Source organism: Notolepis coatsorum, assembly GCF_963971535.1.
Source record: "Notolepis coatsorum genome assembly, chromosome: 15".
NCBI classification, from domain to species: Eukaryota; Metazoa; Chordata; class Actinopteri; order Aulopiformes; family Paralepididae; genus Notolepis; species Notolepis coatsorum.
The window spans coordinates 81,023,655-81,095,743 of NC_140179.1; the positions used below are offsets into that span (position 1 = coordinate 81,023,655).

Genomic DNA, 72,089 nt, shown 5'->3' on the forward strand with positions numbered 1-72,089 from the left:
TAGTGTTCGCCCCGTGACTTCGAGAGCCATTGCCAGAAGTTGGACCTGGTGTTTGGACGACTGCGGGAACATGGGCTCAAACTCAAGCCCCGAAAGTGCTTCCTTCTGAAGACCGAGGTCAAATTCCTGGGACACGTCGTCTCTGCAGCCGGCATACAGGTTGACACCGACAAGGTGAAGGCGTTGGAGGACTGGCCGGCGCCACGCTCAGCGAAGGAGGTGAGACAGGTTATCGGGTTCCTGTCCTATTATCGGCGGTTCGTGCCCTGCTTCGCCCAAGTGGCCCAGCCCCTGAATGCCCTGATGGGAAAAGAAAAGAAGGGGTTCGCTAAAGGCCGGCCCGAGGCCTTCAAGTGGACTCTGCAGTGTCAGACGGCCTTCGATCATCTGCGGGAGTGCCTCTTGACGCCTCCGGTGCTGGCCTACCCCGACCTCCAACTCCCCTTCATAGTGACCACGGACGGGAGCTATTTGGGACTGGGAGCGGTACTAAGCCAGAAGCAAGAGGGCGTGGAGCGAGTCATCGCCTTTGCGAGCCGAGGTCTGCGTGGGTCCGAAAGGAATGACCAAAATTACAGTGCATTCAAGCTGGAACTCCTCGCCCTGAAGTGGGCAGTCACTGAGAAGTTCCGAGACCTCTTGATGAACGCCCAGTTCACCGTGATCACCGACCACAACCCGTTGAAACACCTAGGTACGGCCAACCTGGAAGCAGTGGAGCAGCGCTGGAACGCTCAGCTCGCAGAGTACGACTTCGTGGTCCAGTACAAGCCTGGTTGGCTCAACCAGAACGCCGATGCCCTGTTTCGCATGCCGATGCGGACCGAACCTGAGGTAGAAGACACCGAAAAAGACTTCCTAACAATACCCGCGACCGGCACTCACACCCGTCAGGGTCTACCGGAACGGACCTCCTCCTTGTGCGCCCCCGCCTCAGTCGCCCGCGATGGCTACGTCCTGGTCCCAGCGGAAGAAGTACGGGCCCTGCTAGGCCCCGAGAGACCGACCGAGACATGGGAGGTCCCGAGCGCCAGCGCTTGTCGGATAGCGACACAGAAAGGGAACAGCGGGTATGACTGGGCGGAAATGCGGCAGCTACAGGCGGATGATCCCGAGTTGGGTCCGGTGTGGCGGGCAGTGACCCGGGGAGTCCCTCCCACCAAAGTACAGTTGAAGGAGGGAGACCCGAGACTCCGCAAGTTATACGGGCAGTGGGAGCGGTTTCGTCTGCACCAACAAGTACTGTTTCGACGCGTCAGTGACCCCCGGGACGGGGAGGAGGTTCTGCAGCTGGTGGTGCCCACGGCCCTGCGACGGAGGATCTACGAGACCCAACACGAAGATGGAGGACACTACGGAGGGCAAGGGACAGTGGACCTGATGAGGCGAAGTTATTACTGGACCGGGATGACAGAAGAGGTGAAGAAATGGGTGCAGCAATGCAAGCGATGCGCATTAGCCCGTGTGGTATAATATAATGTTCTCATGTAAATATATTCCCCTCCCCTATGCCCCCTTACCTGTGCCCCCCCCCCTCTCTGTGGAATAAGACATTCCCCTCCCCTCTCCCCAAACCTGTACCCCCCCCCCATTTGACCTATCAAATGGGACCACATCCCCCCCCTTGTTAACTATATAGGTCTCCTCCCGAGATCTATCCAGGGCTTCTTACCTGGGTCATTTCAGCTGATCACCTGGGGGAAGCCCTCAGCCATTCTCTCTATGTATTCTATCTGTTTGGTTAATAAACCTTGTTATTATCCAAACCTCGGTTGACTGAGAACATTCTTCATCAGGATATCCACAAATATCCCACAATTGGCGTCTACGAACTTGTGACAGATTTTTTTTGCGTCCTCCCGGCGTGCTGTATTGTTTCAGCTATACAGAGAAAAGTGAGTATAATAGATGGTCGACCAAAAAATGTATGGCAAGGAATTAAAACCTTCCCGCTTTTCTCTGTGCCAGGTGAATGTTACAGAATGTTGTCAAATATTAAGATCATGGCTGAGTAAGAATAATGTGCATTAATATATCTGATCTGTATTGAGAATCGTTACCAGGGCAACGCGTGCACCTGGGTCCTTATCAGGCGGTTCTGAGAGGATGGGTTATATGTGCTATTCCCGAAAGTTTAGGCACAAAGGTTGAAGTGCTATTCCTGGTCGAGTTGGAGCTGACCAAAAGCTAAGGCACACAATACAGGTTGTTGGATTGCTAACCCAAGTCTAGCTGATGCAGACTAAAATATAGGCAACAAGGCAAGAACCGTGGGCTTATTATGATGTGATATCCTTGGAAAACGCTACTCTGTTGGAACCTATTCTGTGATTCCTCTGCAAAGAGGCGGGAAGTTAGGACCGAGAAGCTGATGGAATCATAATTAGAATTACCAGAGTAGCGTCATAATATTCATTGTTTCAACCTCAAACTAAGCCCACAATCTCTTCCATTCCTGAAAACGATGTATTCGGATTAAATTAACCAATTGATCATACAGATAAGCGGGAAGCTGATTACGCGATGTCCCGGTGTAGTACGCCATACTACACTAAACAGGACATTAGTCGCGAGTTGAAGAGACCGAGAGTATGATTAAACGGTATATTCACATCTAATATAACGCTGGTAAATTTCGAAGTCAGCTTCGGTCGTTATGATTTTAATAACGATGTATAGGTAAACCAAGGGTAACCAAGCCTTGTCGCAGCGGTGCTGGTCGACTAAACGAACAGCGATCCAATACAGTCAGATATACACACATGTTAACTTATATGTATTAATGTTTGTTTGTCTGTTTAAAGTCTCGTTTGTATGCGCACAGTATGCCAACTGATATCGCGCCGAGCATTGAGAGACGAGTACCGTTATACAGAGAATAACATTGAGGTGCAATTCACGCGACAAACTAGGATAGTACTTTCCGGAACCAACAAAACCGGCCCACGGGAACGACCATTTGGGAAGTATAGTTTTATCGTTTCAGTTTGTTTACGTTTTCACATATGCACAAGTGACGTTCATTCGGTTACAAAACGCTGGTTTTAAGTAAATTCCAGGCTATTGAGAGCTCGCGGAACTAGTACTGCAGGATTGCAAAGCGTTATTTCCGAGGCGAATGGGAACGCACGAACGTCGCTTGGAGCGATGACGTCACGCTATGCGCGCCGTGGAGTTATGGTTTTGTTGTGAGACTATCCATGGGCGAACGTAAGGTTTAATATGCCCGAGGCCGAGGGTATATGAAATCCACGCATAGTATATGTTTTAATTGTATGTGTAAATACACGCTGCAAGGGGGTAATATAAAATGGTTATTCAATAACTGAACTGAACTATGAGGATCCAACGTGAACACGGCAGCTTTTTCCGGTGAGTATGAAAGAGAACCAGATAGATGCATGACATAACTATCTTCTCATTGCAGTAAATTACAGCTATCCCATATCGCTTGAGTGATTGTTTTTCATTACTGTACACGTTATAAGTCACATAAAGCTAATTGCAATGTCTGTTTCAGAATTATAATGCATCTGTGGGCGTACCGGTCATACTGACCAATACGGGGAGCTAAAACAAACACTTCCGGTTTCCGATATATGGCAGTACAGGAATTGTAGTCCACATAAACAGCGTTAGATTAGACTTTATAAGCTTTTAATGTTGAAAACTTGGGCACAAACAACATAGATTATGTTTAAAAGTAAGATGTTTAGGTTAACAAGTAGGTTATATTCACTTGAGTTAATGTGTTTATCTAAAGAACCAATGAAAGATAACTAGCCCTTTCCATTGTAAGACATTTTTAAACATGATTCAAAATGTGTGGTTCCACATTCTTATGGTGCTTGTGTACATATGCGATATGATTGATAAATGATAACACTATCATTACATCCTAGGATGGGATGAAAGAAGAACTAGCTGATGTTTTTGTTAAGCTCACAGACAATCAAAGAGAACCCACTCAGATGGTCTTAGAGGAGTGGGAAATTAACATGTTTTTTGTGTTTACAGGAGAGGCAGACTGAGTTAACTCTAAATTGAATTACAAAGCAGTGTTTAAACACTCACTCAAACCAGCTGAGGACGATGTGGAGTTGAAAGACAATGCAAATAGCCAGAGAGGACTCTGACCAGACGCAACTTAGTATCTCCACTATACTTAGTATAGTAGGAAGTATCGCTTTAGATGCAGATTTTCTCTTTGTTACCACGAGACTCAACCGAAGATGGTGTGGAGTTGAGAGACAATCGATTGACCATTTAAAACAAATCTGCATCCAAACACCCACATGTAAATTTATTTTACAGGAACGCCAACGATAACAGACGCTATTCAGAGTGGGCACTTGAAACCCACAGGGTATGGCGTGAGGGAGACAAAGCAATGCAAATGCCTGCACTCTGACCACAGGCTTGGTGGACTCACCTAACAATGGATAACAACAGAGAACCACTTATTCAACATGAATCAGAGACAAATGATGAATTTGCAGTCATGAAAGTCTACCTAATTCCCATACTAACAAAATAACTAACCAGTGTTTTCATCATCTATTTTCAAGAAGGCACACGAATTAGAGATATAATTTCTGAATGAAACCAGACAAAGTAGAAGTGCCCGAGATGAAAGATTAATGATGAAAACAACTTCACTTGAAATCTCCTCCTTCTATTCTCTGCTTATAACCAATAACATGCATGACTATTCTTTTAACAAACTAATACATTTACATGACTGCAAAATATCAACCACCAAAATTGGAGCACAATTATCTAAATGTACAAGGTATACACATACATTGATAATTTAGCTGACACTTTTATCCAAAGCGACTCACAGATTCTGCGCGACAAGACATCAGGAAGAGCACAACTCTATCAGCTGAGCAACAAGTCATCAAAGGTTGAGTGCCACAGTGTAGGGTAGTTTTATTAAGACGAGTGCATGACAATAAGGTTAGTTAGGGTTAGATAACAAAACAAATGATTGTTTTTCATGCAAAATTAACTGGCTGCCTAGAATTTATGTTTTCCCCATGCTAAATTATGACGAGCCACACTGAGACGTGAAGAACCGAGAAGTCATGGCGAGGTAAGTATCTTGAAGAAGCACACCATCGTACGCGGCCTGAGGTAAGGTCAACTTCAATTTGACATCACAGATTATAAAGATAAAAAAGAAATGTTTCTGATTCCATGCAAAGATCGGATCCAAACGATATCAAATGCATGATGATATTACACAATGAATTGAATTAATCCCAAAATGATTTTCCTCTTTAACAGAAAGGCGTTGAATCATTTATGTGAGGAGGTTTTCTAAGGCAATTTTATCATCCTCAGATCATATTGGTGAGAGGACACGACAAGTGAGAAGGAGTGAGACGACGCGTGACCTGAACCACGAACGACGGCAGGACCAGGCAGAGAGGAACACAACCCAGTGACCTGAGCGACCCACGACAGCATAGGACCACCAGGGACGCCGCCAAGGAGCTGCGGACACAACCAGGACGACAACAGCAACCGTGGGAGAGCCGCCATCCAACCCAGCCACACAACACAGACGTCCCCAAAGGAAGGGGAGCAGAGACAGAAAGGACGACATGCAGTCTCACCCCGGCGGCCCGCGGCAGACCCGATGACAAGATTGCCATCCGTGTGAGAGAGAGCGTCCTACTGACTAGGCACTACACCGGCGGGCCCTCGCCCTCCATCAAGTGGTACCGCAATGACGAGGAGAGGACAGCGAAACCAGCACAACACATTCAAAAACGCCCGCCCCCTCGCCCCTCTAGTACCGCGATGACAAGGAACGGGGGGACCAACCACCACACAGCACGTTCAAGACCACCCTACAGCCATGTCTCTAGGCCTGATGGGGGCCAAGCGTGAGCACAGTGGCGGATGTGTGGTGGTGATGGAAAGCAGCGCAGGCTCCAGGAAAAGAGTCTGCAAGGCCACTATAGTTGACCGCCCCACTGCTACAGGTGACCCTTGACAGGAAATGAACGGCGACCAGTGAATGTTCCCGACTGCATCGTCAAGAAGAGACATCATCGTCAACCTGTGGACCAAGAGACTTCTGAACACACATTATCCACAATGTTATGTATTTATTCAAATGTTATGTGTTACTGTTTGGCCCTGCCACACGACAGACAGAGAACAGATGGTCAACAGCGAAGCAACATCTGTCGGATTCATGCCTTCACAAGCAGGAAATGTTTCACAGAGTTCATATGTATCTGGAAAATTATTGACTAGGAATATGATGAAATACAATCAGTAAGATTGCATTAACCAATTTTATAATGGCAATGAGAAATGATCACATAGTCACATTGCAAAATTGTATTGTTAAACAGGGCAGAACCAGTTGGGTTGTTCCAAGACACCAAGTTTGTTTTGACCATTGATAGTATGCACCACAGAACAATGCATAACGATTATCATAATCACCTGTTATATCAGTTTTATTAACCACTAGGTTAACGGTTTTCAATTTTATTTTGACACATTAGCCACTAAGGTAATGTCTATTGTAAATATTACTATGTTTGTATATGTACAACCATGACATTAGCTCCCCTGAGTCACGACATGAACGACTGAAGGTATGCCAAGATATGTGCACAGCTATAGTTTCTAATGATTATGTTAAATGTTGTTTGATATCAGAGTTGAGGACCACTCATTGATATAGGTATTTTGAGCGATAAATAAAAGAAAAGGGTGATATCTATTCCCACATCTCTGATATCAAAATAACACAGACCAGTCCAGTCCAGTCGATCATGTCATGAATCATGTATGTAAATAATTCTATTTTAAACTGTTATGCCAACCAACAGATCACATTGGACAACATTTTCATTATTTTAATTATTTTCTATTTTATTCATTATCTGATAACCGATGGATTACATCGGTCCCATTCTTTTACCATACCTATTCACTTTTACCTGTTCCAAACAACCCTGGTATATTATACATTAATCTCACCCACATTATAAGAAAGAAAAGTGAGTATTGTGGTATAATATAATGTTCTCATGTAAATATATTCCCCTCCCCTATGCCCCCTTACCTGTGCCCCCCCCCTCTCTGTGGAATAAGACATTCCCCTCCCCTCTCCCCAAACCTGTACCCCCCCCCCCCCCCATTTGACCTATCAAATGGGACCACATCCCCCCCCTTGTTAACTATATAGGTCTCCTCCCGAGATCTATCCAGGGCTTCTTACCTGGGTCATTTCAGCTGATCACCTGGGGGAAGCCCTCAGCCATTCTCTCTATGTATTCTATCTGTTTGGTTAATAAACCTTGTTATTATCCAAACCTCGGTTGACGAGAACATTCTTCATCAGGATATCCACAAATATCCCACACCCGGGACGTGTTTCCTAAAGCCCAGGCCCTGATGACCTGCACCAACTTGACAGCCCCCATGGAGGTCCTTGCTATGGACTTTACCGTGTTGGAAAGGTCAGTGGGTGGCTATGAGAACGTACTGGTACTGACCGACATGTTCACCAGATTCACTATTGCCATACCGACTGTAGTGGCCGCTTGTCGCTCCCCAGTGAATTGACAAGCGTCCACGGTGCACCCGCTATTACTGGCTCCTACTCGGTCCCAAAGTTGTGATGTTGAATGAATTGAATGTCCAAAGTTGCCGCCGGTTCGGTTTACAGGGTTTATTGTTGTCCAAAGGTGAATGATGGTGAATGAAGGGTTAAATCAGAACAGTTGTCAAGTGCTCAGATGAAACAGTGAAACAGCAGTAAAACAGCAGTGAAACAGGTAGAAAATTGTATCCTAACACAGGTGCACACGATTCCATTGATCACCTTGGCTATTTATAGGGCTGTAATGGGTGGTGAGCCCTCTAGTGTCCAAACATAAATAAGACAGTTTAAAACAGTGCATTGATCTAATATATAATATATAGATAATAATAATAATAATACTAATAATAATAATCTATAACAAGAACACTCATTGGCCTTTACACCGGCCCCTAATTGTGTTTACACAATTACAAAACAAAACATGGTCGGTGAGTGTTCATTATAGCCTGCAATCCTCAATAATAATCAATCCCAAATCATAGTTCTAAACACGAAGAAGCTTGACTGGGGCTCTGGTTTCCGCTTGTTGTCCCTGAGCATGGGAAGAACAAATTAATTAGTAATTCGAATAACAGTCAAGGAAACTCAATGATAATATTCAATGTTTTTTTGTTTTTGTTTTAACAAACAGAGCCATATAGCTCTGATAGGCTTATAGCCAATGTATATTCAAAGTTCAACAGAGCCCTATGGCTCTGATAGGCATACAGCCAATGTCCACTGGTTGTGAGACTCCATCGGGGTCGTCAGGACTTTCTGCGGTAAGTCGGTCGGGAGGTTTCAGCCATTCTTCCCTGCAGGTTTCCTTTACGCCGTCGTCTTTTGTAGTTTCTCCTTTTGGAAACTGGCATATCCAAAAGTGTTTGGCCATCACCGGCCCCGGTAACACCATGGGCTTCACTTGATAAGCTTGTTTAGGCAGTTGCTCCTCCACCGGCTCGTCATCTCCTCCAACACTCCCGTCCTCAGCAGGTCCTTGCAGAGCAGAGCCACGTCTCGGGAGATGCACCTCCATGCTGCCGTCCCTCTCCTCCTCAGGACGGTGCCGCCCGGTCAGCCCTCCTGGACTGGCTGAGACTGCTGCTGTCCTGCTTCTGAGAGCTCTCGTTTTAAACACTGGAGGTTCAGTAGTGGCCCTGTTGTGTGCATCTTCCTTATGTGCATCTTCCTCCTCCTCTGCCTCACTCTCTGAGGAGCTGCAGCCGCACACATCTGGTTTCCCAGTACATTCCTCATCTGTGGAGTCATCTGATTCCTCTCTCTCATCATCCTCCTCATCCTCGTCTTCATCAGGTGCACATGTAGCACTGTAGCAGAGTCAATGGTTGGTTTTGGTGGTGCTGTTTCAGGTTCTTCCTGCATTTCCTCTGCAGCACTCTCCCCCACAGCTGCCACACTGTACCTCTCCCTCTCGGCGTCTGACACAGTAATTTCCTCTGTCACTGCTTCTTCCTCTCTGCCTTCGTCGCCACCGTCCTCCTCTTTGTTGACGTCATCGACGCCGTCCTCTTCTTCCTCATCGACGTCGTCCTCTTCACCACCATCATCTGGTTTATTCGGAGGAAGTCTTTGGGTAGGACCCATCAGGTCGCCCTCCACCATCCACTCCTTGGAGGGAACATGAGGCGCGCTCGCTTTGTCGTCCTCTTCTTCCTCATCATCGACATCATCCTCTTTGTCTTTATTCTGAGGAACCCTCTGGGAAGGATCCAGCAGGTGGTTCTTCATCATCCACTCGCTGGAGGGGACATGAATGGGGGTCGACTCATCCTCCTCATCATCATCATCTTCCTCCTCAATCAGGCCATGTTTCCTCAACCACTCCCTGGAGGGAACATGAAAGGGAATCGAATGGTCATCCTCTTCCTCATTATTGTCCTCTTCCTTATTATCCTCACCTTCATCATCGACGTCATCATCGACGCTGTCCTTTATCATCCACTCCCTGGAGGGGACATAAATGGGGATCGACTAGTCATCATCGTCCCCATCTTCATCGTCGTCCTCGCCTTTGGACTCCGACCCCAACTTTGGCTTAAAGGGGAGTTTAAGTATGTTGTACCTGCACTCCTTGGAGGTGAAATCATCACAGTGATTAATACACACATTTTCAGCGTTATTAATATGATATTCATCTGCCAATTCCTTGCTGCGCCTCTCAGTCAAGATTTGATTATACCGTTGATAAACTTGACAATGTTCTTATTTTTGCAGCTATGGCTTCGATGTTAGTTTGCAGCTCAAGCTCCTCTTGTAAGGCCCTTATAGCTGCTTGCTGCTTCTCAAGCTCTTGCCTTTTCTTTAAATAGGCTAAACGTGTCATCAGGCCTGCCTTTTCAGCTTTAGCCTTTCTAATCATAGAGGTTGTTTTACTACCTCCATGACTGGTTGGCCTCATCTTGGCTTCAGACATGTTATTTATTCTTTTTATTTTTTATTTATCCTTATTGTAGTTTGAACGTTGCATTCACTTGGCGTGACGTCAGAGCCTTCAAAGAGGGTTTGAGTTTCTTCCTGTTTATGAATGCAGTAATGTAGCTTTAGTTTGCCGCACATCTACAATGTCCAAGAGAACCACTGCTGTATCGGAATTAAAATCAGTCCATTGCGCCATTTAGTTTCCACACGTCGAGAGTGACTGACAACATTAATTGCAATGGTTCTCCAAATATTACGGCGTCCAATACGTCCATAATCCACAGCATCACCATTAATCAATTTGTCAGTCTACGTTATAATACTCAACAGCGTAACAAGTAGCGAGTCACGTTTTCATAAATACAGCAGAGTCCAAACAATTCCACTACACGGTAGGCAGTTATAGCTCCTTCACAAATCCTTTATCCAGATCTTCATTAGGTAATCCCCACAGAAGTTTCCAATCTTCTTACCTCTTCCATTCGTGAGGAAAGTTGTCCTATACTTTACTCACGTCCTTTTTTCGTGAGGAGTTTTCCAGCTTTGTACTCACTTTACTCATGTCCTTCTTCCATTAGGTAATTTTCTACTTTGTAGTGGCCGCTTGTCGCTCCCCAGTGAATTGACAAGCGTCCACGGTGCACCCGCTATTACTGGCTCCTACTCGGTCCCAAAGTTGTGATGTTGAATGAATTGAATGTCCAAAGTTGCCGCCGGTTCGGTTTACAGGGTTTATTGTTGTCCAAAGGTGAATGATGGTGAATGAAGGGTTAAATCAGAACAGTTGTCAAGTGCTCAGATGAAACAGTGAAACAGCAGTGAAACAGCAGTGAAACAGGTAGAAAATTGTATCCTAACACAGATTCCATTGATCACCTTGGCTATTTATAGGGCTGTAATGGGTGGTGAGCCCTCTAGTGTCCAAACATAAATAAGACAGTTTAAAACAGTGCATTGATCTAATATATAATATATAGATAATAATAATAATACTAATAATAATAATCTATAACAAGAACACTCATTGGCCTTTACACCGACCAAAGATCAGACGGCGAAGACCACCGCCGCCGCCATCATCAAGCATTGGTTCGTGTATTACGGTTGCCCTGCCCGACTCCATGCCGACCAAGGGCGTAATTTCGAGTCGAGCGTCATCAAGGAACTCTGCCGACTGTACGGAATCTCCAAGAGCCGCACCACGCCTTACCATCCCCAGGGGAATGGGCAATGTGAGAGGTTCAACCGGACGATGCACGACATGCTGCGGAGTCTGCCCGCAGAGAAGAAGCGAGACTGGAAGGAGCACCTACCCGAGTTGGTACTCACGTACAACTGCCATGTGCACTCCTCCACGGGGTACTCCCCCTTCTACCTGCTCTTCGGAAGGGACGCCAGAATGCCCCGAGATGTCCTGGGGGGCCGAGACGTCATCCAGGAGGGAGCGGGGGACCTAGACGAGTGGGTACAGAGTCATCACGAGCGATTAAAGGCCGCTGCCGAGGCCGCCGAGGCCACGGCGAAGCAGGCGTCTCATCGGCGCAAGAGGATTTACGACAGGAAGAGCAGAGGTGCACTCCTGCGGGCTGGGGACCGAGTCCTGATACGTGACCACCGAACCCGGGGCCGTAACAAGATACAGGACAAGTGGGAGCCTACGTCGTACGTGGTAGTGAAGCAGAGCCACGAAGGGACACCCGTGTTCACAGTCAAGCCTGAAACAGGGGGCCCCGAGAGGACCGTGCATCGAGACCAGCTCAAGACCTGTCCGTTTCCAGCCTCCGACCCGGAAGCAAGGGTCCCTCGACAGACCCCTGTGGCGCTGCGGAGCTTGTCCGAATCAGACAGTGGAGATGCTTTCGGGTGCCGCCGAGAACCGCATCCTAGGGCGTGTAACCACCCCAGGCCCGTGCGGGACGTCCCTGAAGAGGCAGCGAAGGCTGGGTCAGACGCGGAGTCGACCCCATCAGGAGAAGAGGGGGAGGAAGGCGGAGACGGAGTCGAAGAAGAGGCCGCGGGCGGTCCACCGATGGCCCCGGAGGGCGAGGCCGTGGTCCATGACCCACCTACAGACACAGAAGAATCCGACACGGAGTCGGAGGTGGGGGGAGTGGAACCCCCCAGAGTGGAACCAGCCCGGCCCCACAGGAGCACCAGAGGTCGGCTACCCGTTCGGTATCGCCAGGACTACGTGCTCAAGAGTGTGTTTGTTGAACAGTGTGTCCAGCTCATGAAGGAGTGTGTGAAACTGTTAGTATAAGGTACGAGTGTCGATCGATGTGTGAAACTGGTTGTTGTTGTTGTTAACTTGCAGAGGACTTAGCAAGTTCAAAGTGGGAGGAAATGTAGCAGCCTGAATATATTGTATATTATTCAGAACTGCTGACTGGTGTTTTATATTCCCTTTGTACACAAAGACATCATTGATATTCCCACGAGCAATGATATGAGTTTCTCTTCCTTCTATCGACTGAAGTATGGACTATACACAGTATCGCTGGACCATAATCAACATCCTTCCCTGTGTGACTAGTAGGCGGGACCAGCAGGGGGCGGTGTCTGACAGAGAGTGTTGGAGAGAGATGGAACGTGATATATGGGAGCGGAAGACGGAAAGAGAACCTCTTCGGCAGTGAACTTGAACACGAACAGTCGCAACGGACGGGGGCTCTGGAGAGCCCTGTTGCAGAAGTTATGCCAGAGGGCCCCGTGAGATAGCAACGGGTGATAGAAAGTACTTGCTAGTGGACACGATATCCTAGCAGTACCAGCGATAGTGTGTGAACAATTAGTGCAGAGCCAGGCACTAACAATCGGGTTATAATAGTTACTGTGTGCGGTATAAGTAACGTGCGGCTAACCAAGTATCAAAGTCCTTAACAATCGAGTTATAGTAGTTACTGTGTGCGGTATAGAGTGCGAGCCCCGAGACGAGCGTGGGCCAACAACCGGGCTGCTCCGGCTGACTTCAACCAGATCTGCACCCGGCTGCCTGCAATCAGTCTGCTCCGGCTGCCTTCAATCAGACCTGCACCCGGCTGCCTGCAGCCTACGGGAGTTCGTCCCGTCCAGCAGGGGTCGTCATCGCTCAGCACACGCTCTCAGCCGGCGCTGCCTCTCTGCCAGCTCCGCCTGCTAACATCCTCACCGAGAGCGTTCAACGCCATCTTGCTTTCCGGACAACAGTGGCGTGGCGAGGCGGCCATTTCGGATGAGTACAAATGGGCATTGATGCTCCCGAGTTATTATACAGTTGTGACGACCCCCACTCTACCTGCTAAATGGAGAGTCTGACTCACCAGGAAGCATGGTGGAGTGGGTGGCTCGTTAACTGTATGAGACTCACCTGTGCAGAGCAGAGCTGCCTGCACCTCAATATATGTGTCTCATTCTAATTCCCTCTCTGTCTGCTTTCTCCACTCCCAGGCACAGGTTGTACCAACCATAGATATCTATAGAACACTAGATAGCTTAAGGCGGAGTCACCAGCGTCACTGAACCGCCGCCATCTTGCTCCAGTTAGCCTTGAGTGAGAGTGAGTGAGCTGCACAGACAAAAATACTCATAACTCGCTGAAATATTGACGGATTTACAAACGGGTTGGTTTGCTATAAACATCAAAGATGTAGTTATGATACTGCATACTTATAAAAAAAAAAATTTAAGATGTTTTTTTTTACAAACCGCTTGAAACATAGCCACGTTAATAATGCTTGTAATAAACCAAACCGTTTGTAAATCCGTCAATATTTCAGCGAGTTATGAGTATTTTTGTCTGTGCAGCTCACTCACTCTCACTCAAGGCTAACTGGAGCAAGATGGCGGCGGTTCAGTGACGTCGCTCTCCATTGGCCGGCAGCGCGGGCAAGCTATCTAGTGTTCTATATATATCTATGGTACCAACACCCAAGCTGCATCCTTTAACATATTGTAACACGGATACTTACACCAAACACACACCACAGCATATCTACTCACTCATCCACACACTGCACTCACCACTGATTCTAATACAAAACATTCCAGTGTTCATGTGCTTATGTTTTTGTGTGGTTAGATAGGTTTAAATAAATCATTCTTTGTTAAATTGTTATCACGTGTGGACTCCCTATTTGTCATAAATTACCTGTTTGTGACAAATTGGGGGCTCAGTCCGTTTGTAGGGCCTTTTTGTAGTTGGTGCATTTGTTTGTATTTGGCCTAGTGTGGTTGGATTTTGGTTGGATTCATGCTAGCATTTGGTATTTGTAGTTTGATTAGCATTTGGTATTGTGTATTTGGCTGGCATTTGTATTTAGGTTCCTATGGGGACAATTTGTTTGGGCTCTGTCTTGAGTACAGGAGGGCTATTTTGAAAGGTAATTAGGCTGCTTAATTTGGCTAGTGTCTGTGACCTGTAGGTTTGCAGCTAGTATTTGTAGCCTGTTGGCTAGTGTTTGTTTGTAGCCTAATTATTTGTATGCCAGTGTTGGGGAGTTAGCACGTGATTTGTTCTTGGGGGTGTTGGTTGTGTGGGATTTGGGAGAGAGTGGCAGTTTGTTTGTGCAGATTTCTTGTAGTAGAGATTTGTTATTTTGCTTTATTGTTTTGTTTTGGTTACAGTTTGTTTGGTTGTTATTGCTTGTGTTGTGGCTTTGGGGTTTGATGCCTTAAATAATACAGTCTGTGTGTTTTGGGAACCAAAAATCCCCAGGTAGGCGAAGAGGGCAGGTTTCCAATAGGGGGACTTGTCTTGGTATATTCTTTTTTAGGCGGCTGCAAAAACGTAGGCAGAGACGGGCACTGGCATAGGCGCTTTTGTCCTCTCGGGAGCACGTCTCTGGCTCAGAGGAGTGGCTGTATAACGGGTACTTTTTCTGCCCAGAGAGTTCTAGTGCATAGATACCCCCTACAAGTAGTGGCACGAAGATTGAGGTTTTGAGGTAGTTAGTTAGTTAGTTAGGACCTGTAGTTAGTCAGGGTGGGGAGGTTCATTGGATCAGACTGTCTTATTATTGGTGTTCACGCTTCATGGTCCCGACATAAGTTTGGTTTGTTTGTAGCCACTGGTACATTATGACCTCTGTTGTGGAGGAATTTGAGCAGTCACCATCAGTGGAACTGATTGATCAGTGTACTAAGGAGCAGTTGTTAGCGATTGCTGAGAAGTATGAGATTGAGATTCCTGTTAGACTGTCAAAAGTGGTGGTCAAGGCCAGTTTGAAGGCAGAGTTGGTGGAGAAAGGTGTTCTCAAGCCAGCTGGGGTACCGCCTCTTAGTTTTGAGCAGCAGAAGGAACTTCTGTTACTGCAGCAGCGTCAAGAGTTGGCTTTGGAAGAACTTAAGCAGAGGACTGAGCTTGCCAAAGTAGAGGTGCAGAATAGAAAGCTAGATTTGGTCGGAGCGGGAAAATGGCTCAGTTCTGATGTTACTGATGGTACTGGGGATCCGTCTCAGGGGGGTAAATTTGATGTTTTACGTGAACTGCGTTTGCTTCCTCCGTTTAATGAAAAGGACCCCGATGTTTTTTTTTCATTGTTTGAGCGTTTGGCAGATGCAAGGCACTGGAGTAGTGAGGATAGTTGTATGATGTTACAGTGTGTTCTCACTGGTAGAGCCCAGGAAGCGTACTCTGCATTGAGTCCCACGGACTGTACAGTTTTGCTTGTATATACAGTGTGCCACCACCTCCAATGTAGATTACCCAGTATGGTTGTCAATATCCCAGTGTACCCAACCCCCCCCACCCAACCTCCTCCAATGTACAGTTTCTACGTCAAATGTATATACTCCCTTTTCCTGACTCCTTCTGTATCACAAACAGTACTGTATTTGCAAATCTGGTATGTCATAAATGTATAGATGTAGCAGTACTGACTATCTGTATGTCATGTATGTCATATATGTCCTGATGAATTGAAAATGGGGGACCCTGATGTAAACAAGACGAAAGTCTCTCTGGTCTGCATCCCCTTAACAATTGTGTGTATTGAGCTGTACTGTATTGTACCCATTCTGCAATCTGTTAATAAAGTTTTCAATCAATCAATCAATCAATCAATCAATCAATCAACTGTAAGGTTTATGTGCGGGTGAAATCGGCAGTGCTTAAGGTGTACGAACTTGTACCTGAGGCGTACAGACAGCGGTTCCGTACGTGGAAGAAGAGGGACAAACAGTCTCATCTTGAATTTTCACGGGATTTAAGTACCCAGTTTACCCGTTGGTGTGTAGCGTCTGGTGTCGATACCTTTGAACAACTCTCTGATCTGCTGGTATTAGAACAGTTTAAAAACTCTGTTCCTGTAAATGTGGCAACTTACATTACACAGCAGGGTGCGGTGACGCCGGGGGAGGCTGCAGCATTGGCAGATGAGTATGTGTTGATTCACAAGGGTAACTTCGGTGGTTTAGCTATAGAAAAGGCTCATAGCAGAGAGACTTTTTCTCCTCGTCCAAAGTTTGGATCAGAGAGGAGGGGTGATGGTGACACACGGTATAGACAGCCACCTGCATCTGACACACGGTATAGACAGCCACCTGCGTCTGACACACGGTATAGACAGCCACCGGCGTCTGTCAAAACATGTAACTACTGTAAGCGTTCTGGACATTGGAGTGCCCACTTCTTGGCTCGAGGGGTGGGTTTAAGGCACAAGTAAAACCTGCTCTGCTGGCCAATTCCCTCACCCATGGGATGGTGTCACCATCGGTACCGTCTGCTAAGACCATAGGACAGACATGCCTGGAAGACTATGGTGCGTTTCTTTCTGATGGTTTTGTGTCTTTACAGGGCAGTGACGTTAGGGTGCCGGTCAAGATACTGCGGGACACTGGCTCAATCGATTCGTTTGTGCGTGAGTCGGTGTTGCCTTTTTCAGTTGATTCTGACACAGGGGATGTTATCTTGATTCGAGGGATGGGGATGTCTGTGTTCCCTGTTCCTGTGCATAACATTTCTCTTGTTTCAGGTTTGGGGAATGGGTGAAGGGTAAAACAATGTTTATTTTTGATTTGAATATAGGGGACAAAATATTGTGTTACTTGAGTTTATGTATGGATTTAGTTTGGTTAGTCACTTGTATATAAAAATGTAATTTGTTAATAGGGAAGAACCCTTTTCTTTAGGGTGACGACCCCCACTCTACCTGCTAAATGGAGAGTCTGACTCACCAGGAAGCATGGTGGAGTGGGTGGCTCGTTAACTGTATGAGACTCACCTGTGCAGAGCAGAGCTGCCTGCACCTCAATATATGTGTCTCATTCTAATTCCCTCTCTGTCTGCTTTCTCCACTCCCAGGCACAGGTTGTACCAACACCCAAGCTGCATCCTTTAACATATTGTAACACGGATACTTACACCAAACACACACCACAGCATATCTACTCACTCATCCACACACTGCACTCACCACTGATTCTAATACAAAACATTCCAGTGTTCATGTGCTTATGTTTTTGTGTGGTTAGATAGGTTTAAATAAATCATTCTTTGTTAAACCTAAATCATTCTTTGTTAAATTGTTATCAAGTGTGGACTCCCTATTTGTCATAAATTACCTGTTTGTGACACAGTATACAGTGTGGTGCAGCCTGCGGGCGAAAGTAACGTTGCTAATACCATTCCATAGGGGTACCCCAAACAATACATGCCGGCATTAAGATAGGACTTTACTGGTATTTTGTGGGCCCACTCTTTTGTTTTCTGATTATTTCTTTTGAGTGCGATACCGTGTTGGTGTAATAATATTTTCCCATTCAGTGAACCCTGTTATTCCTCCCCTATGTCCTCCCTTCTTTCCCCATATTACGGAGTAGAGCAGTATATGTAAACCCTTAGGGAAGGTATTGATATTGTGTCTAGCCCAGACGTGGGCCGCACTTAGTCTGGGTACAACGAGAGCACTTGGTGCCTAGAGCGTAATCATCTAATGATCAGACTGTAATTATTGTGTAACAATAACCATGGTGCAATAATCACCAGACGTAGCTATGGTGTAACTAGGCCAATGATATAATAATACTCAGACTGAATGGGAGCACGGTGTGTGTGTCTTTTATTGAGCCTAATCCTAACCCTTTGATGCGGGTAATATATCTATTATTATTACATGGCGTTTTCACATTCGCCGAAATGCTTGCTTGTGATTGGTCAACAGCCCCCCGACTGCGGTCATTATTTTTCAATAATGACCGCAGATTTTTCAATAATGACCGCAGAGCGCAGCTGTTCGCAATCAAGCCCACTGACACACTGTTTCAGTGCAATTAGACACTGCCGTGCCGGCGATGACAGGGGGCGGAGCGACGAGCGGAGACAGAACACAGCGGAGCCAGAACACAGAGGCTGCCCGCGATAATAATAATCACTTTATTTGGGCTGACAGAGCCACAGAACTGCGATTTGTCAAATGAATTAGGTATATTGTTAGTAAGTTAGCCATGTAATAAGCGGGATAATGTATAGCGCTGCACTGACAGCGGAGCCAGAGGCTGCCCGCGATAATAATAATCACTTTATTTGGGCTGACAGAGCCACAGAACAACTGCGATTTGTCGAATGAATTAGGTATATTGTTAGTAAGTTAGCCATGTAATAAGCGGGATAATGTATAGCCTACTCGGTCATTGTCGCAAAATAATTGACCTTCACTACGTTTAAAACACCTCGGCGCGGTGCCTCGGTATTTTAAACTCCGTGTCGGTCAATTATTTTGCGACAATGACCTCGTAGCCATACATTATCCCTTACTTAACCCCTTCCTATTCAACCTTCCCTTTTCCACTGTAAGGTTTCTGGTGTTAATGAGGGAGGGTACTGCTTGCGGGGGGAACCAAGTTATTTATTTACCTTCGGTCATTAGGTGTGGGGGGCTGCTAAGGGGACAATTGGGGAGAGTGAGGGCGTGTTGGGGAGTACTGCTGACTGCCCAAGAGAGAGGGAGGAAGACCAGAGTACCGGACTAGGTTTGTAAATCCTGGGCCTCATACACCCCCACTGCCAGCCTCCAGTTGACGCTCCTGACCCCAAAGACCGAGGTGCAGCTAGCCAGAGTTCTACTGTGTCTCGCTACCTAGTGACCGTGCACCACAGTTCCCACGAAGCAGGGATAATCCACCCTGCTACACAAAGGTATACTCCCACTTCGTTCTCTCCCCCAATGTCTCTCAGTGAGAGAAGAACAAGTATGTTACTGCTGCTCTTTCCATGTGAATAAAAAGAAACCACACCAGTTCAGGCTCAAGATAGAAACCATGCCTCTTGACCACATTATTGTCGCCCTATAGCCGAATTCTGTTAACAAATATATTTGCTTTTAAAAATATGAATGAATAATTTTTTTTTAATAAAAACATAATATAAACGGCTCTGCATATGAATATGTGTCGATTTTTTGTCAGATGTGTACAGATTGCACATTTCAAATCAAGAGACAATACAATGACAAACATTCTTTGTAGATTTATTTGGTCACGAACACAAACAACACCTACACAAAGCATCCATCCAGCCATAGTCCCTACATCATAGTTAGAATTTACAGAAGCTTTTTGCTTTTTGTTTTATCTTCTTCTCCATATCCGAGGCGGAGATAAAGTTAGGTCGTCGACGAACCTTCTTCTTAGTGTTGTGTTTAGTGTTCCGCTGATACATATCTGTAGTAGAGAGAGAGAGAGAGAGAGGGGGAGAGGGAGAGGGAGAGAGAGTGAGAGAGAGAGAGAGAGAGAAAGGGGATGAGATCAAGTTCAAGTTCTTTATTGTCAAATACACAATACAGGGGACATTGCAGGTAATGACATTTGTGCGTTTAGAGCTCAGACTCAACGGTGCACAATTAAGAAACAACAATGAATACAAGAATGGTAACAATAAGTAGTAGTAGTAAAATCAAATTAAATATAAAATGAGGTAAGATAAATCAATCGTTTACAGAAAGTGTCTTGCGTATAGTGCAATGCATGTAACAACAATGAATACAAGAATGGTAACAATAAGTAGTAGTAGTAAAATCAAATTAAATATAAAATGAGGTAAGATAAATCAATCGTTTACAGAAAGTGTCTTGCGTATAGTGCAATGCATGTGCAGTGCAGGGTGCAGTGTGTGTCCAATAACAATAAGTAGTACTTATTATTAGTACTTTTATTTTATCGTACTACTACTACTTATTATTATTGGACACACACGCACCCTGCACCTTAACTCTTTAATTGCCAAACCCGAGATAAGTGGAGTTAACTCGCCATGCGTTGGACGCCAGAACGTGAGATATCTCAGGTTTTGGTCGTTTATTCTTTTATTCAATATTTTTTATTCATTATTCATCCAGGGACCTTGGTGTTCCCATGAGTCTGAGATCGCCAAAGTGCAATACCGGCCGCATCCATCTAGACGGCGGTATCGAGCACCCTTTGAAACCTTATATCTTGGCCTGTGCAGCGGTCAAATGTCTCCGGGCGCAGTTTTCTGGGTCGGGCCAGTTGAGCGGTTCTCCCAGTTGCATTGAAGCGCGTCAAATGCTCCCGATCCATATGTTGTGGTGGGTTATGTCGTGGACCAAATGGACATCGGATGGACCAGATGGTGATCAAACAATTGGAATATTATTTTTGGAATACTCCCGATCACAGGTAAGGACTATCTGACGTGAATTCTGGCTCGATCGTGCAATGCTTTTATAACGATGGAGCTGATAAAAGTTTAGTGTTCAATACGAATGCCGTTACTGGCAAACAAATAATCAGAAACGACCCCCCTCCCCCCCCCCCCTGCATGTAAGTAAGTAAGTAAGTAAGTAAGTAAGTAAGTAAGTAAGTAAGTAAGTAAAGTTTATTTATATAGCACCTTTCACAGACCAGGGTCACAAAGTGCTTCACATAGTAAAAACATCAATACAATGCAAAAGATAGCAGCATGTTGCAGTTGCATATATATCTGTTCCCACTAGAGGGCGCTCTAGGCAGAGCCACCCAGGTACTCCACCTTGTGGCGAGTATAAAAGCAAAGGTATACTCCCACTTCGTTCTCTCCCCCAATGTCTCTCAGTGAGAGAAGAACAAGTATGTTACTGCTGCTCTTTCCATGTGAATAAAAAGAAACCACACCAGTTCAGGCTCAAGATAGAAACCATGCCTCTTGACCACATTACAGTCTTTAGCTGCTTTTTAAAAGTGTTTACAGAGACCACAGATCTAAGGTCCAAGGGCAGAGCATTCCACAACCTGGGGGCCACGGTTTCGAATGCTCGGTCCCCTTTTTTCTTCAATCTAGACAGGGGGACAGCCAGCAAGCCCTGATCAGACGACCTGAGCGATCTGTTCGTGGTGTATGGACGCAGTAGGTCGCAGATGTAGGCAGGTGCCTGACCAGAACCTTAAAGTGAATTCTGAATTTGATTGGGAGCCAGTGAAGGGAAACTAAGATGGGAGTGATGTGGCAATATTTTCTGGACCTAGTCAGCAGCCTAGCGGCTGCGTTTTGGACCATTTGTAGCCGGCCCAAAATGGATGCATCGAGGCAAGTGGCGGAATGAAACAAAAGCATTAATAATCATTTCCAGCTCTACCTGGGACACAACAGATTGGAGTTTGGCAATATTTCGTAGATGGAAAAAACAGGTACGTGTCAGAGATCTAATGTGGTGATCAAAGCGCATCTGCTGGTCAAAGATCACACCAAGGTTTCTGAGCTTGGGCATCAGATTTGTTGAGAGGGTCCTCATGCATGTGGCAACTTCTGAGGTGACTTTTTCTGAGCCTATAATAAGAACCTCAGTTTTTTCTGCGTTTAACTGAAGGAAGTTGTTGCCATCCAATCCTTGACAGCAGTCAGGCAGTCAAAGAGGGCAGATAATTTGTCAGTTTGTTCAGACTTGAAAGAGACATATAATTGGATATCGTCAGCGTAGAAATGATAAGAGACCTCTTTGAATTGACTAATGATTACTCCCAGGGGGAGCATGTAAAGTGCAAACAGAGTAGGAGCCAGCACAGAACCCTGGGGCACGCCACAGGACAATGGAGCAGTTTCGGATGTGAAAGTGCCAGTAGACACAGAAAAACAGGAGGAGAACCAGTCCAGCGCACTCCCAGTGATGCCAGCCCACTGCCTCAGCCTTTCGATCAAAATACAGTGGTCGACTGTATCAAAAGCTGCAGTTAAGTCCAATAGCACCAGCACAGAAAATGTTCCCTCGTCAGATGATCTCATGATGTCATTTGAGACTCTGAGGAGTCTCAAATGACATGCATTCATGATGAAACATAATACCTATTATAAACATTTGATTTGGGAATAGTAGCGTGTCCAGGCAAGAAACGGCAATGCTTATAGTAGGATTCACGTATGAGGCTATAAGATCAGCCTTTCGGGAATGACCCCAGACCACTCTAAAACCATACTTATATTCACCACGGTATTATAACACGGGAACGTATGGATGAAAAAATGTATTCTTTTTCACATACTGAACAATAGATAGTTGATGTCAAATGGGCCATAGTATTGTATCCATAGCTATAATATAGAATATAGTTATAGCTCTACAAACAAGGTGACGCACTCCTATCTTTTAAAGCGTGGCATTGCTACAACGGGCCCCATCTAATAGCTGGCACTGAATGAGTTAACATGCACATACACAAGACACTTTCTGTAAACGATTGACTATTTCATCTTACCAATTCTTTTTTATTTTATTTAGTTTTATCGTACTACTAATACTAAGTAGTAGTACGATAAAACTAAATAAAATATCAAAATGAGGTGAGATGAAATCAAGTCAACTGGGAGGAAGATCAGAAGAGAGAGAGGCGTAGTAGAGTGCGTCTCTCCGTGGCCACAGGTGGACGGCGATGGGAGACGGATCAGGAGTTACCGTGGAAGCTGAGATGGTACTCGCGGCGCCGTTTCACCACGGTCACCTCCGCGGTCCTGTCGGCCATGTACGCCTTCTCCAGGTCCTGCGATGTCAGGGACGTCGTGCACAGCTTGTCGTCCTGACCGCAGAAGAGGAGGAGGGTGAAAGGGTCCATTAGTAGGGGAGCTCCAGTAGCTCACCGCGTATCTCGGCGCTATTTCGGCGTCGGGGACAACCGTGCGCGTCACGGATCTGGGGTACACGAGTTCGACTCCCGGACTCGCCGTATTTTCTCAGAGTGTCTTCCCCATCTATATCCCATTCAACCTGTTTCTGTCGGTCATGCTTGACCAGAAAAAGCGATAAACGCTAAAAAGAACCAGCTGTCTGGTCAAAGTTTAAAAAAAAGAAAGGGTCCATTAGTCTTGGACCAAGGTTATTATAAAAAAAAAAAAAAAAAAAATGGTAAAAAAAAAAATTCGTAATTAAAAAAAAAAAAAAAAAAACTGAAATTATATTGTGCATTTCTAAAACGAACAAAACTAAAACTTAAGTCTTTGTAAATATGGCCAAATTACAACAGTGCTGTATATACCGCATATTTACATTTACTGCATATATATATATATCCATATTTGTCTGAATGCAACTGCATATATCCCCACTATATACTTACTTGTAGACCTGCATATAACCCATAGCTCTGTATGATAGCATGTACAAATGCTGTATATACCATATATATATTTATTCTCACCGCATATATGTATCCACGTCCGTCTGTACATACCTGGACGTAGTCCTTTTACATATCTATAGATACTATATCTATAACTGTACATATCCTACTCTTACTAGTTACACTGCTGGCCAGTATGACTACAACCATACTGTCTTTATACCTGTATCACAGTACATATTATACTACAACTCTGTACATACAGTACATCTGATTAGTACTACACTCAGTAGTACTAATTTGTATATTTTGTACCCGGTTTAATCACCTGTACATTGTATATTGCCGTTACACTTTACGGTTATATTTGCACTCTGGTTGAATGCCAAACGATAGGTTATGTATATAACCTAGTTATATTAGTATTGGCTGAGCGTCCCGCTCTAGCCTTATGAGATATCCCTTATCTCCTAGTACCTAATGTACTCCAATACGAACAACTTAATGCACCCCACCTGATCGGGCCCCGCCCCTATGGAGGCGTAGCCTATATAACCATAGCTATGGTCACCAACACACTCTTCCTCGCCAAATCTCGTTCCAGCAAAAGATCCCTCAAAAGGGAACTCAGGGCCGCGTAGAGCGGGATGCTCAGCCAATACTAATATAACTAGGTTATATACATAACCTATCGTTATATATCGTATGGCTATCGCGTCCCGCTCTAGCCTTATGAGATATGGGTTAGAGCGGACGCGAGACCCGACAGATGTACCCCCTGAGGACCCGTAAGCCCACATCAAGGGGTGCGGGGAGCCCTGTCACCCCATCCTTCCTAATGAAGGGGGGGCGCAGTTAGAGCTGCCGCGATAACCGCATTACCGCGGTATCGCTGTTGCATCACGCTCACCGCAGAGTTAGGCTGAATACCGCGTCACCGCTGTTTTTTTATCATAATAATAAAGTTGGCTTGCGGCTTTGCAGATATACCCTACTCGGTTCCAAGCGACCCTATTGGGTAGAAGTGGTACCAGAAAAGTCATGTGAAACATTGCAGACCACTGACTGGTCAGAAGAGACGCGTCACAGTTTGGAGGCTCTGAACAAAAACAGAACGCCGCCATCTTTACTGCCTCGCTAAGGATGCATTTCATTCAGGATTTGTTTGCGACAGAACCAAGTGCAATAAACAAAAAAGAATGGATTCACTGTGTATTCTGCCTTATTTCTTGATGAAACAAAACCGACATCAACCCAATTTACCACCGAGTGGAGAGTTTAGTGTCACAACAAGATCGCTGATGTGTTAAGTTTGTTGTTGTTATTAGCCTAATACTACCGTCAGCCGATATACACAAGAGGTAACGTTAAACCCGGGTTGCTTGGTAGAATACACAATGAGAGGTAACGTTAGCTTTGGCAGAATAGACGCAACGAGAGTATGGTTAATGTTGTTATTGATTGATTGATTGATTTAAACTGTGTTAAACTCTGGCTTGCTGCAAGCCCTCGGACATGGCTAATTGGCTATGCCCACGGAGCTTTCGGTGTACACAAGCGAGCGGCACCGCCTGCATCCCCACACGGAGACAAACGGAGTAGTACCTGGCTGCAGTGGAAAAGGAACGAAGTACCAGGTACCTAAAGCGGGTCGAGTCGAGTAGGTACTATGCAGTGGAAAAGCGCCATTAGACTAGAGGCAGGCTATAAGAGTAGACTACTAAAAAAAAAAAAAATGCATTCAAACTTTTTTTTTTTTTTGTGCGCACTGTGCGGTAATAACCGCGGCGGTAGGAAATATTTCGCAAATTTGTGCGGTAAGGAAAATATCAATACCGCGGCAGCTCTAGGCGCAGTCAACTCCACCTGAATGCGAACAAGAGGGACCTAGAACCCCTTGAACACACCGCACAGGCGGAACCACATGTGACTCAACACACTGTGGCCCATACCCACACACTCCTGCTACCCTACCAAAGGACGGGAAGCAGGAAGGCCACAGAACCGCCTGGGAGACAGAACCCCCGGTCACGTCCATGAGGTAAAACCTTACAAAGGGGCCCGGGGAGGACCATGAAGCTGCAGCACAGATGTCCTCCACCGAGGCCCCACCCAGGAGAGCGGCAGAGGCAGCCACCCCACGAGTGGAGTGCGCCCTGACGCCCCCAGGGGGATCCTGCCCAGCCAACGTGTAGCAGAGGGCAATGCCCTCGCACAACCAATGGGACAGGCGCTGTTCGATAGTGCCTTACCGGCATGAGAACCACCGTGACAGACAAAAAGCTGAACGGTGACCCCGAGGTCCTGAGTACGGCTGAGGCAATTCCCAAAGCACGGACCGGACATGACAGGTGAAGGCCCGCATCTAACTCACCACCGTGAGGAGGCGGATGAAACTCCTGAACCACAATATCCCTGGAGCGGAAGAACTCCGGATATTTACAGGCACGAAGGCAGGATTAGGCCGCAGAGTGGCACCGCAATCGGAACGAAAGACAGGCACTCTGGGCGTACCGAGAGCACAAAGCACACCCACGCGTCCTTGGCCTCAAACGGGGCCAAGGACAACCGACCGAGGACTAGGGATGCCCCCCGGACCCCGGTTTTAAACGGGAACCGGTACTATATTAGAAAATACCGGAGTATTTATAAGCTCCGACGTCCTCGGTACTGCTATCGATACTCTAGAGAAATTATTATTATTATTATTATTATTATTATTTAAAAGTTGCAAACGATCTATCCTCTCTCTGTCTCTGCACGAGAAGCGAGCCACAGCGAGTCATTATTACACACACTCCTCGCGAGTCGCTCGCTAGTAGTGCTACATACGGGTACTCCTTAATGAAAGTTCTCCGTGCTGAAGCGCACTGCACACAGACACAGACAGCTCTGAGTCTGCATGCACCGTGACTCGTGATGGCGGATAGAGCGAAGCGTTCTAAAGAAAGTATGGATATACAACGCACGTTGCCACAAGTGCAACAAAACATTTGCCAGTAAGGGTGGCAATACGAGCAATTTATCAAAACATCCGTTGGCAAAACATGATATTAGTGTGCAGAAATGCGCGTATTCGACTGACTTGCGCGCAGTGTTCCATCTGCATCCACGTCCACTGCCGCCGGTAAGCCAAGATACGGAGTTTCCTAGGCTAATAACGAATTATTACAAATAGGCTAATAAACAAAATAATTGTTTAGCTACAAATACTACAATCTAAACTTTTTATAGATCGTCAAGCTGAGGCGTCAGCCACCAATGTGTCCCAGGCCAGTGAGCCCAGGGCCACCACACATCTTCCCTCCACCACCCAAAGTCCTTTCACCCTAGCAGCTTTGATTGATTGATTGAAAACTTTATTAACAGATAAAGTTAATCTGTTTGGGTGTGCAAAGTTGCCTTCAACCCCCCCCACCCCTAAACCCCCCCCTCCTCTCCAACCTGATCGATATGTCTCTAGTCTTTTTTTTGTGCCATCAGGCTGTCTCCCCCGTTCCCCCCATGGTCTCATGTTCCTTTGTTTTTGTTTCTTTGTTGTTTTGTTTTGTTTCTTTGCTTTCGCCTCTTTGTTTGTACCCCTGCTCCCGACTACTGTCAGCGACTTCGGGTTACTGAGAAGCGCTATATAAATTAAATGAATTATTATTATTATTATTAGAATGGGTACAATACAGTACAGCTCAATAAGCTAGAGGAAGGATGACAGAGGATAGGGTGAACGAGTGTCACAGTTCTGTTAGCCTTTTGCATTTGTTGTTTATTATAAAAAGTCTATAATTCAGAGTCAGACACATTTAAAACATTGTTGCTGCTGTTGCTGAAGAAATTATATTCATTTATTATATTTATTTATAAAGTTATATAAAAGAACATTGCTGCTGCTGTTGCTGAAGAAATTATATTTATTTATAATATTTATAAAGTTGTATTTATAAATAATAAAGCAATGTTGATTCTGTTCTTAATTAATTGTCTTTTTTTCTTGCAAAAAAAGAACCAAAAAGAACCGATAAGAGTATCGATAAAGTACCGAACCGTTAAGCAGTATCGATAAGAGTAGTAGTATCGATAAAATCCTAACGATACCCATCCCTACCGAGGACCAGTTGAAGATCCCAAGTCGGAGCCCAGGAGCGTTGCACCGGCTTAACGCGTCGAGCGCCAAGCAGGAAACGCTTCACAAGAGGGTGGCTGAACAAGACATCCCCTCAAACCCCTCATGATAGGAGGATATAGCTGCTGCATATACCCTCACCGTCGAAGCCGACAGTCTATCAAGGAGAGACTGGAGGTAACTAAGGACAGCATCCAGGGGGCAGGAGACTGAGTCCCGGCCCCCCGCCTTACACCACACTTGGAACATACGTCATCTGCCCGCGTAAGCGCGACAGTGGAGGGAGCATGCGCATTCCGGATGGTAACACCATCAGGATCAAGAACCTGCGCCCCTCAACGTACCCGTCCCAACAACTGACCTAACAGATGTATGGGGAAGAATCCCTGGCGGCACGGCATCGGTCCCAGACCTGCCTGGCTATGTCCAGATGTAATCCCCACCCGTCAGGATGAGGACCGCCCCGCGACAGTACACCTGCACCCACATTCTCCCTGCCGGGGATGTGGGGAGCCCTCAGGCCGCACAGGTGGAGGACGCCCATAGCCAGCCGCCCGCCGCCTGGTGCAGACAGGGGGAGCGTACTCCTCCCTGTCTGTCGATACCAGCGTTTCCGTTAGCCGGTAATTACCGGTATTTGACCGGCAAAATCTGTTGAAGTCCGACATATTTAATCTCTCCGGTCTTAATGTCCGGTGAAAATAATTCCCTGAGTCTAAGCACAATTTGATTATTTGAATTGTATTAAAATAGGCTAAAATTAAATAGCCTATGCGATGAACGAAACGATCATTACATTTGTTTCCTCGTTGCTTCTAATAATGACAACGACGTTGTCAGCGAGAGCTTAGTGCTGGGTGTGCAAACTTTTGTGAAGCTGCAGAGCCGGAGCAGCAGCAGCACAATGCAGTATTCCAGCAGTACTCCAATTCAGCCATTTTCAATTCAATGTTGGGTGGGGGGCGCTGCTGTGCGGTCCCCAGAAAAGAGCCAATAACAGCTGAATCAGCTGCTCTGCAGCGCCATACTCTTTGCAAATAAGTCGTTGCGAGGTGGAGAGAGTCGTCACGCAAACCCACAACGATAATGTTGCCGTCTCTCTCTGCCAAATTTCAGTTCTTCGCTTGATATAATTAATACAAATGTCCAATATAACGGAATTCGTTAGCTCATAAAAATGTGATTATAACAGACTGTTGTTTATTAATGTCGGGCGACTGCCCACGGACACCTATTTGATTTAAAGTCGGCAGCAGCACGAGTCTCGGGACTTATTTTATTTGGAATATAATGACTATACACAAAGGTAGCCTAGTTTTAAGTAAAAATATTATAAATCTACATGCCTTGATGATGTCATTCTTTTGTTTTGTTGTCATTTTGCCTATCAATTGTTTTTAAGCTCAATAAACTCTGACCGGAATTTATCTCATTTGACCGGTAGATTGAAATCTACCGGACACTGAGGCCGGCAAAAAAAAATTCTAACGGAAACCCTGGTCGATACACGACACTGACGTCGTATCGTCCGTCCTGATCAACACCATTTGTGGAACAGAAGGACCGCTTTCAACACCAACACATTGAACGTAGCGCAGACCGGGCAGCATGGTTTGCCAGCTGCCCCCTACTGCGTTGGCCCGACGCGTCACAAGCGAGGGAGGCGTCGGTGAAAATGCGACATGAGACAGCGCCGTAACCGTCCTAGGACGGAACCTCCCGAGCGTGTTGACAACACGCTCTGAGAGGGATGCCCATAGCCCTCCAACCGTTGACTGGGAAGAGGAGTACTCTACATCCAGTCTACAGCAACCCCAGGCTGGTAGAGACCTGCCTGGTACGAGACCTGACGATCCACCTTGACCGCGAAGGACCAGAACGTCGTCAGGGCAGAACACTCCGTAACCCCTGACGACGCAGAGGCCCCAGAGCGGCCTCCACGCACTTGGTGAAGATGCGGGGAGTCAGAGAAAACCGAACGGCAGCCTCTGGTACTCATATGCTAACCCTGCAAAGGAAGCGTAGGTAAGCCCTAGGATGGAAGATCGGAGATGCGCATACGCATCCTACAGGTCTATGGAGGAGAACCAGACCCCCACCTGACAGTGTTCAACAGGCAGGAGACGATCCAAAAAATGCTGAACCTTCCCGTGGGACAGGTCCAGCCTGGGACTGACACCCCCCCCCCCTCCCGATTTCTCAGGCAGAGAACACCGGGAGGAGAACGCCACGACGATGGCTTGCTTCGTCCACAGAGATTGGATCTCGTTGACCAGAGCTGTCACTGCTGGAGACCCTGACAATAGGGTCTGTACCAAACGTGAAAAGGGGTGGGGTTGTGTAAACACAAGTCCCCGCCTCAGCGTTCTCTCCATCCACCTCGACATATGGTACTGCCGTAGTCATATGTGATGACACTCCCAACGCACCCGCCGCCATGTGGCGCAGGTCCGCCAGGAACTGTAGATAGTTGGCCCGGTCCCCCCGCTGTGCGTAGCCAACCCTGGAACCGTGCAAGCAGCGCGTTCCGTGTCGGTACATCTGACCCTGACACCACCCACGAGGCAATCGCACCCAAGGGGGGACCCGAGGGCCGGTTTGATACGGGGGGCTTCCTAGGTGAAAAAAGCCCCCCCACTGAACACCCCTCCAGAACATGCTGAGGAGTTGTTCTGCAGCCGGACATGCAAGGTGTAAGGACCCCATGGGTTCCTACACACCGTAGCCCTGCAGTGATATTACTACCACCCCAAATCACGCGTGCCTGCGAGACCACTGCCAATATTTCAGGAGTGGGAGGCACCAACATGATACCTGGCCTGGCGAAGGCGAGGCCGGGGAAGCCCGCACTGTGTGCCTCAAAAGGTTTCGAGCCCCCCTGCTGACAACACTTAAGTTGACAGACGTAACACCAGGCTCAACCAACACAGCTTATGGTGTGGGAGCCGCTTGACAGCACAACATTCTCACGGACAGACCCAGGCTCAGCCATCAACTGGGTGTCAGCCCCTGTCCCCATGAGAAGCGAAAGTGGGGCCGCCCGCGCTTCAACGAAGGCACGTGGCCCGCAGCCAAAGGAAACAATCAGAGCCCACTTTTTCCGCTGGTGTTGGGGAAGGGAATGATCGGAGAGCGGGCTGCTCACGGCAGGACGGTGACGGCTTGTTTGTTCAAGCCGAACCCATCCTACATGGCCGATCCCTCGGCCGCCAAGGCTGTCGGCCTTGTGAACACCTGTCGAATCAACGCCCAGGATACCTCCGGCGGGGGAAAACATGGCCGCCTGTCGAGGGCCTCGTCATCGCCGCTGACGAGGCCGTGCTCTCTCTTCTTCTGGCTGTGCGGTGTGAGGTGGTGTGGGGCCTAGGACAATACCGCCCGCGCTCCAGCAGAAGACCAAAATCCCCTGCGGAGAGGGGAACCCTGAGCGGTTATAGCTTGCGGCTGGGTCAAAGCTAATAACGTCAACAACCTCGCGCGATCAAGGCCCCGCCACCAGACACAATTTTTTTAATAGAAAAAAAAACAGCAAAATACGAACACAGTTCTAATCGCTGCCAATTCCATACCGTGGCGGTACAGGCTTTAGCAGCCCACCAGCCAGGCCGACCCACCCATGGCGTCGGCCGGGCGGGGCACTGTTTCAATATGTCAAAAACAAAGAACATTAGGTTATGACTATAACCAAGTTCTGTCAACACTTAGTGAACGCTCAGCGTTCATTGCATATATCTCGCTTCAGCATATATACACTGAATAATTTCACAAATGTACCTTTAAATGCCAGCATTCATCTGGCCACACCCCCATCCGCTTACCTATATAAGCAGGGGTGGTGCCACACACTCATCTCCTTCCCAACAAATTTCATCACAATGAATGAATGAAAAATCAAGGGCCTGCAGCGTCGTCTAAACGCTGAGCGTTCACTAAGTGTTGACAGAACTTGGTTATAGTCATAACCTAACGTTCTGTTCCACACTAGCTCACGCTCAGCGTTCATTGCATAATAGGAGCTGAGCGGGAGCTAGAAGCTCGACAAATGTACCCTGCTGAGGCCCCCCACAACCATCAGACCAGGGAGGGCCGAGCCCCCCCGACCCACCCTAATGGAGGGCACCCCCCCTATTGGTGGCTTCACGGGAGGGCGACGGACCCGTGACCCACTCAAGCAACTCAACGCACAGGGTGAGCAGACCGTGGCTTGACCCCACGACTACACACACGCACAACCCGCATGCCACCCGGGAACGAACGGAGGGAAACAACCTCGTTACTGCCCCCAGAATCACGGGGTCAAGGGCAAACCCAACCCCGTGGCAAGGCCGTAGCAGCGGAGCGCGAAGGAAGACCCAGACCCACCAAAAGGACTGGACTCCCTGGAATGGGGGCCCGGAGAAGTCCATGATGCCAGCATCAAGACCCCACCAGGTGGGCACGTAGTGCCGCGCCCCCCACATCGCCAGCGTATTCGGACAAAAGCCCCTCAGCCGAGCGGGCCCTGTCCCCCCAATAGCACACCGCCTGGCACACTGACCCTGCAACAGGCAGTCAGCATGGCCGTAAGCACACAAAAAAGGTTAACCAACGGAAGCAGGCAGCGCACCGGGGAAAAACCAGGCAACAGGCTATTAACCCTAGCCTGGAGACTGCGGACGAGACAGGCGCCAGAGGGGACAGCTGAACACAGCCGCCCCGGCGGAAGGAGCGGAAGCTGGCGGCGTTGCATGACCAAGCCTCCATTCAAAAACCCCCACCCAGAGGGGTTGAGGCAGAGAAGGCTGACACGATTGGCAGACGTCATGAACGTGCAGGGGCACCCTCAACCGGTGAACCCGAGAGTTGACACTGCTCCAACACACCAGGGAATCAACCACCTTGGCGTTACCCAATGCGGTGGTTGTTCCTATAACCCCTCAAGAAAAAACTCCAAAACACACCTGCGGGTATACACCGGCTATACCGCAGTACAAGTGTTTCAGTTTTCAAAAAAGGGTTAACCCAGGCCTACGGGTCGACGAAACATTACCTCGGACCGGGCCTGGCGATACAGGAAGCACAGGGTCACCAGAGGAGGTCAAAGACCACCCCAACAGGCCCCTCTTCGCCATGCGTGAGAGAGGAGCGAAAAAGAATGGAGAACCAGCCCCTAAGCACACCGTACTTGGTATTCCCAGGCGGTCTCCCAACCAAGTACTAACCAGGACCAACCTGTGTAGCGGCCGAGATCCGACGAGATCGAGCGTGTACAGGTTGGCATGGCCGTAAGCCATTACGACAGTGCTGAGTAAAAACGTACCCAACCAGGGTCTCCATAGCGCCTAACCCTGTGACACCCGGACCGACCTGGCATTTTTCCCCCTGAAAAAAGCCCAAGTCCCTCAGGGTACCAGAACAGCAGATCTGCATCCCCGGAGGACAACGGGTTCAACTGATCCGGATCAGCATGACCAGAACCAGTCCCGTGCCCTAACCACGCCGACATGCCTACTCCAGGAGAAAGGGCAGATATGCATGTCGATCTTAACATGAAAAGAAGGCGCCACCCAGACGTTCGGGTGAACCGCGCCACCCCAAGGGCGTGAGACCCCTCTACATATGTTCAGATCCATTCCGTCATCATCCCCCAGACATGAACGAGAATCCGTCGATAACCAACCCAGGTCGTGGGATGTGGTCGTCGGAAGAGGAAAAACCCCCATCTCAGTCGCTTTATAAAAACGCCGTTTTAACCACAAGCAACCAAGGCGTGCCAGTCAGTCGCCTGTTTACAGCGAGCTAGCACTATACGTGCGTCGGGACACACCCCCATCAATGAACAGGCTATTTAGACCTGTCATTGAATCCCCAAGGCGCCCAGGGGAACGACAAGAGGGGTGTGACACTTCCTAACTCCAACACTTTTTGAATAGAAAAGAAGGAAGCATCAACAGTATGTATCCCAGTCTACACAGCCGGGGGTAAATTTTTTTCACATTTTTACATCCCACCACCCTCCCATAGGAAGGAGACGGGGATCCCCAGAGAGACTTCCCACGCGAGCTGTACAGATTGAAAAGAATATATTGCACCTTGAGCCATGTAAAAAAATGGTTTTAGGGCTCTCCGGGGAAGAGGCACTGAACCCATACACACTCAATAATCGAATTGAATCGAATACATATACAATAGAATAGGACACCTTCTAGAGGGTCCACTCACTTTGACAATCTGAGGAGGAAGGCTCTGTACTCTGATGGAGGCTCCCTCACATGGAAGAAGGAGTCCGAACTCACAGAAGGCCCGAATAGGCGCTTGGTGAGGAGGAGCCCTGACCACCCCCCTGAAACAGATCCATCACATGGACCTGAACAGCACACGGAAGTCCTACCAACAGAGACGCGCACGGTGACGTACTCTATGGCGGGGGAATTTCTGCTGTGCACACGCCCAATATACCAGGCCGTGGGACCAGGAAACTCCCTCCCCCCCCCCCGTAACGTGCCGAACCGCAACGTGACGGGAACCTTGAAGGACAGGGGGTGTACCCCTGACCGACAGAAACAAGGGGGAGAGGAAAGGTTACCAGTTCACCCCTTTACGACCCCACACCCATGATACGATGTAATGACAAAAAGAGAATATGACAGTCATAGTCAGCTCTATGAAGCGTTTGACAGCTCCACACAGCGCATGAGCTAACCTGCTATCTGATTTTTACTAAGGAAAAAACACAGAATAGAGAGGGCTCTAAGAGCCCCGGTCCAACATACACATGTGCTTCTGTGGCCAGTCCAACCCAGTTGTAGGTCACATGACACACACAACCCATCATCACCTACAAAAAATGGCAAAAACACTCTACAGAGGAACGCCGTTTTTCATAATGAGAGAATACATAATTCTCGATTAGTATCGGCCACAGGCCTTGCTAAGCACACACGACAGCGACCAAACAATCTTTTCTTTTAGGAAAATAAAGTTTCTCCAGCTGTTTTAGCACAACCTCAGCAATCAAGCTAAGGGTTACATCGCATCCCTACCACACAAAAAACACAACGTAGTGCAACATGTCTGATAGGAGGATGAAAAAGTCCCCAGGGAACCGGGGGGAAACACAATCCTCTTATTTTACCCTTAATACGGCCAGTTAAAACAGGAAAACCTGTTAATATGTGAACACTGTTCATTGTCATCACAGGCTGAGAAAAGAACATTCTTTTACTCACTTGTCACTAAGCATAGCTTCATAGGTTAGTTACCTTAGTTGTGAGTACACGGTACATATAAACACACATGATGTTTCTCACACAACAACCAGATCATTTTCACATCTGTAACAACCCGATTTGCACGGAGAAGCTAACTGCCAGTGACAAAGACAGTTCACACATAACTCGCATTGTATCCTAAATGCATTGCAGAAACACACGTTTTGGGAAAACATCGTTATTCACAACACATTTAGAAAGGTAAAACCAGAAGACGTGTTATAAGGTCTGGTCAAACCTTGTCCTACTCGGAACGTAGATCAGCGAAGTGCAGTCTCAAGACACCGTAGGAACACAGCCGTCCTGTGTTGTTCGATCCGGGCAGCGTCGCCGCTCTACCCGTCACAACGGTCCCTTTGTTGATACAATCCTTGCCGTCCTGGCTCAGGGCAGGGTCGACGAACATCCCCTGTCAAAGACGACGTCGTAGTCAAGAGTGTAAAACATGTTACAATCAAAGCACGTACAACAGAGTAGCATTAAGCTAACGGCCGCTCCAACCGTCGGTCGCTATTACCCCTGCTCGCGAGACGCCGAGCGAACGGCGCACGCGACCAGAGGGGAGCTCACGGCGGCGCGCGAGTAGCAGAAGCTACCTCGCGCTGGCCTCGTCCGATAGCAGCAAGCTAACGTTTCCTAGTGATCACAACAGCTAGCGCCGCAGCTAACAGCTGACTGGCTAACAGTAGGCCCAACCTCTGTAGGCCTCGCAGTGATCCCAGCAGGCTAACGCCGCAGCTAACAGCTGACCGGCTAACCGTAAGCTAAGCAGCTATCACTTGAACTTGTACACAATGACATAACACTCACCCAGACAGGCCGTCGTTCTGAAACCCTCCTCACTTTTTAAGAGAAAAGAGAAACAAGATGTCAACACAGCTTTACAACAGTGATTTTACCAACACCCGACAGAATCAGCACAATACCAAACTGGCCTGTGTAGCTGACTTGAACATGGATCTTCCGCTAACGAACATCCATGCACATATCTCCTCGTGAAGGAATACTCTCATTTGGATATGAAAGAAGGGGCTACACGGTGACAGGGAGATACCCACTTGTCCAGAAAACACAGGGATCACCAGTGTTAATGGTCGCGGCCCACTAGTTAAAACTACAATGGTCTTCAGACCAAGGTCTTCTGTCGCCTAGGTGGCTGAACAAAGGACCCTAGCCTGGGGCCGGTTTCCATAAACATTGTCAAGTAGCCCCCATAGCACTAACAGACAAGTGAAGCCCGCCAGCAACAGTACTCACCCAACCTGAAACCCACCGCTTCTCACAACAGCGGCGCGTCCGACAGTTCAGCTGTGGCCTGACAGGTTTCACCCCAACAAACACAGCAAGGAACTGCAGTTGAGAAGCATGCAGCGGCGAGCTCCCAATACGAAAACCGGTGGAGGGTTTTTAGAATGATCACCATCTTCCAGACACTCCAGTGACGAAGACAACATTGCCGTATTTTCTCGAAAATAGTGAGAGAGAAAATAAAGATATGATGTCAACGTATCTCCTTGTTCTTCCTTTCCTTGTAAACAATATTTTTCTGGGCATATGAGCAACACGTTGCTTGTGATGAAATTTGAGAAGGAGATGAGTGTGTGGCACCACCCCTGCTTATATAGGTAAGCGGATGGGGGTGTGGCCAGATGAATGCTGGCATTTAAAGGTACATTTGTGAAATTATTCAGTGTATATATGCTGAAGCGAGATATATGCAATGAACGCTGAGCGTGAGCTAGTGTGGAACAGAACTGATGTTAACACGGAGCACCAGTGGTGGTTGCAAACAGCAACCTCCACTGTGGTGTGCACCATGAAAGGGTTAAATGAATAAAAGAACTAACCCACAAAATACTGTAGAATTAGCAAACCCATAATATACACAACGTTAAGGGGAGGCGGACCAGAGCGAACTAGTCCCGCCTTCATTCAAAATATTCACAACAGCACACCAGCCCTAGCAGGGCTGTACGCTAAGATTTTTCACTAGGGGCACACTTGCCCCTAAATGAGAAATTTAGGGGCAAAACATATTTTTTAGGGGCACATTTTTAAATAACAATTTTACCATTATTTATATCGATTGTTTTTTATTTAAAAAAATAATAATTATATAAAAGGTTTTTTAATAAAATATATATATTATATAATCATACTTGTAGTTGTATTATCTGCGAGACATCGCCACCACGCAACAAGTCTAAATGCTCGCTATATGCAACCAGCTCCACTGTCTGTGTGTACTCGAGTAGCCTCCAGCTACGGCCAGGATTCCCCGGAGCTGCAGCTGGTCCCTATACTGTAGCCTCCAGCTACGGCCAGGATTCTCCGGCGCTGCAGCTGGACCCTATTGACTATATTCAGCGTGCCCTCAGCTCGAATACGCATCGACTCAGTGTTATAAGACATTGATATCAGGAGCTATCTGAACTATTTAGTTTAATGGGACGTTTCGTTTTGAACAGTAAGCTAACGCGAGCTATCATGCACTACTAGACTTGCTGGAGCATTTGTTGATAGCTATCAGTAGCTAGCCGGCTGGCAGGCTCACCAAGGTCCCAGTGTCCCACTAGAGACTAGTGTTTACAACAGCCACGGGTGCGGCAGGGAGGAGGAGCAGCAGACGCCGCAGCTATCTCCGTGTGTCTGAGTTCAGTTCAGTTCGGCTCACTATAGGAGGTCGAACGCGTCGAAAATATGAAGCAATACTAACTTTACTTTTCTTCATAGCTAAATCAGACAGTCAGCCAGTCTATCAGAGTGAGTGCTCAGTCGATTGTTCCCGCTGATCATACCTGCTGAGTGCTCACTGCTCAGCTCGCGTGAGTGACGTCATCGCGTCATCACACGCCTTGGATAATTTAGGAGTGAAATGCGAATGCAAGGCTTGAAAGCACTACTCGCAAGCCCGCCCCCAGATAATATTTACCAATCGCAACGGCCAATTAAAGGGGCAATTCGCGATGATCTCGTCGCAGTGTACAGCCCTGCCTAGCTTAGCCCATTTACCAAAAAAGGTAAACAAAGCCCCCCCCCCCGCACTACTCCCCCAGTAGACACTGATTGACCGTCAGCATAAATGGTTGAGAGGAGAGAAAGCTGTAGCAAAGACAGACCTTCTCATAGCAGAGTGACAGAACGAAACAGTAGCCCCCTACACAGGGCCGCCTCAGGGGGTGGGGGGCCTCGCATTTAAATCTCGCACAGGGCTCACGCATCGGCCCCAGATGGGGACACCGTTCCACAGACCCCGCCGGAACACAAAGGTAACGTATCTGGCTAGGCTACCTAGCCACGGCCTACCCAGTTGTCAACCCATTTACCCGTAAAAAAGGTAAATAGGACTCAGCAAAAACCCCCACAACAGCTACCGACTGACCTTCATTGATGAACCGGGCAAGAGGAGGGAGAAGTGACAACATCTCACGGCGGAGATATTAGAACAGCGTAGCAGTTAGCATGTAGCAGTAGTGGTAGCATGTAGCATTAGCGATAGCATGTAGCATAGCATTAGATGTTTAACAGCACGCCCAAGACCATTTGGAAACCGTTCACTGCAGTGAAACGTTCACCAAACCATCCTGCCCCCGGTGCCAACACACAACATGGTTGTGTAACAAAACAAACCAGCATTACTAACACTAATACCCATGCCTGAAGACACAGGGCCTACCTGGGTACAAGCTGGCCCGACAGCCAATCTTGCACAGCTGAACCTTGGTCTGCTGCCATCAGACGAGGAACATCAACATAGGCCCGTCGTGTCGCTGAAAACATGCTTCGAAGATGCCAGGGGCCAGCAACCTCCGGTAAGCTTCCAACATTATGAATCTTCTCTGATCTTTTCATCCTACTAGTTACATACGGTGCACGCAGCCGTTATGATGGAACGAAAATAGAGGAAGAGTGTGTTGGTGACCATAGCTATGGTTATATAGGCTACGCCTCCATAGGGGCGGGGCCCGATCAGGTGGGGTGCATTAAGTTGTTCGTATTGGAGTACATTAGGTACTAGGAGATAAGGGATATCTCATAAGGCTAGAGCGGGACGCGATAGCCATACGATATATAACTTATTTTTGTTGTACTGTACTTGTGCTGTATAATGACAATACATTTTAATCTAATTAGTCAAGGTAGCAAGCACGAGGAGGTATTGGTGCACAAGTTTATCAAGACTTGGGTGTCTACACGACTCAATTGCCTTCATGAAGTGAGTTGACTATATTACATAATACCTTCCGGCCTTCTCAAATCTTGCCCCTAACAAATACCCCTGATGTTATAATAAACACCAAAAATCTACACAAACACAATCACTCATACATGCATCAATGCACCCAACACATACATGTTCTTATATAACAGTTTACACAAAAAGTTACTATACTATTTCCCCATTTCGGTGGACCTTAAATGTTCTACACAGGTTTCTAAGGTATACCTTTTCAAAAAGGAGCTTGCTTCTAAGAGAGCGTTTCCTAGAGAGGTCCCTGAAGGACAAAGGTACATCATAAGGTGGAGCTGTCCTTCACTGTGGTGCTGAAAAGTGGATCAATCTATTCCTCCTAATCAATTGTTTCGCTTGTATAGGATGTTGTGTCGGCCTAATAACGCTAACTGTGACAGGATGAGCGGAGCGTGTCGCTGAGGGACAGCCATAAGTGCCCTGGACAGCCCTTTTAAAAAGGTAGACCTTTCAGAAGGTATAGCTTAGCTTAACCGGACATGAAACTTACCAATGTGTTCCGTGTCTCTAGTGAACTGTAGACACCATTTCCTCAATTCATTTCAATAGGGCCCAAGTCGAGGAAAGTTGAAAACATAGTGGAGGAAATAAGTGTCGGCAGTTCACTAGACGTCTGCTCATACAGTTTCTGGGGGAGGAGGCGACACGTGGGTCCATGTTATGTCTGAATAACATAGGATTCAGGTTTTTTTTTTTTTATGTGGGGAAACAGCGCCCTTTATCTCTCATCATCATACAGGGCTGAAGGAGACACCAGAGTTTTCTTCCCAACAGTGAAACGATAATTATGCTAGCGAAGTGAATATAGCAAAATGTGAGTAGAGCCAACTGGCTGTGATAATAGCGACAAAAAGGTTTCCCCAACTGCAGAGTACATTGACAATAAATAGCCTGCCTCACCCTGGCAGACAGGTGTCACTACACCCGTGTTGACGTACAGCTGAAATACAACCAATGTTCCACTGTCGACTGAAAACACACCTCCTCAAACAATATCTGAAATAATATCAGATAATTTTTTTATAAAATAACCCTCTAACCTTTAACATTATGTACCCTAATACAATGCTATTCTTATACTACTACCTATCTTGCTAATATGTCTATACTACTATGCACTCAAGAGTGCAACACTCAAGCTCGATATTATTTGACAAACAACGCCACTGACCCTTAGCTGCCAGACATGTACCCCTCCTGGTGACTTGTTGTTCACAATCTGTAAGTCACTTTGGATAAAAGAGTCAGCTAAAATGACTAAATTGTAATTCTGAAGCACATGTTGTTTTGTCGAGCGATTAGCGAATGTGTAAAACGAGTTTGTGTAAGGAAGACACAGTGGAATTCTCCTTTTAACTTCTAAAAAGTGATCCCAAAATAAAATTACGAGACAACTGCGGCCTAACGGGACTCACAGGCCGTCCGTACTCGCTCCAGTTTTCGTGGTCGCCCTTGTAGTACCACAGCCACTGGGTTGTCAGTATGATGTTGCCGGACTTTGTAACCGAGGAAACCGTGGAGAGGCGGCGGATGGGGTCCAACTCCCGTGTCATGGTCAGGAAGTCTATGGGCCGCGCTCCTGTGCTGTGAACAGAACAACCAACAAAGCGTTTAAGAGAACACGCCAACATTTTGGGAAATTAGCTAGCTTATCGTCTTTTCCAGAGAGAGACAAGAATATAGAGACCAGTGTCCTCTCTGCGCGTTCAGTAGAAAGCCATCTGGCTGCACGTTAGCCTAGCTTAGCACAATGAATGGAAACAGACTGATGGGTAGCCTAGGCATTGTCCAACTAACAAAGGCTACCCATCACTGTCCGCTTCCATTCATTGTGCTAAGCTAGGCTAACATGCAGCCAGATAGCTTTCTACTGAACGCACATGAGAGCAAACTGGTGTCTATCTTCTTGTCTCTCTCTGGAGAAGACATAAGCTAATTTGCCAAAATGTTGGCGTGTTCCTTTAAGCTCTGTGCCTAGCTCCCGACGAGAGCGCTACAACGCCCATCGGCGTTCGGAAGGAGCCGACCCCTGACCTTTGCGTCTTGCAGGGATCGCAGAAGGCCCGCTCGATCTGCTCCGAGTTCCTCAGGTCCCTCCAGCAGCTCCCGTCGAACACCTCCCACTGGTAGGGGAGGGTAGTGTGCATACGCATACAGACTAGAGAGACAGACAGACAGGACAATAACTTGTTGACTAGGGGTGTAACGATGCGACCTCACAACGATTAATTTCGATTACGATTATTGAGGCAACGAGTCAATGAATCATGAAATCTCTTCATTTGACCACGATTCGATTAGATACATTTTCGATACATTTTCTATCAGTTAATTCCCCAAAAAAATTTGAATACACAAATGTGGCTGGGGGAACTGATTCACTCAGCATGAATGGACCATAGGTCAATAAAAACAATACACAAAAAAAATACATTTCCCCCCCCCCGATTAATTTAGATTATAATCGGTCCAACATATTCAAATCGATGCAGTTGAATCGTCACATTAGAATCGATGCATTTCGATTAATCGATGCATCGTTACACCCCTATTGTTGACACAATCTCACCCAAGGCAACGTGCAAAAAAACTAAAGCCAAATCGGCTAGAAGGCGGCGAGCTCACCCTGTCTGATGCAGATCATTTGGAGGAAGTTCAGGCAGATCTCATCCCTCATGTGGACTGGGGCACACATACTCTCTGACATACAGAAACATATATATATAAAATTGTATTCATAAAAAGTCCAATATCGATGTATCTGACAATATTCTGACACATCCTTTTGCAGGACAGCCTATTTGTACTGCCTGCAAAAAAAACCTGCATGGTTTGGGCCTAAATCTGCATACAACTAGCATAAATTGCCCATGGCTGCAAAGAGGAGCCTTGTGTGGTTCCAATGAGCCCAATTTCATTCGGATATCTCGGTGAAGGGCCATGCCCATTTTCCAAATGTAACTTGATTTTGGAGCAATATGTATCCCCTTTGCGGGTGATGTATAACATATCTTCATGCCAGCTCAACATGAGCCTGCTACTACAGCTACATAAAATATGGCTAACCAACAGACGGGATTACCTGTGGGGGAATCATTAACATTGAGATACATAATGTCAGTAATAAGCCAGTAGTATCATGGCAACAGATTTATCGGTCAGGCTCCATTTTATTTTTATTTAACCTTTATTTACCCAGGCAAGCAAGTACGAACAAATTATTATATACAAAAACAGCCGACCAAAAAGCAAAGGCCTTTTGAACGAAGGGGGGGGGGGGGGAAGCTGCAACAAAAACAAGGTTATGTACATGCATACAAGTAAAAATAAAAAATGTACTAGGGATGCTCGATATTGGCTTTTTTACCGATACCGATATACCGATATTGTCCAACTCTTAATTTCCAATACCGATATCAACCGATACCGATATATGCAGGTTTCCCCCCCCCAAAAAATTTAATAATTTCAGGTAATTAACATTACATATCTCTTGTTGTGGAATTAACACAACATTATGCATACTTTTGACAATAAATAAAATCTGAATTTGTTCTTACTTGCTTGCCTGGGTAAATAAAGATTATAGAAATGTAAAAAAAAAAAGAAAAAAAAAAAAAAAAAAAAAAAAACGATACCGATATTTTCCGATATCACATTTTAATGCCGATATCGGCCGATAATATCGGTAGGCCGATAATATCGGACATCCCTAAAAATTACAATAAACTCTAACACACACGCAAATACATACACACACACACTTACCTCTGGGGACGTAGGGCGTGGGTGCAGTGAGGTGGTGGATGTTCTGGTAGATGACACACACTTACCTTTGAGCGTGGGCTTAGCGAGGTAGTGGATGTTCTGGTAGATGAAGGGCAGGTCGCGGACGACGTCTCCACCGAGGCCCCGCTCCTCCAGCATGCGGACGACGTGCTGCCGCTTGCACTTGAGGCCGAACTCACATCTGCCCTTCAAAAAGTGCATGCACAGGTGCAACTTGGTGCAGTTGTCCATGAAGGTGCAGGCGCCGTGCGGCCCTGTGCCCTTGTTGTAGTCAGAACACACCTGTAGAGGAGGAGGGAGGGAGCACACGAGGAACACCGTCGATTCGCTGCCGCAACGTGTTTCACTCACACTTTCCAAACCAGATCCAGAGTCTCTTGGGACAATCACAAGTCAATAATCCAAACCTCTCACACACTACTTTACCTCTCCGGAAATGGACACTTCCCTCTCAGGTCAAACGCACATCAACAGGGCACTTTTTGTTTTTACATTTTCTTTTGTTGTTGTTTTCTTTTTTTTTTTTTACAAAACGGGGTCAGGTCCTTCAGGGGCATTTCTTCGTTCCAGTTTTTCTTCACCCAGTTCTGGGCATTATATTTTCTGGTGTTGGAACTATTTGACTTGACTTGTTTTTTGTAGTACTCCTTTTTGATTGTGGCCAGTGAAACTGCTCTCATTCGAGGAAGTATCATCCAAATCAGATAGCTGGATTCTCGTTTCACCGGTACCGCTACGTCTACAGGCGCTTCCCCCTCTCTAGCTCTCTCTCTCTCTCTCCCCCTCTGCAAAATCCCAGGAATACGAAAAAGGCTACTCTGGTCTTTTGTTCTTCTCCAGAGAAAAGTCGAAACGACAGTGAGCTGCGGTGGAAACATTTCTCCAACGCTTTACTAAACAGAGAGCACAACTTAAGAGCACTGACAACAACGCCAGAGCGCCACACAAACCACCAGAAGCACCTGCAATGCAAAAATAAATTCCCACATTTAAAGGGGAACTATTTTACTATTTCTTTCACTATTTGGGCACTTTTACACAATTCCTGTGAGTCTATGGAACACCTCTGTAATATATATTTTTTTTTTATTTCATTGTTTTGTATTTCTAATCAAGTCCTCAAAAACAGCATTTTTCTACCTCAAGATCTTAAGCCGTTTTGAGCCTGGGCTCCTAAACCACTGCACCGCCTGAACATTATCATGCAGCGGTGTCTCTCTGACATCACAAATCGCGCACATTTTCAAATGACTCAGTTCAGTGAGGGTGAATATTGTGAGAGGAGAATTGGAAGAATGCGCCAATATGAGAATTTTGAGACATAGATCATATTAATATAAGTTCACATAGCTAGGAAACAATGCTAAACACTCAAAAAGGCCATTTATAAGATAGTTCCCCTTTAAACGGAGGTCACAGTGGATAGCAAAACAAGCATGTGATAAAAAATAAAATAATAATATTTTTCGCAAAGAACAAAGGAAAACGACAGTATTTGGCCAGCTTGGAAGTGCAAGGGATACAGATGTGTGTCCCGCCATAGGTGAGCCAATCACATCTTTGGGCACATAGGTGCATTACCTCCGGCAGCAAGGTGGGATCGTTCTGCAGGAGCAGTAGAAACAGGTCGTCTTCACTCAGCTCATGCAGGGTGCACTCTCTCAGGATGGGGTAGTTGTGCTCTGAACGTATATCATGGGAGAACTTGCACGGTGTCCTACGAGGAGGGGGTGAGAGACTCAAACTGTCAACACGCAGTCTATTACACATTCAAAACCGCTCTTAAAGAGCACCTACGGGAGGCTGCAATTCGAAACTGGCCACAGTAAATGTCCAATGCCCCCCCCCCCCCCCTAATAGACAGTCTCCTCCCCACCGTATGTATTCTCTCCCCACCGTATGTATATTTCTCTCCCACCCACCCACCCACCCGCTCCTAATGTACAGTCTCCTCCCCATCATATGTGTATATTCTCATCCCCACCATATGTATATAATCTCTGTCAGGATATATGGGTAACAGTACTGTATATTTGCATATCATATATGTCACAAATGTAACAGTACTATATACCTGTATGTCATGTATGTCCCTATGCCATCAATGTCATGATGTCATGTATGTTGTGTAAGTCATAAATGTCACTATGAATTGAAAATGGGGGACCCTGGTGTAAACAAGACAAACGTCTTTCTCTGGTCTGCATCCCCTTAACAATTGTGTGTATATTGAGCCGTACTGTATTGTACCCATTCTGCAATCTGTTAAATAAAGTTTTCATTCATTCATTCATTCATCACTAGATCAGGTGCATAACAAAAAAAAATACAGAAGCACTGTTGTATGTTGCAGGTTATTAATTGCACCAGTCAGACACAACACGGGGGCGTGGTCAGGGCTGCTGGCGGTGGTCACTCCCAGAGAAGCTAACTCGGGTTAGCAGCAAAAGTGATTGATTGATTGATTGAAAAGTTTATTAACAGATTGCAGAATGGGTACAGTACAGCTCAATACATACAATTGTTAAGAGGATGCAGACCTGAGAAAGACTTTCGTCTTGTTTCCATCAGGGTCCCCCATTTTCAATTCATCATATGACACACATGACATACAGATAGACAGTACTGCTACATCTATACATTTATGACATACCAGATTTTCAAATACAGTACTGTTTGTGATACTAAAAAAATCCAGAAGAAGAGTATATACATTTGACATAGAAACTGTGCATTGGGGGAGGTTGGGTAGGTGGGGTGGGGCTGTACATTGGAGGTGTGGGGGGGGGGGGGGGGGGGGTTGGGTAGGGGGGGGGGACACACACTGTACATTGGAATACTGACATACATTTGACATGGAAACTGTACATTGGAGGAGGTTGGGTAGGTGGGGTGGGGTTGGGTGGGGCTGTACATTGGAATACTGACAAAGCCATGCTTGGTCTTTATTGTACAACTGGGTTAGGACATTTGTAGGGGCCAGTTTTGAATTGCAGTCTCCCGTAGGTGTTCTTTGAGAGTGTTTTTGAAGGTGGGTAGTGATTTACATTCCTTTACAGCTGTGAGTAGGGCGTTCCACATTGTTGTGGCATAATTGCGAAACGTGTTTAGTCCCTTGTTTGAGCCGAATCTGGGTTTTACATGATTTGTGGAGCTCCCTCTGGTGTTGTGATCGTGGTATTCACTGACCTTTGGGAAGTATTTTGACATGTACATGGGTACCTTGGTCGTGTAGTGTGAATGAATGAATGAATGAAAACTTTATTTAACAGATTGCAGAATGGGTACAGTACGGCTCAATACACACAATTGTTAAGGGGATGCAGACCAGAGAAAGACGTTTGTCTTGTTTACATCAGGGTCCCCCATTTTCAATTCATAGTGACATTTATGACATACACAACATACAGGTACAAACAACCCGTTACGCCCCCCCTCACTCTCCAACCTCAGCATGCATAGACCACACTACAGTAAAATACTTATTCTGAAGACATTATTGTTACTCACAAGTGTATCTTGTAGACCAGGCCCATTGCAAGTTGCCGTACTCTGTTGTCTACTCTAAGCCATCCTAGGTTGGCAAAGTGTGCAGGGGTGAGGTGGGTTCTAGGAGTCAGGTCAAGCAGTAGTCTGACTAGTTTGTTTTGAGATGTTTGTAATTTGGTTTTTAGTACCATGAGGTGCAAGCATAGTCGTAGTACCCTTGAATGAGTGCTCCTGCCATCCGGTACAAGAATCGAGTTCGTTGATTGACTTTTTTTATTACATTGGAGGCCAGCTAAACAACAAAGACACTCACCTGCCTTTCCCATGTCTGCAATTTCCATAAACAAAATATTTACAAAGGTGCAGCTCCTGGCAATGCGAGCAGTCCTGTTTTCTATACATCTTGCACAGTCGCAGCGATGTTTTCGCGACAACGGTACAGTTAGCGCCCCACTCGCCCGTCCACTCCTCCTCGTTCTTCACGATCACGAAGCGGGGGCACTTCTTCACGATGAACCACAACTCGTCCTCCGTGATGTCGAAGCGCTGGAACACATTCATGTGCAGCTGCAGGAGCACCATGGAGCCTTTGTTGTTACACAGCACACTCGTCGCATGGTGAATGATTCTAGCGTTAGCGTAGCTGGAGTCGGACATGTTGGAACCAAAACACAACAACAGGCGGATGTCCGATCGCCACTTCTTCTTCTTCTTCTTCTTCTTCTTCTTCTTCTTCTTCTTCTTCTTCTTCTTCTTCTTCTTCTTCTTCTTCTTCTTCGTTTGATTTATTGGCAGTTGGCACGTCCTTCAGGGTGCATTACCGCCACTTCCTCCTAGTTTGACACGATCGTAACTTCACAATACCGCCATCTTCTGGCCCCCTTCACCTCCCATACTGTGAATGAATGAATGAATGAAAACTTTATTAACAGATTGCAGAATGGGTACAATACAGTACGGCTCAATACATACAATTGTTAAGGGGATGCAGACCTGAGAAAGACGTTTGTCTTGTTTCCATCAGGGTCCCCCATTTTCAATTCATATAGACATTTATGACATACACAACATACATGACATTTATGGCATAGGGACATATAGTCCCTTCTGCGTTCACCATCCTGGAGTGCAGCTAACGCTGCTTCCCCCTGACTGAGTCCCCCTCCACAATTATAAATACATGCTTCACCTCCCGTGGCCTGGCTCTGAACTACCCGCTCACTCACACCCCCCTTCTCTAACTCTACTAGATCAGCCACCCTCTTTAACTCCCTTATAACATCCTCCACTGTCAACCCCTCCATACCCAAGTGTCCCACTGCTGCTTGCACTACCAACTTGGTCCTAGCTGTCCTACCACTAACCGTCGCCGTTGTAATCACTACACCTGCCACAAAGGCCACTATATCCAACTTCTCCCTCCACACCCTCCTCTTCTCCTCCTGTACCTCCTCTACTGTCAGCTGCCCTTTTAAAACCCAGTTCCCTCTCTTGCTTTCCCTGATCCTCCTGCACTATCCTCACTGCCAACTGCCCTTCTCTAAACCCCTTTCCCTTGTCTTGCTGTCCCTGCCCTACCTTCCTAGCTCAGCTGCCTCCGCATATGAAATCCTACCTTCCCTTCTCACCTGCTGGACCACTACCTCTCGTCTCATCGCCTCACAACCCCAATACCCTACACCATAGGTGTCAAACTCATGGCCCGCGGGCCAAATGTGGCCCACCACGTCATTTGATGTGGCCCCCCAAGAGCTCTGGTAAAAAAATAAAATAAATTAACATTAATCTTGGGTTAAAAAATAGCGGCGTTAAAAGAATTGTGGGTTAATGCGTTAATAAAGCTTTAACTTTGACAGCCTTAGTTATTACACATTCTTACACATACATGTATGTTGAACATCTGAGGTATTGATGAAGTAACAAAGGAAAAAAGCAAAAAGCACTTACTCCTCAGACATTCTTTGACAATTTTACAGCCCAAAATACAAAAAAGATCCAGGCGGAATAGGTAACAAAGGGTTGAAGAAATATTGTCTGAACTGTCAGATGCAAACTGGCTGTGTGACATAACCAAGCATCTCGCTCAATTGAATAAGAAGCTGCAGGACGCAAACAAGTCCAACCCAAAACTTGACCAATATAGTTGCGAACTGAGACAACCCTTATTTTGTTATTTTTGAGTACAGTTACAGTTGTGTGTTCATGCAGACACATAATAGCAATTTCATTACGAATTGAAAACGGGGGACCCTGATGTAAACAAGTCGAAAGTCTTTCTCTGGTCTGCATCCCCTTAACAATTGTGTGTATTGAGCTGTACTGTACTGTACCCATTCTGCAATCTGTTAATTAAAGTTAATTAAACTATCTTCCATTAGTTGGATGTATGGCCTCTGCAAGGTTGTGTGCAGCCATTTGTTTTTGTAACATCTGCTACATCTGTCCCACGTGTTCTTTGCAGCTCACAGTTGTTAGTTCTGCCCCTCTTGACTGTGACAAAAAGGTTTTGAACAAACTTAATGTCATAGCTTGTATTTGATGATATTCTTCTTTGTTATTTTGTTGAATGGTTTGATCATTGATTGATGGAGTAATATGGGGTTCTGATCAACAAAAATTATTTGTTAAAATAACATAACATATATTTTTACATCTATGCAAAATGTATAACTTGAATAAGTAATAAATACAGAAACAACATGTTTAACAATATGTAAATGAGTAGCTACATTTATTTTACATTACATTAACATTTATATGGTCTTTGGCCCTTTGAGGGCAACGATAATCCTGATGTTGTGAGGTTTTGCCCGCTGCTCACCCACTCGCTCTGTTCCTTTAAGATTTTCGGTTAATTAATTGCATTCTCCTCTCCACACGCTTCTTCCTGTAGATGCCGTTTGATTGGTGCTGCCCCAACCACACGCTTGTCAATCTCATCCCGCAGCTGTCACAGCTTGTCATTAAGCATCCCTTTTGCTTTTGTGGTAACATTGACTGCATAATTTCATAATTTCATAATCAAAAATGTTAGAGTAGGTATTACATAGACTCTCAGAGCACATTTTGGAGAAAACCTGCAGGCCAAGCCTATAGGGTTGTTTACACAGTTGTACAAAAGCCATTCCAAACCCCCCCCAGGAAACCAAACACCTAGACATGTGACAGTTGAGCACAGCAGAGAGACCAAAAACGGAAATGCCTCTGTGAGACCAGAGTAATGTGGTCAGAAAATACAAAGTGTCAGTTTGGTAGATGGGATTTTGGGATGGCTCTTGTGAATTGAATAGTATTAACCTAAGAAGCACTGACTATACTGGGTTAATGTTTTCAACACAAGCACTATTAAGGCTGAAGTCATCAGACCTCATCAGTTGAACACCACCAGGCGACACCTCATGACGACATTGTTTACTCAGTCACACACCACAGAAAAACGGTGACTACAGCAGTAAAGACAGCTGCGCTAACCAAGATTAGAGGTCACAGGAAACATAATTGCATTATATTAGTTTAGAAATGAAAAACAATGTTGGAATAATAAAACAAGAGTATAGTAACCTATTAGAAGAATAACTTACAAAGAAGAATACCATTTTAGGAATGTCAAAAACTGGAAGTAATAAAGCCATTTCCTTCAAATCACAGTTATATTATAAAGATTCAGTCTGGTAAATAAAGGTTGGTGCTGCTCCTATGATGTTTGATATCAGCCTAGAAGCAATGACTGTACTGGGGTGATATTAGAGATCTATAGGTCATTGCATGAACCATATGTGTGGGAAAGTCAAAAATGGTGCATGAAGGAATGTTAACATGATTGATTCATTCAAAGGAGGCCACAGTCCAACCCCCCCCCTCTGGCCAAAAAGGAGGGGGCTACCCATGGCTGTTACAGACACATACGAACAGGAGACACCAAATGAGGACTGCCTGTGTTTAGATACTGGTGATTGGTGGAACTAGGTTAAGAAAAGTGAGGTCATGAAATCTATAAGTATTGGAACAATAAGAATAGAGAGGCAGGCCAGCTCAGGACACCGCCACACACCGTTACCCAGGGGGTCTGAGTTCTGGTCTCCACCACCACCACGACCATGGTCTACTTTGTCCCTATGTGAGTAGAAACTGTATATGGAATAATGTGATAACTAGAGTAAGATGCCTATCTTAGGCCCAGGTTTTATCATGTGGTGACAAAGAGTACTATGGTCTTATTTCATTAACATAACATGACTAAAATGTATGTACAATACTGTCTTTTGATGTAAAAAGCCAACGAGGGCTATTGTGATTTACCTGCATCAAATCCTTTTGTACAATCATGTATTATGCTTGAAGTGTCCTGTGTGTAACCAATGCATTATTCCACTCGGCCCACGCTGCAATTAAATGAATATTGGACCATAGCTGCTGGTTGTCTGGCTGTACACACTTATTCTCTACTGGCTAAATTTGGGAGCTCAGATGAGGACCATGTTTTCTATCACACTGTGATCTTTCCCTTCCTCTAGTTAGCAACCTCACTACTGTGCTGTAATTAATGGATATTCATATATGAATATACAACAGTTGGTGCCGTTTTTAAGACCCGTTCTGATTTGTTCACATAATGAGCATGCAGAAAAAGAACCGGGAAGTTGGAAATTTGCAGTACAGAGTGAGAGGCTGTCTGGAGGATGAGAGAGACATGGGGTGAATAGGAATATTGATGGTCGTGTATAGCCACAGTAGGGCCCAGGGTGGATATGTGTATTGTTTGCTTACAGGACTGGTGGTGATGTTAGATTAGGATGTCCAAAACTGAACCTGCTTATTTTGAGTTGTATTACAGTGAATGCGAGCAGCGTGTTTGTGCAATGTCGTTGTGAGCAGGAGGATGAAACTTGCGATTTTTTTTTAGATTATATAAGAGCGGCAGCCGACGAAGAGTTATTAGTCATATTTGAGGGGACCGGCGTAGGAGCAGTAGAACGGGGATTAGTCACAGATAGCGGGAAGTGGGACTGTGCGTGACGTAGTGGTTCATTAAAGGGTAAAGAAACGTAGTCAGATCTTAAAGAGTAGAATAAAAGTTCCGTGGTGAAGTTCAGGGGTAGCCTGGTTCCGCGAAGAGAAACAGAGAACAGGGAGATGTTAGGGTTCGGGCTAGAATGCTGTAGAAACCACACTTAGAATCGGTGCGACGGAGTAATGGACTTTGGAAGACGTTCCATAAGCGAATTACCACTTCTAGTCCGACGTCATTTAGGCTCAGATTGGCTAAGGTCGATATCTGATGAACATCAGCCGCGTGGATGAATGCAAGGGGCTCTACGGGTGGCGGGGAGTACGGTCGAACACACGATTTGGCCATATAACACTCCGATCCAAGCCAACATAGGGCGCTGCTGAAACTTTTCACGGGCTACAATACATGAATGGAGTGGGTTTCTCAGGGGTATAGCAACGCGGACTCAGTAGATATATGAAGCACTTTGGAAGTAGATAATGCACAGGGGATTAGAACATAGGGGGATATTGTGTGAAAAAAGCAAGGAAATGCGTTTGGAATGAATGTGTGCTAATGAATGGTATGCTTATGAATGGGACATTGTTTTGCTAAGTATATGTGTTTGAATGGATGAATGTTAGGAGCTCTGAGTGAATGCCAAGGTATTTTTTGTATTATTATGAACCAGGTGGCCAAGGCTGCAACGGAGAAACCACACCCCTGTCCTGCCAGCATTAGCTGAGCGCGACGCGACTAGCGTGTGGTCGCTGTGTTGCGTTGTCGAGTGAATTGAATGAATGACATGTGTGATGGAACCTAGGAGATGTGTAATGTTCGTTGAAATTTTTCAAATCGGGGCTGTGGGGGTCTAAAAGTAATGTAGTAAAGATCAAAGAAAACTGGGATTTTGGAGCTGACGACGTCACCGGGAGCGTCGGAGCTTGGGGGGCGTTTGATATACTGTGTATTTCGGTCAGGCGGGGCCAAGCGGGAGAGCATACTAGAATAAGGATAATGATTAATGTTGATCTGTGTAACGGCGTTGGTATATGAGAATGTTTTTAAGTTCTTTTACAATAGTTTGTTCTTTTAAAGTGAGTATTTAGACATGTGTAAATTGTTTATTGTTAGATTGGTACTGGGCGGAGTGAATGAATGTACGGATCTTGAACGTGGCATAACTTGGGGCTTCCGGGATCGCATGGAACCTCGCATGGAGGTTGGCTAGGCTATTAGCTTGCATGCGGCTGTTTTGTGAGTTTGCGGGCGACATATGGGATGATTAGAGTATGAGAAATGGTGTTTTGGGAGTAGTAGTGGACGCGGTAGGATGTCGTGGCAGATTTTGGTTGTCGTTGCAACGTTATGGTGACGCTACTGCGCATGTGCGGATCGCTGTTTCGTTTATTTTCGCTCGGGGGACGTGGTAAGTGTGGATATTTTTGCTTTATGTTATATAAATGACCTGGGAGTGGTTCTGTTTGTGGTTGTTATTGCTATGTGTACGCAGGGGTAGAGATAGGTGACTTATCAGTGGTTGGTTTAAGGGAGAAAGTTGAGAATAGGCTGCGGACGTTGTCAGAGTGTGGATGATTTAATATACATGCCCATAAATTAAGCTGGGATTCATAAAACCGGCTGAACTGGGTAGGTTGTGTTGTTGTCTTTGATACATAGGGGTATATTTTTAACCAGGGGGGAATGAGAGTAATAGATTAAAAATAGTACAGTGGAAAACATGGAATTGTTCACCCGTTTTAAATACATCATAACTTTTATTGCATACATGATACACAGATAAACGGTAGTTGGGAGAAATAATTGAAATGGGAAAAATTTTCTACAAAGTAAAATGCAGTAGGATCGGTTTGTCACGTGTGTATGGTAGGAGGAAGAAGGAGAACTAACCACTATAATGTTTTATGAGATGAGTTGATGGACGTTGCCGGTAATAGGTTAAAATTTCACAACTAACCTTATCAGTGGCTATTTATTGAGAAGGGAAATACTGTGTGCACTGCACAAAACAAGTGTGTACATGTGTGATGTTGTAGATTATGGGAGATAGTCATTGGGGAGGAAATCAATTTGGGGTTTATACTGCAAAACATTGCAGTGAGTCTATATTAAGGGAATGATTTCGTTTGCCTGTGACCAAGTTAGACACACAATTTAACTACTCTGGGTAAATGTATCATTTAAAAGTGGGAACAAAATATATACATTAAGTCTGTGGGGGAAGCAAGGTTGTTTTACACAAGGGTATGCCCTTACCAAGGGGGGTAGTTAGGTTGTAATTTTATTACTTAAATGATGTGTTAAGAAAGTAATTGTTTTAATCTGTGTGACATGTACAATTGTGAGCTTAGAATAATGATGTTGTGTTTGACTGGAGTTTAGAATATAGTTTGATAAAATGAAAATGCTTGTATAGGATATACATTGATGTTAAGATGTCAGATTTTGGTACACTGTTGGAATAATGTTGCTGCAAATCTTTAGATGTAGGCTTGTTGATATGTATTTTGTTGCATTGCTATGTTGAAATACTGTTAGAATGTTATATCTATATTGATGGCAGAATCCTTGGGTCACAGTGGGATAATAGTGACAGGGGGTTTGTTTAGTAGCTGTTTTGATGTAAGATTGTGTTTTAGCAGTTATTATAAATGATTTGTGTGTGTAATGACTAACCTTTTGTTGAATTTCAGGAGGGTCGATGGGTGGTAAAGCAATTTAGGGAAGGTCACGGGAACTCATAAAGAGTGACCCGGGCTATCTTTACTAAGCAGTAAACGGCCCGAGGGGGGCCAAGCAGGGAGTGAGACTGGACGCAACAGGAGAGAGGTCACAGAGGTGAAGATAGGAGTGTACAGTTGTACAGCTGCAAACAGGGAGACGGAATGGAGCTAGGCAGTTAGAAGCAGGGGAAGTAGAGGTCAGAGGTGAAGATGCAGAAGACAGTTGTAAAGTGATGACAGTTATTTTTATGACGGGGGAGAGGTTGAGACAGGAAGCGTGCTAATACAGAACACAGCTGATGGAGGAGTGAGCACAGTAATTGAATTAGGATAGCCAGTTCGGATGAGGTTAATTACATTGGAGGGCTACCTGTTTGATTAGGAGGATTAGCTTTGGCTCTCAGGACACTGGGTATGTTTTGAGGTCTATCGCTGAGGGGGTTCCCAGACTTCCTCTGGATGTGAGGAGTAGAAGATACAGTGAGGACTGTATGTTAAGAAAGTGTGTACTGGATTAGCCAAAGGTTGAGAGCAGAAAAGTTAAGAGGGAGAAGCAAACTAACCTTTGTTTGTCAAGGATGTGAAATGATTAACGAGTGTGGTGAAAGTATATGTCGTAAAATGAAGATTGTGTGATAAGAAAGGACAAGGGAGATGATCTGTGTGGCTGAGAATGAGAGAGGATGTTGGTTATTTTGTGTGGTTGAGAGATTATTGAGTATGTATAAAAGGGATTTTGGTGCAGGAGTGAAGGAGTGAGCGAGGTCATTTTTTTTTTTAATTTCAGTTCATATAATTTAAATGAGAGTTTGTTTTGGTTAAGGTAACAGCCTGTGCTCAGGATGTGTGGATGATGTTGAATTGTGAGGTTTGATTGGCTTTGGATTTTATTTCTTTTCTAAGAACTCTGATGTTCAGGATTGAATGGGTTGTGACAATGAGAAATTGGATGAAAGCGTTTGATTAGGTCATATTCAAGGTTTAAAGTTTTATTTTGGTACAGATACTACTTTTATTTAAATTTAATTTTTGTATGTATGAGTGAGCGTGAATGTACATTTGTAGGTTTATTTTCTAAGTGTTTTGATCTGTAGTTGTGTGGACTCAAAGCTGTTTGAATAGGAACCTGTAGGGGTGATTGTTCAGTCTTGAGAGGTGTCAAAGTCACTGACATGTGTGAAGGGGACGGTCAAAGCGGATGTGATATTGAATGGATGGTTTTGGAAAACCTGGTTTATATTTTATTTCATTGTTTTGCTATTTTGAGAATGGTTGGAGTCTCGCATGTAGAAATTGCAAGGCATGTGGTCGGAGGATGTGTTATATTTGAATATTTGGTTAATTGTTTGATTTTTTTTTCTCTTTTTCTTCCCAAATGTTTTTTTGTTAATGATCTGGGGAGAGGACTGTTGGAAGAAGGGATGCATTGGATCAAATCAATGACAGTTAAGTAGTGCCACCACGATTTGCATATGGAATTAATGGCTTCCCTTATTGAGTATGTTGACATATTGTGTAAAAAGTTTGCTCTGTGCTTGTGTCTTCCGAAGCTCAGAAAAAGGGAGGGGGAAGGCAGATCGACGATGGGGGACACATGAATACATTTCATTAGAAGCAGTGACGTAGGATTTCGTTTTTCCCTGTTACTCTGCAGTCCAATGAAGGTGAGAGAATTCTTGTACACAGAGACCCCTGCCTGTACAAACCCCATGCGGGTGGGGCCAGGTTGTAAAAACTGAACAGATGTGGTTTGGAGGAACTTCCACGCTGTAATCGTCTGACGACGGGTTGTCATGAGATAATCAATGGCTGGACCTGGGATGACCTGGCCTGGGGGGGGCGGGGCCAGTCTGAAGACTGAGCTGACAGTGTGTAAACAAGGTTCTCTGGGGAGTTGTGGTTGGACTGCGGGGACGGGGACGAGACTGGATAGATACTGATGGGCTTTGTCTTGTGCACATTGATTTGGTAGGGCGCAAGCAGAGAGCGGATAAATAACACAACGCAGGGTCAGATATAGATGCATTCACATAAGTAAGGATATGGCCAGGGTGAGGAGAATGGGTAAAAGAAAATTTTCGTTGAAATTCTGCTTTCCTCTGCCAAAACTGAGCTGAGGGAACAAGAAGTGGCAAGTTTATGACCGTTATGTGTCATAAAAGGGGGGAGGATAGGTGGGAAGCAATTAATTAAATATGCAGACGTGATTGTACTATCTTAAAGAAAGAATTAGCAGGAAGAAGGGATTATTTCAGAGAATGAATGTAAAATGGAAAATTGTGATACTAATGGATCTTGTCTCCCCAGATCATGTAAACGGATACTGTAATTAAAAAAAAAAAAAAAAAAAAAATTGTGATTGATTAGACTTTAAATGTGTAATGTTTAGATTAAATTGTGTTAATTGTTTTTAGCATATTCAACGTGCCCAGAGGACGAGGCCTGATGAAAGAGTGGTAAACACTGTTTCATTTAAGGCAGAGTAGGTTAATTGGGGTTCTGGATGAATGGGTCATTTGGATTCCCCGGGAGGGGGCCATAGTCAGGAGAAATGTGGGAAAGAAAAGAAGAAGACCAGAAGGCCAAAATTGATGAGATGTACCAAAGAAGAATGGAAAAAATTGAGAAGAAAAATTGTGAAAAATTCAAAATTTATGATTTTTGTTATTATGTTAAATTGGATGGCTAGTATGTATAGAAATTAAGTCAAGATAATTGTAATATGACATTAGTAAAATGTCAAAGGGAGGAATGTGGTAACATTGACTGCATAATTTCATAATCAAAAATGTTAGAGTAGGTATTACATAGACTCTCAGAGCACATTTTGGAGAAAACCTGCAGGCCAAGCCTATAGGGTTGTTTACACAGTTGTACAAAAGCCATTCCAAACCCCCCCCAGGAAACCAAACACCTAGACATGTGACAGTTGAGCACAGCAGAGAGACCAAAAACGGAAATGCCTCTGTGAGACCAGAGTAATGTGGTCAGAAAATACAAAGTGTCAGTTTGGTAGATGGGATTTTGGGATGGCTCTTGTGAATTGAATAGTATTAACCTAAGAAGCACTGACTATACTGGGTTAATGTTTTCAACACAAGCACTATTAAGGCTGAAGTCATCAGACCTCATCAGTTGAACACCACCAGGCGACACCTCATGACGACATTGTTTACTCAGTCACACACCACAGAAAAACGGTGACTACAGCAGTAAAGACAGCTGCGCTAACCAAGATTAGAGGTCACAGGAAACATAATTGCATTATATTAGTTTAGAAATGAAAAACAATGTTGGAATAATAAAACAAGAGTATAGTAACCTATTAGAAGAATAACTTACAAAGAAGAATACCATTTTAGGAATGTCAAAAACTGGAAGTAATAAAGCCATTTCCTTCAAATCACAGTTATATTATAAAGATTCAGTCTGGTAAATAAAGGTTGGTGCTGCTCCTATGATGTTTGATATCAGCCTAGAAGCAATGACTGTACTGGGGTGATATTAGAGATCTATAGGTCATTGCATGAACCATATGTGTGGGAAAGTCAAAAATGGTGCATGAAGGAATGTTAACATGATTGATTCATTCAAAGGAGGCCACAGTCCAACCCCCCCCCTCTGGCCAAAAAGGAGGGGGCTACCCATGGCTGTTACAGACACATACGAACAGGAGACACCAAATGAGGACTGCCTGTGTTTAGATACTGGTGATTGGTGGAACTAGGTTAAGAAAAGTGAGGTCATGAAATCTATAAGTATTGGAACAATAAGAATAGAGAGGCAGGCCAGCTCAGGACACCGCCACACACCGTTACCCAGGGGGTCTGAGTTCTGGTCTCCACCACCACCACGACCATGGTCTACTTTGTCCCTATGTGAGTAGAAACTGTATATGGAATAATGTGATAACTAGAGTAAGATGCCTATCTTAGGCCCAGGTTTTATCATGTGGTGACAAAGAGTACTATGGTCTTATTTCATTAACATAACATGACTAAAATGTATGTACAATACTGTCTTTTGATGTAAAAAGCCAACGAGGGCTATTGTGATTTACCTGCATCAAATCCTTTTGTACAATCATGTATTATGCTTGAAGTGTCCTGTGTGTAACCAATGCATTATTCCACTCGGCCCACGCTGCAATTAAATGAATATTGGACCATAGCTGCTGGTTGTCTGGCTGTACACACTTATTCTCTACTGGCTAAATTTGGGAGCTCAGATGAGGACCATGTTTTCTATCACACTGTGATCTTTCCCTTCCTCTAGTTAGCAACCTCACTACTGTGCTGTAATTAATGGATATTCATATATGAATATACAACACTTTATATACCCGGATTCCCCATTTAGTGTTGTTGGATCGTTCTGATAGATTCTCTGCATTTGCCGTTCCTTCCGTCGCCTGCTTTTCCCTGTGCTTTGCCTCCCAGGACTCTCGAGGAGTATTCCGTTTGGACAACCCGTTCCCCGTTACGAAGCGCTCGCCCTGTTTGATCTGCTCGCTTCACGCACAGCGCTCTGGTGAGTTTTTGCAAGACAGTCTTTTGACTCTATCATTTTTCGTGTGTGTAATGCACTGAAGAGATCCTGTTTTTCGTTCAGACTGTCTCTCACCCTTTTTGCCTGTTTTGGATATTCACTTGGATTCATTATTGTTTGGACATTGCTCACTGTGTGTCTCACACCGAAGATTCTGTCACTTGGATTTATTGTTTGGACATTGCTCACTGTGTGTTTCACACCGAAGATTCTGTCACTTGGATTATCTGTTTGGGACAAGTCACTTCACCTGTCACCTGTCAGTTCCCAACTGTTCACTGAGCTAACCCGCCCTCTCTCTCTCCCTGTTCCGCTACCACCTCGGAGTACTGCCGGGAGGATTCTGCAGAGCGGCTCTGACGTCACGGACAGATTCCTCAAACGTAACCCCCCCGGGAGAGGCTGCAGAGCAGCAACATTCCTCACATGCTTGTTTCCCAGTTTGTTTCTGTTCTCAACCAAGTTCTTTCTGTTACTCTGTAAAATAAACAAGCCCTAGATTTTGGCTAACTCTGAAACAACTCTCTCTGTGCCGTTTGCGTTTGGGGTCGGTGTCAAACCATAACATTACGATCCAACCAATATGACGACCCCAGCCGACACAGAGAGAGTCAGAACAGCACTAGCTGGCCAGATCGAGTTAACCAAGGATCACAGTCACCAACTAGAGACGGCTGCGGCTGCTGTACAGGAACTCAGGGAGCAGGTCCAGCCTATTCAAGGGTCCCTGGCCGCTCTGGCAGGACAACAATCAAGTATTCTCCTCCATCTACACACGCTGAACGACACCGTTAACGCCTTGCTTGTATCCCCACTTCCTTCAGGAACATTGGCAGGAGCATCCCCCGCAGCCCTGGCAGGCCCCGCGCTTCCCGATCCCGCACCTCGGGAACCCCGTCTCTCCGAACCACGGCTGTTCGACGGCAACCCCGAGGATTGTGGCACATTCATCATGCAATGTGAGTTGGTTTTTCGTCATCAACCCAGTCGTTTCACTTCAAGAGGAGCCCAAGTGGCCTATATGACTAACTTGCTCTCAGGCCGGGCAGCCCAGTGGGTCACTTCCTCCTGGGCAATGGAGGCAGACTTCTGTCTCTCCTATCCAGACTTCGTGGCTGAGCTCCGCAGGGTGTTCCACCATCCAGCCCGTGGTCTGGACCCTGGAGCCCGGTTGGGTACCTTCCGGCAGGGCAGCGGCGGGGTTACCGACTACATGCTGGAGTTCAGACTGGCGGCAGTGGAGAGCGGTTGGAACGACCAAGCACTTCGTCTTACCTTCGTGAGGGGGCTCAGTGACGCAGTCAGGGACCAGCTCGCGACCCGGGAGGAACCTGATTCCCTCGAGGACCTGTTCAGCCTCGCCATTCGCATCGACGGACGCCTCCAGGAGAGAAGACGTGAGAGAGCCCGACAGGGACCTCCTGAGGGACTCCGGACCCCCCGTACTCGTGACGTTACTGCTGGTCGCCCTGCCCCCAACACGACTGGTGGTAGCTTCCCCTCCCGTTGGGTTCCCGAGGAGGAACCCATGCAGCTGGGACGCTCTCATCTGAGCCAAGCTGAACGTGAGGCGAGGTTCAGGTCCGGTCTCTGCCTCTACTGCGGTCGGGAGGGACACCGAATCGCCAACTGCCCCACCCGGCCAAAAGACCAGGCTCGCCGAGACCCCGGGAGATCCTGGTGAGCCGTTTTTCTCATTCCCAGAGCCGTGCATCACCTGGCCATCTGATGAGCGTCACCCTGGCCTGGGCGGACCAACGGGCCACGGTGGAGGCACTCATTGACTCGGGGGCAGACGAGAGTTTCCTCGACTTCGAGTTTGCTACCCGGGCCAACATTCCACTTGAGGACCTAGTGAGGCCTTTGGAGATATTCGCATTGGACCAACACCGCCTGGCCGACATCTCTCAACGCACCTGCCCTGTCATGCTGACCATCGCTGGAAACCACGTTGAGAGAATCCAGTTCCTTATCACCAGATCCCCTCTTGTCCCGGTAGTCCTGGGTCGGCCCTGGCTCGCGCTGCACGAGCCCCACATCGCCTGGTCCTCCGGTACCATCAAGGGCTGGAGCTCCTCCTGTCACGCCCAGTGTCTACAGGCGGCGTCCTGTCCCCCGCCCCGGAGGTCCGTTGGTGAGCCGCCTCCAGACTTTTCGACCATACCCCCCCAGTACCACGACCTCATGGAGGTTTTCAGTAAGTCCAGGGCTCAGGCCCTTCCACCCCACCGTCCTTACGACTGTGCCATCGACCTCCGCCAAGGGGCTCCCCTTCCCGGCAGCCGCCTCTACAGTCTGACCGTTCCGGAGAAGGCGGCGATGGATCAATACATCTCTGAGTCCTTGGAAGCAGGACTCATTCGGCCTTCCTCCTCCCCGGTGGCGGCCGGTTTCTTCTTTGTTGGGAAGAAGGACGGGGACCTTCGACCCTGCATCGACTATCGCCAGCTCAACAAGATCACCATCAAGAACAAGTACCCTCTTCCTCTCATCAACTCCACCTTCGAGCCTCTCACCCAGGCTACCGTCTTTACCAAGCTGGACCTCCGGAGTGCCTACCATCTAGTCCGTATCCGTGAGGGCAATGAATGGAGGACCGCCTTCAAGACCCCCAGGGGCCACTACGAGTACCTGGTGATGCCGTTCGGCCTCACCAACGCCCCGGCGGTATTCCAGGCGCTCATGAACGACGTCCTTCGTGACATGCTGGAGGAGTTTGTGGTGGTGTACCTGGACGACATCCTCATCTTCTCCAAGACCCTCGAGGAGCACATCCAGCATGTCCGCCGTGTGCTGGAGCGCCTCCTCCACAATCGGCTCTTCGTCAAGGCGGAGAAGTGCCGTTTCCACTCCGACTCCGTCGACTACCTGGGCTTCATCGTGGAGAAGGGCTTGACCCGAGCGGATCCTCGCAAGATCCAAGCAGTGGAGGAATGGCCTGAACCCACCTCTCGGAAGGAGTTACAGAGTTTCCTCGGGTTCGCCAACTTCTACCGAAGGTTCATCCGGAATTACAGTCAAGTGGCGGAACCACTTACCAGACTGACCTCTCCCGCCCTGCCGTTCGACTGGTCCCCAGCGGCGTGTGCTGCGTTCCGCTCCCTCAAGAAGAGGTTCACTTCCGCCCCGATCTTGCTCCACCCTGACCCCAAGAGACAGTTCATCGTTGAGGTGGACGCCTCGGATACTGGACTGGGGGCTGTCTTATCCCAGCGTTCGGCAACGGACCAGAAGGTACATCCGTGCGCCTTCTACTAGCGTCGGTTCCTCCCTGCCGAGAGGAACTACGACATCGGCAATCGGGAGCTGCTGGCGGTCGTGGCTGCTTTGGAGGAGTGGCGTCATTGGCTTGAGGGGGCCGAGGAGCCATTTACCATCTGGACGGACCACAAGAACCTGACGTACATCCGCGCTTCCAAGCGCCTCAACGGTCGGCAGGCGAGATGGGCCAGCTTCCTCAGTCGGTTCGACTTCTCGCTGACTTTTCGTCCTGGTTCCCGCAACACGAAGGCCGACTCCCTGTCCCGGTTACACTCCAAGGGGGCTCCACCCACTGAGGACCCGAATCCCATCCTCCCGGAGGCCAGGGTGGTAGGAGCCGTCACCTTGGGCATCGAGGGGGTGGTAAGGCGTGCCCTACGATTCCATCGCGCTCCAAGCAACGTACCGATTCATCGTCTCTTCGTCCCCGACTCTGTCCGGTCCCGGGTCCTGCAGTGGGGCCATACCAGCCGGTTCGCCTGCCACCCGGACGTTCATCGCACGTTCTCCTTCCTGGCTCGTCGATTCTGGTGGCCCACCATGAGGAACGACGTCAAGGAGTTCGTATTGGCCTGCGCGGTCTGCGCCCGCAGCAAGGCCTCCCACCAGGCACCCTCCGGGCTGTTACAGCCACTTCCCGTTCCGAGCCGTCCTTGGTCACATGTGGCGCTGGACTTCGTCACAGGTCTTCCCTCCTCCCAGGGGAACACTTGCCTTCTGACCGTGGTGGATCGGTTCAGCAAGGGGGTTCACCTCGTGGCCCTTTCCAAGCTTCCCTCAGCGGCCGAGACGGCGGACCTCCTTACTCACCACGTGTTCCGCCTTCATGGTTTTCCCCAGGACATCGTCTCGGACCGGGGGCCCCAGTTCACCTCCCAGGTATGGCGGGCTTTTTGCAAGGGATTGGGGGCGACGGTCAGTCTTTCCTCTGGTTATCATCCCCAGACTAACGGACAAACGGAGAGGATGAACCAGAGCGTGGAGTCTGCTCTTCGGTGTGTGGCAGCCGAGAGACCAGCTTCTTGGAGCCGTTTCCTTCCCTGGGTCGAGTACTCCATCAACTCCATGGTCAGTTCCGCCACCGGCCTCTCACCTTTTGAGGTGTCCCTGGGCTACCAACCCCCTCTTTTCCCCGTACAGGAGACGGAGGTGGCAGTTCCCTCCGTGCAGGACCACCTCGACCGCTGCCGACGGGTCTGGGAGATCACCAGGACCGCGCTGCTCCGGACATCTGAGCGCGCCTGTCGTGGGGCTGACCGGCACCGGGTTCCTGCGCCGACGTACCACCCTGGGCAGAGGGTGTGGCTTTCCGCGAGGGACCTCCCGCTTCGGTCCTCGGCCAAGAAACTTAACCACCGGTTCGTCGGACCTTTCGAGGTTCTGAAGGTACTCAGTCCGGCGGCTCTGCGTCTAAAACTTCCTGCGTCCATGCACATTCACCCCGTTTTCCATGTGTCCCGGGTTAAGCCTGTCTCCCTCAGTCCCCTGATGCCTCCAGCTCCTGATCCTCCACCTCCCGAGATGGTGGACAGTCACCCCCAGTGGCAGGTCCGCCGGTTGATGGGCGTTCGACGACGGGGTCGGGGGTTCCAGTACCTGGTGGACTGGGAGGGTTACGGCCCGGAGGAACGGAGCTGGGTCTCCCGACAGCTCATCGTGGATCCCGGCCTGATCACGGACTTCCATCGTGCCCATCCGGGCAAGCCGGGTCGGCCTGGTCGCCGGGTGGCTCCCGTGGAGGGGGGGGTACTGTGAGGTTTTGCCCGCTGCTCACCCTTTAAGATTTTCGGTTAATTAATTGCATTCTCCTCTCCACATGCTTCTTCCTGTAGATGCCGTTTGATTGGTGCTCCCCCAACCACACGCTTGTCAATCTCATCCCGCAGCTGTCACAGCTTGTCATTAAGCATCCCTTTTGCTTTATATACCCGGATTCCCCATTTAGTGTTGTTGGATCGTTCTGATAGATTCTCTGCATTTGCCGTTCCTTCCGTCGCCTGCTTTTCCCTGTGCTTTGCCTCCCAGGACTCTCGAGGAGTATTCCGTTTGGACAACCCGTTCCCCGTTACGAAGCGCTCGCCCTGTTTGATCTGCTCGCTTCACGCACAGCGCTCTGGTGAGTTTTTGCAAGACAGTCTTTTGACTCTATCATTTTTCGTGTGTGTAATGCACTGAAGAGATCCTGTTTTTCGTTCAGACTGTCTCTCACCCTTTTTGCCTGTTTTGGATATTCACTTGGATTCATTATTGTTTGGACATTGCTCACTGTGTGTTTCACACCGAAGATTCTGTCACTTGGATTATCTGTTTGGGACAAGTCACTTCACCTGTCACCTGTCAGTTCCCAACTGTTCACTGAGCTAACCCGCCCTCTCTCTCTCCCTGTTCCGCTACCACCTCGGAGTACTGCCGGGAGGATTCTGCAGAGCGGCTCTGACGTCACGGACAGATTCCTCAAACGTAACCCCCCCGGGAGAGGCTGCAGAACAGCAACATTCCTCACATGCTTGTTTCCCAGTTTGTTTCTGTTCTCAACCAAGTTCTTTCTGTTACTCTGTAAAATAAACAAGCCCTAGATTTTGGCTAACTCTGAAACAACTCTCTCTGTGCCGTTTGCGTTTGGGGTCGGTGTCAAACCATAACAGATGTGGCCCTCTGTGAAAATGAGTTTGACACCCCTCTACACTATTCTTCCCACCACAACTACAACACCTCGGCTCCACTCCCTGTTCACACTCCCCATACTTATGCTCACATGCTTCACAAACTCCCTAACCCTATATGCCATAAACCCTATAAATACCACTTTCGGACCAACCTCAGTACCTCACCCTCAAACTGAATGACTATCGTCTCTGTCACCTCCTTCTCTGCCCCTCTCTTCATCCTTTCTACACTCTTAACTTTCCCATTACGTTCGTCCCTCCTCAACTCTCCCAACAGCTGCTCTTCACTAACCTTAATTGGAATACCACTAATCACCCCCTTGCACCCACCATCCCTTTTCTCCCCTACTATCACTACTCTACTGATATTCACCTGGCCAATGCTCTCTAGTTCCCTTGCCTTCTCTACCTGCACTACACTTACACATCCTATAAACAAGTTCCCATCATCTAACACCCTTGCGTACCTTACCCTTCCTAACTCCAGTTCAATGAGGTCAGACAACACACTCGGCCCTATGTCCCCAACACCACCTCCTCCCTCAAATCGCACCACTACATTCAACCCTTCTACAAAATCCTTCCCTCTGCCCTCATCCTCTGACCCACTCAATCTATCACCCCTCTCTTTCTTCCTCTTACTCCCCTTCCCCTCACTTACCCTACTCTTCATCTCCACCATCGTCCACCCTTCTCCCCCGCTCTCCTCTCCCTCACTACACTCCATACTGTCACTATCCTTCTCCTTTTCCTTGGCCGAAGTCCCCGTCACCTCACTTCCCTCTCCACACGTCGCATCCCGAAGAGCTTTTTTCCTTTGTTCCTTTTTTCCTTTGTTACTTCATCAATACCTCAGATGTTCAACATACATGTATGTGTAAGAATGTGTAATAACTAAGGCTGTCAAAGTTAAAGCTTTATTAACGCATTAACCCACAATTCTTTTAACGCCGCTATTTTTTAACCCAAGATTAATGTTAATTTTTTTTTTTTTTACCAGAGCTCTTGGGGGGCCACATCAAATGACGTGGTGGGCCACATTTGGCCCGCGGGCCATGAGTTTGACACCTATGGTGTAGGGTATTGGGGTTGTGAGGCGATGAGACGAGAGGTAGTGGTCCAGCAGGTGAGAAGGGAAGGTAGGATTTCATATGCGGAGGCAGCTGAGCTAGGAAGGTAGGGCAGGGACAGCAAGACAAGGGAAAGGGGTTTAGAGAAGGGCAGTTGGCAGTGAGGATAGTGCAGGAGGATCAGGGAAAGCAAGAGAGGGAACTGGGTTTTAAAAGGGCAGCTGACAGTAGAGGAGGTACAGGAGGAGAAGAGGAGGGTGTGGAGGGAGAAGTTGGATATAGTGGCCTTTGTGGCAGGTGTAGTGATTACAACGGCGACGGTTAGTGGTAGGACAGCTAGGACCAAGTTGGTAGTGCAAGCAGCAGTGGGACACTTGGGTATGGAGGGGTTGACAGTGGAGGATGTTATAAGGGAGTTAAAGAGGGTGGCTGATCTAGTAGAGTTAGAGAAGGGGGGTGTGAGTGAGCGAGTAGTTCAGAGCCAGGCCACGGGAGGTGAAGCATGTATTGTGGAGGGGGACTCAGTCAGGGGGAAGCAGCGTTAGCTGCACTCCAGGATGGTGAACGCAGAAGGGACTATATGTCCCTATGCCATAAATGTCATGTATGTTGTGTATGTCATAAATGTCTATATGAATTGAAAATGGGGGACCCTGATGGAAACAAGACAAACGTCTTTCTCAGGTCTGCATCCCCTTAACAATTGTATGTATTGAGCCGTACTGTATTGTACCCATTCTGCAATCTGTTAAATAAAGTTTTCATTCATTCATTCATTCACAGTATGGGAGGTGAAGGGGGCGCGTGTTGCTTAATGACAGCGGAAGAGTGCAAGGGCGCTTCCGCATTCTTCGCCGCGCATGCGCATGAGGTCCTTGCTTAGTTCAGACGCCCCATTCAACACGGTGAATCCCAAACTCGAAACTCCGTTAAGCTCCAGAGAGAGAGGCTGAAAACCGCCAGTTCTGTGCCACACTAGCTCACGCTCAGCGTTTCATGCATAATCTCGCTTCAGCGTATGCACACTGAATAAATTTCAACTGTACCTTTAAATGCCAGCATTCATCTGGCCACACCCCCATCCGCCTACCTACATAAGCCGGGATGGGCCACACACTCATCTCCTTCGCAAATTTCATCACAAGCAACGTGTTGCTCATATGCCCACTTGACGTAGAGAAAAATATTGCTCTAAGGAAAGGAAGAATAAGGAGAATACGTTGACATCATATCTTTATTTTCTCTCTCACTATTTTAAAACGAGAAAATACGGCGATATTGTCTTCGTACTGGAGTGTCTGGAAGATGGTGATCATTCCACAAACTCCACCGGTTTCATATTGGGGGTTCACGCCGCTACATACCTCCCAGCTACAGTCTTCCTTGATGCGGCTGGACGGAGTGAAACCCTCCGGCGGTGCAGGGACTGTAGTGGCGCGCCGCGGTTGTGAGAAGCGGTGCGTTCCAGGTTGGGTGAGTAGTGTTTTGCTGGCAGGCTCCACTTGTCTGTTAGTGCTATGGGGACTAATTGACAATGTTTATGAAAACCGGGCCCAGGCTAGGGTCCTTTGTTCAGTCTCCTAGACGACAGGAGACCTTGGTCTGAAGCCATTTTAGTTTAACTAGTGGGCCGCGACCATTAACACTGGTGATCCCTGTGTTTTCTGGACGAGTGGATTTCTCTCTGTCCCGTGTTAAGCCCTTTCTTTCATATCCAAATGAGAGTATTCCTTCACGAGGAGATATGTGCATGGATGTGCGATAGCGGCAGATCCATGTTCAAGCCAGCTACACAGGCCAGTTTGGTATTGTGCTGATTCCGTCGGGTGTTGGTAAAATCACCGTTGTAAAGCAGTGTTGACATCTTGTTTCTCTTTTCTCTAAAAAAGTGAGGAGAGGTTCAGAACGGCGGCCTGTCTGGGTGAGTGTTGTGTCATTGTATACAAGTTCAGGTGATAGCTGCTTAGCTTACGGTTAGCCAGTCAGCTGTTAGCTGCTGCGTTAGCCTGCTGGGATCGCTGCATGGCCTACTTAGGTGGGCCTACTGTTAGCCAGTCAGCTGTTAGCTGCGGCGCTAGCATGTCGTGATCACTAGGTAACGTTAGCTTGCTGCTATAGGCCAAGGCCTGGCGCGGGGTAGCTTTAGCTCCTCGCGCGCCGCCGCGAGCTCGCTTCTGGACGCGTGCGCCGTTAGCTCGGCGTCTCGCGAGCAGGGGCAGTAGCGCCCGAACGGTTGGAGCGGCCGTTAGCTTAATGCTACTCTGTTGAACGTGCTTTGATTATAACATGTTTTTAAACACTCTGGACTACGACGTCGTCTTTGACAGGAGATGTTCGTCGACCCTGCCCTGAGCCAGGACGGCAAGGTTGCGTCAACAAAGAGGACTGTAGTGCGGGTTGGAGCGGCGACGCTGCCCAGTTCGAACAACACAGGAGCGGCTGTGTTCCTACGGTATCTTGACTGCACTTCGCTGATCTACGTTCCGGGTAGGATAAGGTTTGACCGGACCTTATAACACGTCTTCTGGTCTTTACCTTTCTAAATGTTTTGTGAATAACGATGTTTTCCCAAAACGTGTGTTGCTGCAATGCATTTAGGATACGACGCGAGTTATGTGTGGACTGTCTTTGTCACTGGCAGTTAGCTTCTCCGTGCAAATCGGGTTGTTACAGAAAATGATCTGGTTGTTGTGTGAGAAACATAATGTGTGTTTATATGTACCGTGTACTCACAACTAAGGTAACTAACCTATGAAGCTATGCTTAGTGACAAGTGAGTAAGAGAATGTTCTTTTCTCAGCCTGTGATGACAATGAACAGTGTTCACATATTAACAGGTTTTCCTGTTTTAACTGGCCGTATTAAGGGTAAAATAAGAGGATTGTGTTTCCCCCCCGGTTCCCTGGGGACTTTTTCACCCTCCTATCAGACATGTTGCACTACATTGTGTCTTTTTGTGTGGTAGGGATGCGATGTAACCCTTAGCTTGATTGCTGAGGTTGTGCTAAAACTACTGGAGAAACTTTATTTTCCTAAAAGAAAAAATTGTTTGGTCGCTGTCGTGTGTGCTTAGCAAGGCCTGTGGCCAATACTAATCGAGAATTATGTATTCTCTCATTATGAAAAACGGCGTTCCTCTGTAGAGTGTTTTTGCCATTTTTTGTAGGTGATGATGGGTTGTGTGTGTCATGTGACCTACAACTGGGTTGGACTGGCCACAGAAGCACATGTGTATGTTGGACCGGGGCTCTTAGAGCCCTCTCTATTCTGTGTTTTTTCCTTAGTAAAAATCAGATAGCAGGTTAGCTCATGCGCTGTGTGGAGCTGTCAAACGCTTCATAGAGCTGACTATGACTGTGTCATATTCTCTTTTTGTCATTATATCGTATCATGGGTGTGGGGTCGTAAAGGGGTGAACTGGTAACCTTTCCTCTCCTCCTTGTTTCTGTCGGTCAGGGGTACACCCCCTGTCCTTCAAGGTTCCCGTCACGTGGCGGTTCGGCACGTTACGGGGGGGGAGGGGGGGGGGGGGGTTTCCTGGTCCCACGGCCTGGTATATTGGGCGTGTGTACCGCAGGAATTCCCCCGCCATAGAGTACGTCACCGTGCGCGTCTCTGTTGGTAGGACTTCCGTGTGCTGTTCAGGTCCATGTGATGGATCTGTTTCAGGGGGGTGGTCAGGGCTCCTCCTCACCAAGCGCCTATTCGGGCCTTCTGTGAGTTCGGACTCCTTCTTCCATGTGAGGGAGCCTCCATCAGAGTACAGAGCCTTCCTCCTCAGATTGTCAAAGTGAGTGGACCCTCTAGAAGGTGTCCTATTCTATTGTATATGTATTCAATTCAATTCGATTATTGAGTGTGTATGGGTTCAGTGCCTCTTCCCCGGAGAGCCCTAAAACCAATTTTTTACATGGCTCAAGGTGCAATATATTCTTTTCAATCTGTACAGCTCGCGTGGGAAGTCTCTCTGGGGATCCCCGTCTCCTTCCTATGGGAGGGTGGTGGGATGTAAAAATGTGAATTTTTTTTACCCCCGGCTGTGTAGACTGGGATACATACTGTTGATGCTTCCTTCTTTTCTATTCAAAAAGTGTTGGAGTTAGGAAGTGTCACACCCCTCTTGTCGTTCCCCTGGGCGCCTTGGGGATTCAATGACGGGTCTAAATAGCCTGTTCATTGATGGGGGTGTGTCCTGACGCACGTATAGTGCTAGCTCGCTGTAAACAGGCGACTGACTGGCACGCCTTGGTTGCTTGTGGTTAAAACGGCGTTTTTATAAAGCAACTGAGATGGGGGTTTTTTCCTCTTCCGACGACCAAATCCCACGACCTGGGTTGGTTTTCGACGGATTCTCGTTCATGTCTGGGGGATGATGACGGAATGGATCTGAACATATGTAGAGGGGTCTCACGCCCTTGGGGTGGGCCACCAGGCGCGGTTCGCCCGAACGTCTGTGTGGCGCCTTCTTTTCATGTTAAGATCGACACGCATATCTGCCCTTTCTCCTGGAGTAGGCATGTCGGCGTGGTTAGGGCACGGGACTGGTTCTGGTCACGCTGGTCCGGATCAGTTGAACCCGTTGTCCGCCGGGGATGCAGATCTGCTGTTCTGGTACCCTGAGGGACTTGGGCTTTTTTCAGGGGGAACAATGCCAGGTCGGTCCGGGTGTCACAGGGTTAAGCGCTATGGAGACCCTGGTTGGGTATGTTTTTACTCAGCACTGTCGTGATGGCTTACGGCCATGCCAACCTGTACACGCTCGATCTCGTCGGATCTCGGCCGCTACACAGGTTGGTCCTGGTTAGTACTTGGTTGGGAGACCGCCTGGGAATACCAAGTACGGTGTGCTTAGGGGCTGGTTCTCCATTCTTTTTCGCTCCTCTCTCACGCTTGGCGAAGAGGGGCCTGTTGGGGTGGTCTTTGACCTCCTCTGGTGACCCTGTGCTTCCCGTATCGCCAGGCCCGGTCCGAGGTAATGTTTCGTCGACCCGTAGGCCTGGGTTAACCCTTTTTTGAAAACTGAAACACTTGTACTGCGGTATAGCCGGTGTATACCCGCAGGTGTGTTTTGGAGTTTTTTCTTGAGGGGTTATGGAACAACCACCGCATTGGGTAACACCAAGGTGGTTGATTCCCTGGTGTGTTGGAGCAGTGTCAACTCCCGGGTTCACCGTTTGAGGGTGCCCCTGCACGTTCATGACGTCTGCCAATCATGTCAGCCTTCTCTGCCTCAACCCCTCTGGGTGGGGGTTTTTAAATGGAGGCTTGGTCATGCAACTACGCCAGCATACGCCCCTTCCGTTGGGGCGGCTGTGTTCAGCTGTCCCCTCTGGCGCCTGTCTCGTCCGCAGTCTCCAGGCTAGGGTTAACAGCCTGTTGCCTGGTTTTTCCCCGGTGCGCTGCCTGCTTCCGTTGGTTAACCTTTTTTGTGTGCTTACGGCCATGCTGACTGCCTGTTCTGCAGGGTCAGTGTACCACGCGGTGTACTATTGGGGGGACAGGGCCCGCTCGGCTGAGGGGCCTTTGTCCGAATACGCTGGCGATGTGGGGGGCGGGGTCACTAAGTGCCCACCTGGTGGGGTCTTGATGCTGGCATCATGGACTTCTCCGGGCCCCCGTTCCAGGGGGTCCAGTCCCTTTGGTGGGTCTGGGTCTTCCTTCGCGCTCCGCTGCTACGGCCTTGCCACGGGGTTGGGTTTGCCCTTGGCCCCGTGATTCTGGGGGCAGTAACGAGGTTGTTTCCTCCGTTCGTTCCCGGGTGGCATGCGGGTTGTGCGTGTGTGTAGTCGTGGGGTCAAGCCACGCTCTGCTCACCCTGTGCGTTAAGTTGCTTGAGTGCCTCTTCGCACGGTCGGGTCCGTCGCCCTCCCGTGAAGCCACCAATAGGGGGGGTGCCCTCCATTAGGGTGGGTCGGGGGGGCTCGGCCCTCCCTGGTGTGATGGTTGTGGGGGGCCTCAGCAGGGTACATTTGTCGAGCTTCTAGCTCCCGCTCAGCTCCTATTATGCATGAAACGCTGAGCGTGAGCTAGTGTGGCACAGAACGTTAGGTTATGACTATAACCAAGTTCTGTTAACACTTAGTGAACGCTCAGCGTCTAGACGCTGCTGCAGGCCCTTGATTTTTCATTGTGATGAAATTTGTTGGGAAGGAGATGAGTGTGTGGCCCATCCCGGCTTATGTAGGTAGGCGGATGGGGGTGTGGCCAGATGAATGCTGGCATTTAAAGGTACATTTGAAATTTATTCAGTGTGCATACGCTGAAGCGAGATTATGCATGAAACGCTGAGCGTTCACTAAGTGTTAACAGAACTTGGTTATAGTCATAACCTAACGTTC

At 47.1% G+C, this 72,089-nt stretch overlaps 1 protein-coding gene across 1 annotated transcript; it reads right to left on the reverse strand.

The window, feature by feature from the left end:
* Positions 1 to 19,504: 19,504 nt before the first annotated feature.
* LOC311241694 (protein mono-ADP-ribosyltransferase PARP12-like) lies at positions 19,505 to 47,223 on the reverse strand. Its single transcript, XM_084330577.1, has 8 exons — positions 46,786 to 47,223; positions 44,565 to 44,700; positions 43,028 to 43,265; positions 41,820 to 41,894; positions 41,229 to 41,352; positions 40,610 to 40,778; positions 22,915 to 23,035; positions 19,505 to 19,693 (listed from the first exon to the last, which is right to left on the reverse strand). Exons 1-8 carry the CDS (start codon positions 47,127 to 47,129, stop codon positions 19,569 to 19,571), a joined length of 1,332 nt encoding a protein of 443 aa, XP_084186703.1. The 5' UTR covers positions 47,130 to 47,223; the 3' UTR covers positions 19,505 to 19,568.
* Positions 47,224 to 72,089: the final 24,866 nt, after the last annotated feature.

What these genes read in the sequence shown, in the direction of transcription:
- LOC311241694 (XM_084330577.1), bottom strand. Translation starts at nt 47,129, where the DNA reads ATGTCCGACTCCAGCTACGCTAACGCTAGAATCATTCACCATGCGACG. An exon ending in GGAGCGAGTACGGACGGCCT is followed by an intron (nt 23,036 to 40,609) that starts GTGAGTCCCGTT and finishes TTCTGCGGTCAG; the next exon opens with GACGACAAGCTGTGCACGAC. An exon ending in GTACCATCTCAGCTTCCACG is followed by an intron (nt 19,694 to 22,914) that starts GTAACTCCTGAT and finishes TCTCTACTACAG; the next exon opens with ATATGTATCAGCGGAACACT.